Source organism: Pogona vitticeps, chromosome 1 (genome assembly GCF_051106095.1).
Source record: "Pogona vitticeps strain Pit_001003342236 chromosome 1, PviZW2.1, whole genome shotgun sequence".
Classification (NCBI taxonomy): domain Eukaryota; kingdom Metazoa; phylum Chordata; class Lepidosauria; order Squamata; family Agamidae; genus Pogona; species Pogona vitticeps.
Genome location: NC_135783.1, coordinates 159,200,758 through 159,272,846, shown reverse-complemented (window position 1 = coordinate 159,272,846; position 72,089 = coordinate 159,200,758). Strand labels below are relative to the sequence as shown.

General features: G+C 41.3%; 1 protein-coding gene across 3 annotated transcripts; it reads right to left on the bottom strand.

Moving 5' to 3' along the window:
* Window positions 1-21,752: 21,752 nt before the first annotated feature.
* On the bottom strand, window positions 21,753-64,547 carry LOC110084221 (uncharacterized). 3 transcript variants are annotated; one of them, XM_073003748.2, is made up of 9 exons: window positions 64,425-64,547; window positions 36,154-36,267; window positions 34,658-34,802; window positions 33,091-33,204; window positions 30,645-30,789; window positions 28,069-28,217; window positions 25,316-25,455; window positions 22,214-22,539; window positions 21,753-21,874 (listed from the first exon to the last, which is right to left on the bottom strand). In XM_073003748.2, exons 2-8 carry the CDS (start codon window positions 36,257-36,259, stop codon window positions 22,427-22,429), a joined length of 912 nt encoding a protein of 303 aa, XP_072859849.2. In that variant the 5' UTR covers window positions 36,260-36,267; window positions 64,425-64,547; the 3' UTR covers window positions 21,753-21,874; window positions 22,214-22,426. The 3 variants fall into 3 exon arrangements, with proteins under 3 accessions (XP_072859849.2, XP_072859855.2, XP_078233586.1); XM_073003754.2 differs by lacking the exon at window positions 64,425-64,547 and adding an exon at window positions 43,073-43,458; XM_078377460.1 differs by lacking the exon at window positions 64,425-64,547 and adding an exon at window positions 43,073-43,458 and having other exon boundaries at window positions 21,753-21,871.
* Between the last annotated feature and the right edge of the window lie 7,542 nt (window positions 64,548-72,089).

Below are 72,089 nucleotides of genomic sequence, written 5' to 3'. Positions count from 1 at the left end.
ATGTCATGCTGAATATTTTCATGCTGCAAATGAACCTATTGATATGTTGTCTGAATTGCAAGATGCAGGTACATGGTCTGATAATCTTGTTTTAACAGGTACCGTTGACCAGAAAGAAAGGTTGTTTCAAATTTTAGAACAATACCAAGATGTGTTTTCAGATAAACCAGGTTACACCAAATTGATCAGTCATGTGATAACTACTGAGAACAATGCCCAGCCCATACGGTCTAGCCCATATAGAGCAATTGGTAATCATGCTATCCAGATTGAACAAGAGATACAAAAGATGTTATCTTTGGGGGTGATTGAACTGTCATTCTCCCCTTGGGCTTCTCCGGTGGTACTGGTGCCAAAACGTAACGCTCTGGGTGAAATTCTCGAGGAAGTAAGATTTTGTGTTGATTACAGAAAGTTAAACAGTGTTACTGTTCCAGATCCATACCCATTGCCTAGAATGGATGATTTAATTGAACATCTTTCAAAGGCTAAGTTTATCAGCATTCTCGATCTAAAGAATGCTTATTGGCAGCTCGATTTAGCTGAAGATTCACGAGATAAGACCGCTTTCATCACGCATGTAGGAACTCTCCGTTTCCAAAGATTGCCATTTGATTTGAAGAATGCTGGTGCTTCATTTCAAAGGATGATAGACAAACTTTTACAAGGTTTACCTTTTGCAAGTGCTTATCTTGATGATGTTGCCATTTTCAGTTCTGATTTTGATTCTCACATGTCTCACATTGAAACTGTTTTGTCCAGACTTCAGCAAGCAGGACTGACAGTCAAAGCCAGCAAATGTCAATGGATGCAAGGAAAAGTCATGTACTTAGGTCATTTGATTGGGCAAGGAGAAATTCAGACTCTGCAAGCCAAAGTACAATCTATTAATGATTGGCCTATTCCAAAAACTAAGAAACAGGTACGCTCGTTTTTGGGCCTAGTTGGCTACTACAGAAAATTCATTCCTGATTTCAGTCATTTGGCTTCACCTCTGACAGAGCTCACTAAGAAGAGACAGCCTGTCAAGGTAAAGTGGACACCAGAGTGTCAAGGTGCCTTTGATGCTTTAAAAGCTAAGATTATGGATGCACCTATACTGAAATCCCCTGATTTTGACAAACCATTCATTTTACAAACAGATGCCTCTGAATTAGGCCTTGGAGCAGTATTGTTACAGCAAGGAGAAGATGGGAACCTTTACCCTATCTCATACTTCTCTAGAAAACTCTTGGAAAGAGAGAGAAATTACGCAGTACCTGAAAAAGAGGCTCTTTCTATATTTTGGTCTCTAAATTTACTTAGACCTTACTTATGGGGGCGTAAGTTTACACTCCAAACAGATCACAGAGCTTTAGTTTGGTTGCAGAAGATGAAATCTCACAACCAAAAATTGTTGAGATGGAGTCTAGCATTGCAAGATTTTGATTTTGAAGTTCAACACATTCCTGGAAAATTGAATGTTGTGGCAGATGGTCTTTCTAGAATGTACTGTGAAGATTCTTATGAACCTGAACATTGAAACAATGTATTCAACAGTGTGCTATGTTTCAGTGTTGTAATAGTTAATCTGTAGTTGAATTTTGAGATATAACCAGTTAATTACTTTGAATTACTTTTTAGTTACTTTTGCTTGATTTCTTAAAATTAGATCAGATTAACTGCTCTGAATTTTAACGATAATCAGGGGGGACATGTGATGATTTGTGTTTTTATGTGTATTAGAATGGGATATGTAGTCCTAAGATTGTCCCAATAGCATCCATCTTGATTTAAAGTCTGCTCTGTAGTAGGAAAGTTTTTCATGCTGTTTCAGAGAAGCTTCGCTCTCTGGTTATCTCGTTGCTAAGATGAGCAGAGAGCAGAGACTTTCGTAGTCAAAATAATTCTGCCACAAAACTTGATAACAACTCTCAAGCTCTCATGAGAAAGTTAGGCGGGACAACAAGACCCAGGAGGGGGTGTTCCTTATGAAGAATTCGGGGAAGAAGAAGGAAGTTGGTAAGGAGTGGGAAAAAAGATGGAGTTGGACTGAGAAAGGTCAGACACGTGCTTTTTCCCATAATGGCTTGTAGCTTTGCTATGGACTATTTTTCCTACCATGGACTGATGGAAGTCAGCTGGATTTCATCTAGCATCAGCCTATGAAGACCCAAGACACGTGAGATGGACTGTGTTATGCTTTTTATTAGTTAGCGTAATTCTATTTCTTTATTTTTCCAGCTGGAGTGGGGGAGGGGAGTATTCCGTTTGTCTTGATATGAAAATGTACCTACTGAACTATTTTACCATCAACTGAAACCTTTTCTAAAGCAATTCTTTTCAATAAAGCAGTAATGATTTGAAATGCATGCATTGGTTCTTGGACAGACTAGCTGAATGTCTAATTGGCCATGTGTGTTTGCTACCAAAGATTTAGAGCCAGATTATTCTGAGTATAACTCATGGATTTGTCTGTGTGTGTTGCTTTCTTAATAAAGGGGATTGGCTTTTGAGGAAGAAATTTAGACAGGACCTTGCTGAGACCTAAGTGGCTCTGCTCAGCAGTCAGAGGTTTGTCTGGATTTCGGACTCATCCCAGTCTCCGGCACCCCCATAAATCTCTTTGGAGATAAGGGGCTGCTTACAGCCCATAGCTACACAGTCTGGCCCTTTTCTCAGGAGGTACACTGGGGAATTGAACGTCCAGCCCCTGACTTTGTAGCCAGGTGATCCAGCTCCAAAAATCATCTGCCCAGTTTTGTATCTTTACCCTCAGATTTCTGAAGGATTGTACATGGATGTAGAAAGATAAGCCAGAAGGAACACCTACATCCTCATGGCTGTAGAAATTCGGATTGCATCTTGAAACAAAAAGCTTCTATACATTTTTACTCCTCATGCACAGTGTAACTAAACCTATTTCAGTACATGGCTTGCAATACTGTAAGGTAAAGGTTCCCCTTTACAATTTTTGTCCAGTCGTGTCCGACTCTAGGGGGCGGCGCTCATCCCGCTCTTCAAGCCATAGAGCCAGCATTTGTCCGAAGACAATCTTTCCGTGGTCACATGGCCAGTGTGATTTAGACATGGAACGCTGTTTACCTTCCCACCGAGGTGGTCCCTATTTATCTACTCGCATTTGCATGCTTTCGAACCGCTAGGTTGGCGGGAGCTGGGACAAGCGACGGGTGCTCATTCCGTTGCGTGGATTCGATCTTACGACTGCCGGATCTTCTGACCCTGCAGCACAGGCTTCTGCGGTTTAGCCCACAGCGCCACCACGTGTGCTGTACATTTATTAAAAATGAGAGAATCTAATATGTGGTATAGGGCTTACTGATATACGAGGCACACAATCCATCAGTTAGCTAAAAGATAGACCAGGTACTCCACTGCAACTTGGAAGCTCCACATGTTCTGTGCAACCCAAAGCACATTGATCAAAAATAAAAAGAAATAGTACATTGCCGATGACCTATAATTAGGAGATGGAATTCCTTATCTGCTGAGAATATCTGATTGTCATAGCAGGAGCTTTTCACATATTTCCTAGTCACTTGAAAATAAGCACAGGCTTTTTTCCCCCCAAGTATGATTGCTCAGTCACAAAGCTGTTCTTAAATCGCATTTCTAATAGATTTCAGCATCTAGACAGGTTGCCTGTGACATATGGTTTGGCAATAAGCCCCTCTGAGTTTGATAGTGCTTACTCCCTGCCATAGGATTGTACCCTTAGTTGTTTTAGGGAAGTTCCTTGATTTATTTAAATACATTCATTATTTGTAAATTAAATTGGAATTAAATGTCTACTCAGCTAAAGATGCCATGCATTAAGGGCTGGATAAAATAGGCCATCAAAGCAGCCCAGACAGATTCATTTGGGCATAGCAGGAGGCTCACTGTAGTTAGTCTTCATAATAATCTGGTCGACTTTTCTCCAGGGTACCTATGTACATGGCACAATTGGATACTTTAGTCATGGCAAAGAGAGTCTAATCAGTATTTTAGTATTAAGCAGGACATTTCTTTATTAATTTGTCTCCCCTTGTGTAATGTGGGATTTATACTATTAAATACTTCACAGAATACTTAAACAGAGATTCCTTGAAATGAATTGGGCATGTAATTTTAGCGATTAGAGGTGAAATGAAGGCAGATTTTTGGCTCTTCGACATACTTGAGACAATTAATATAAAGTAGGGATATTCTCGTCACCGTTGTTTTTAGTCTTGGCTTCCTTAGCTCTCTTGATAATGGACTTTAGCAAATGCTTTGTTGATTTGATTTTAAATGGGTGTAATGTATTGTAACCAGTACCTATTTGCATGCATACAGACTTTCAGGTGTATTGGTAAGGTGAACTGTTCAACCTCCACGCATTTAACAAAAGGCAATTTTTAAAGAATTTAGTGGGTATGTTATAAAGGGAATACAAAATGAAAGGAGGCTTAGCAATGGAATGCTGGAAACTGGGTTACCGTTGCAATAAAGCATAAAGAGACCTGTCAAATGGAATTGAAGGGAAAGACTTAAATCTGAGGCGGGGGATTAAGACCTGAAGAATGCATTTGTGCTTGGCAGAAACTTTTCTCCCCAGTGCAACGCTGAATATTGCGTGTCCTCACTGGCAGCATTCCTTGTAAGTTGTACTAGCTGTGCATTGTATAATTCATGTACTTTCCCAAGTTGGCACAGTCCAGATATTATGGACTACAACCTCCCTCATCCCTGACCAAAACACTGTCTGGAGATTGTCTGTCAGATTTAAAGGGGTCCAGGTTGGTTATGGTTAAGGTACATTATACTCAATGCACACTCACAATTATTGCACTATGGTGCTTAATAGAGAACCAGACTATTCTTCCCATAAAGACCTAGACCTCCAAAGGAGCACCGGGGCAGATTTTGTACAGGAAGAACCTGATTTTCTTCTCTGTGTGTGGTATAGAAAACATGGTGTGTGTATGACACTGATTGTAGCTACAGTGGAGTGAACTAACGGCTGAAGAAGTGAGGGGAGGGAATGGCAGTGTTCAGGTAATGTTTGGGACAATAGCTTTACTCTTCGGTTGTCTGGACACCAAGTTTGCCTGCTGGTGGCCAGCAAGTTTCCTTTCTGAGAAGCCACAAAGGGGCAGAACAGGCACACAAATTTCTTCATGGCAAGGTTTGGTGCCCACGCCCTGCAACTGTTCAGTCGTGATGACATCTTCCAGGGGTGACTTCTTTCACATAAGTTAAGTTCTGTATGTACTTTGCCAGACACTTACCCTTACCACCAGCCCAGTAAAATTCCTATGGGTGCCTATAGGAATTGGTCTTCAATTGGCGCTACCTCTGTCTTCATAAAGGAAAAACATTTATCCAGTTTGCTAAATTACACAGAGCAAATACCAGAGGTGTAGTTATATTGAACTCAGGAACTATAGAAGGAAAAAGTTGGTAAAATAAACACTGTGGCCACTTAAAAACTGGCATGAGTGAGTCTTCCACACCGTACAATTATTAAAGGGGGATAATATAATACTGTACTGGTATATGTGCACGGCTCAGCCAAGTGAGAACAAAAGATTTTAAAAGATCCGGAAATATGACATGCAAAACACAATCACATGATTGAAGGCAGGTAGGGGACCTCCAGATTTCAGCTCCCATCATCCATATTCAATTGGGGGTGCAGGTTGGTGGGAGTTGTAGTCTGATGGCACTGTAAGGCAACAGACCCCTCAGCTCTGGTATAATGAATTGCTTCCTCATCTAAGCATGAGTTCTAAGCAAGATGGCAACGCCAAGGGAGGAATCTCCCTCATTTCCCATTATTCCATGACCCCCCCCCTTGTTTCTAGGCGAGCAGAGAATGCTAGAGAAACATGCCTCCCTCCCTCCCTTCCAGGCATCTTCGTGGGAATTAAGATCAGCTATACAGTACTTGTGCCAACTGCTCTAAAATGTCGTATCTGGGAAGCCGGAGGCAGAGGATTCTCCATGCAGGACTTAACATCTTGGGAGACGTGCTTGCTCTAATTAGCTTTGACTCGGTGATGTTCAGGAACATTTATGGAAGATGCTCATCTAGTGGGGGTGGTGACGATGGTGGTGAGGAGCTGCAGTGGCTTTTAATAACATTGTGGCTTTAACCTTTTTGAAAATCCTGAGATGAATTTTTTATGCCTGCATGTGTGGAGGCCCTTTTGGCTCAGTGTGTATTTTTAGATCTCTCGATTAATAATGTTGGTTGCTGCTTTCCACCCCACCCTCTGGTCTACACTGCAGTTCCAAGCTCTAGTAATTCCAAACCCATCTTCCAATGCATTGATAGAGAGCTTTTCATAATAGTCAGGATAGTGCAACTTTTTTTGACGTGGGGCTTTGCTGGCAGGACAACCTCTCTTGCAGCTGGACAAGGAGGCTATAGTCCACAAAACCTTACACATAATAAAAATTAACAATGTAATGTCTTTAAGGTGCCACAAAACTCCTTGTGGTTTATCCTGGCAGAGAGTGACTGCAATAAGACAACGAGATGCTTCCTCCCCCCCCCCCCTTTGAATCCTGTATTGCCCCAATACTGTACTCCTTGGATGGACCCTCTCAGCAGCGGTCATGTTAAAATGTACAGCAGGGCAAAGGATCTTTCAGCCTTCCAGATGTTTTGGACTTCAACTCCCCAAAGTGTCAACCAGTGTAGCCAATAGCAAAGGACTGTGGGAACTGCAGTCCCTGACTTCCAGACCTCCTGCAAAAGGGTATTGATTGTTTGCTGGCGGACAGGATCCTTGGAGTTTCTCTGCCTCCTAGTTTATGCACAATGAGGGATCATTACTACACATGCATTTTCAAGCACGTCTTCCCACCTCTGACTCCCCAGATCCTGACCCACACACCTAATATTGGAAGCACTCCAAGCGCAGTGTGCTTGGAGACAGCCAGAGGGCATATGGTCTGCTCTTGCCTTACCTGGTATTCCCACCCTTGCCATTTTCTTCACTGTTTCCCACACTATAGATTATTACTTCATTATTATGTATTAGTTACATTTCTATCTTGTCTTCCCTCACATGAGCTCAAAGCAGCATACACACCTGTCTTCCTCCTAGCCTGTCGCACAACAGTCATAGAAGGCTGGGCAAGCTGAGAGACCATGACTGGCTCAAGGTCACCCATAGAGTTTCATGGCTGAGCAGGAATTTGAATCCAGGTATCCTGATTCTTAACTCCATACTCGGACTAACCACTCCACTGTACTATGCCCCACTGAGGCTCCCGGTCAATGAAGGTGGCAATATTGAGCCAAAGTCTTTCTCTGGTGCTTTCAGTTTGAGTGGCAGTGGTGGGAAACACTCCCAGACACTTTTTAAAAAAATATTTTCTCATTTTGCAATTTTATTTAATATGGAAAGAAATAAATAGGAAAAAAGTAAACAAGAAAGAAGATTACAGCTGGAAAATGTCCTAAGCAACATGTGATATTTCTTGGTATTTGATAATGATTTCTCTAACGATGCTGTCCGTCTGCCTGCAGAATAGGGCAGGCTCAACTAGCATCTCCTCTTTGCTTCCCTTGGGTCTGGTGTCTTTATTCAGAGCGCAGGCACATGAGAATCAGAATGCCCATCAACACATGTATCAAAGAGAATTTTTTTGGGGTGGGGGGGAGAGCAGCCAGGCTACACTGTGTCTTCTTCCAGGAGTTTTGTAGGGACTGGGATTTGATGAATTCATCATTGTAGCAGCTGTCCAGACCTTCCTGGACTTGTTTCCCTTTCCTACTTCTAATTTATGCCACTCCTCCTCACTCCTCCAAACCCACTATCAGTCTGGTTGTATCTACATTTAGCAACATACGTATCTGAGAACCAATGTAGTCTAATGATAGAATGTAAGGTAAGGACTCAGGAGACCTGGGTTCAAATTTTTGTTTACCCATGAAAGCCCACTGGAGGATTCCAGCGATAAAAACCATTCTTTAAATACCTCATATACCTTGAAATCCTCTTAGGATTGGTGTAAGCTGGATGTGATTTGACAGCACATAAAACAGCATCTTATCTGTAGCAGGAGTCATTCCATTTGGCAACATCCATTTGGCTTTTTGTCTCCCTGAGCTGTTGATGTTCCAGATGATCATTATAAGCACAGAATTTTAAGAACAAATGCCTGTACGTGCTAGTTTTCCTTTCCCCTTCTTTTCCTGTTCTCCTTCTGTGTCATGTCTTTTAGATCATAAGCTAGAATACAGAGATTGCCTTATTTATTCAATCAATCAATTCGGTAACCTTTATTGGCATAGGACCTTATTTATTAAATTTTTTTCCAGCCTTATTTATTTATCTGAAAAAAAATATGAATGTCTCTGAAAGGGAACTCAAAGTGGCAGACAAGGGCAATATTTAAGGCAAGGCCGAGCAAGTTCATGGGGGCTTGAAGGCCAAATAGATGCCTCCAGCTCTCTCTGGGTTCTTGCATAGGGCTTGGAAATAGCCATTTCGGGCCTTTGTGTGTCTGTGTGTGAAGTTAAATGGATAAAGTGCTGACACGAGGGTGCAGGCCTTAGGAGACCCCTCCCAAGGCCCCTAATATAAAATTTGCTCCTCCTCGAGGCCTAAAGAAAGAGAAATGGACCAAATATTATTTATAATAAATGAACATTTTTCTTCAGGTAGAAAACATCTGTTCATCATGGAGGTCAAAAAATATTGCTCAAACTGTGACTGTAAATCTTTCTTTCTCCAAGAACATAAATCCACAAGGAGTTCCTGACACAAGTGCATTTAAAACTGAATTTCTGTCCTACATGTGTGTGTTTGTTTCTGTGTCCTTATGTGAAAATGAAAGAGTAGAACGTTTTCGGGAAAGCTTTCAAGGTTTATACGAAACATCCTAGGAAAGCAGTACGCTTTCCTTTCCGTTCAACAAACCAACATAGTCCAGAGCAACACCACTTTTACTCAACAGCTCATTGTCGCCCATTTCAGCCACAATAGGCATGAAACCTGAAACACTCCATACCTCAGGAATAGAAACTCTTGGCATGTGCAAGCAGAGAAACAAACTACGTGACCTCTTGGTGTCTCAATTTGTGGAATTCGCTTTCTTCAGCACTTGGAAAGCGGAGTAGTTGGGCCTGTGTAGAAAAGGGCCAGCTATACATTTCCCACCAAAATACAAGGAATGTGCTGCATGCTTGCTATCACCGTACAGTACATAGAAGTTGAAATACATTCTAGAGTTGGGACTTTTATGATCCTGGCACTTAGGAATGGGCACAGCCCACCCCAGACCTGCTACATAGATGCCTGAATAAAGGACATACTGGTCAGGGCTCACTTGCCCTGTCATCTTATACGGTGACACAGTACCCAGTCCTTGTCCAGGTCCACAGTGGCATTTCTCTGTGATTCTCCATGAAGACCCTATTCCTGAGAATGAGGAAATGCACCTGACAAACGCATGATCATGAACTGAATGATGCAGGCAGGACAAAAGAGCACCAGTGGTCATTTGTAGAACTGGAACTCTATTATATTTTACTCCCTCCCTTTTCAACCACCAGGAGAAAGTATCCATCAGCTTCTGTAGGCAAGAGAAGCAAGGAAGTGGGACACTTTAAAAGGACAGTGTGTACCATCTTCTTGATTCCTTGTTAAAAGGGCAACCCAGGAATGTACTGTTCTAACATTCCTTTAGTTCTCTCTGCCTCTTTGCTGCCTTGGTGCTACAGCCACAAGACTTTGATGATTTAATCCATGATTTGCAGCAGAAGAGACAAGGAAGGTTCACTTTTAAGGTAAAATACACACACACATCTGTCCTCCTGAGTTTTTCACTCTGTTTCTCCACTTATAATTGGGAGGGACGTGTGAATGCCATTTTTAATATGAAGGATTCTTTGGTGTGCTACTCCACCCTGTGAGTGCCCCTGGGCTTTTCGCTCCATTCTTTGGTCTCCCCAGAAATGCACAAACACCCCTGATTCAGTTTGTAGTTACACATTTGTCTGAAGACAGACCACACTCCTAAGGGCAAACATCTTGTGTCTAAATCCAGCAATGCATGTTTCTCTTCTGATATGTTTTCATGGTTGGCAACCACATTTCCTTATCTTTTAAAGAGGTTGCTCGAAGACTTACTATGCATGTAGCTAAACAAGCCATTCTAGTTTATTGAAGCTTGATACTATCTTGTGTAAGCTTCTACATGCATTAAACATACCAATTAGGTAAAGTGGGTGTGCTTGTTTCCACTCATTTGCAGAGAGATTTTACCTCTAGTTCATGTTAAGCTGTAGCAGACTGTATTATTTTATGCAAGTATGCTGAGCACTGGATTAATATAATTACCCTTAATCAGATATGGCCACTTTGTGTGCTGTGCTCTTGAATGCTAACTCTGTGTGTAACCACATAATACTGAAACTTACTGACACCGATTATTTCTGGTCACTGCTCTATGCATTGCCAAATTTTCTGACATTTTGATCTGCAACTTTGTTTTAAATTATGGGGCCTCCACCCTGAAATGGCCAACATAGCTTGGTAAATGCCTTTAGCAGAAATTAACACCAGATAGTGGTGGTGGTGGTGGTAGTGATGTGCCATCAGGTTTCCTCCAACTTACAAGGCCCCTTTTAAGTAAGCAATCTCCAAAATGTCCTATCCTCAACTGCCCTGCTCAGCTCTTGTAAACTTAAACCTGGGGTTTCATTTAGGGAGTTGGTCCATTTTGTAGGTTTTCCTCTTTTCCTGCTGCCTTCCACCTTTCCCAGCATTATTGTCTTTTCCATAGAATTTGCCTTCTCTTTAGGCGCCCAAAGTAGGACAGCCTCAGTTTCAACATTTTTGCCTCCAGAGATAGGTCAGGCTTGATTTGATGCAGGACCCACTTGTTCATCTTTCTGGCAGTCCAGGGTACAAAGTTCTCCAGCACCACAATTCAAACAAATCAATTTTTTTTCCTGTCAGCTTTCTTACCTGTCAGATTTCACACCCATACATGGTGATTGCAAATACTAGAGTGTGTATGATCTTGGTATTGGTCTCCAGTGACACATCCTTACACTTGATCTTTTCTAATCCCTTTATTGCTGCCCTTCCTAGTCTCGATCTTCTTTTTATTTCTTGGCTGCACTCTTGATTTGGATTGATGATTGAACCAAGGTGTACAATATCTCTTAACTATTTAAATTTCTTCATTGTTAACATTAAAGGTGTGTAGTTCTTCTGTAGTCATGATTTTTGTCTTCTTAAAGTTCAACTGCAGTCCTGCTGTGGCACTTTCTTCTTCCACTTTCCCTAAAAGTCATTTCAAGTCATTGCAGCTTTCTGCCAATAAGATGATGTCATCGGCATATCTTAAATTGTTTATGTTTCATCCACCTATCCATCTGAATCTAATCTGGCTTTCTGTATTATATATTTTGCATATAGATCAACCAGATAGAGAGATAAAATACACCATTATCCAACAGCTTTGCCTATAGGAAATTATTCTGTCTCTCCATATTCTGTCCTAACAGTAGATACATGTCTACAATACAAATTATGCACCAGGACAATGAAGTGTTGAGACACCCATAGTTTCTCATGATCTACACAGTCAAAATCTTTGATGTAGCCTATAAAACATAGACTGATCTCCTTCTGAAATTCTTTGGTGCTGTCTGGTAGACAGCAGATATTTGCGATATGATTTTGAGTGTATCTTCCTTTTGGAATCCAGCTTGAACATGAGGCATTTCTCATTCCATATAAGGTAAAAGCTTTTGTTGCAACACCTTGGTCCTATAGTTACTGGACTTCTTGGCATCTCCTTTCTTAGAAACTTGAACGTATATCAAACATTTTCCATCTGTGAGCCATTCTTTTGTTTTCCATATTTGTTCACATATTCTTATTAGGATTTTGACAGATTCAATCTCTGAGGGTTGAAACATTTCTATTCCATATTTCATCTATCTCTGGTGATTTATTTCTCCCTAGTGCTTTCAGAGCAGCTTTCACTTCAGCTTCTAGATCTTCAAAGGATTCCTCTGCAAAGGAGTCTGTCATCCTTTTGTCCTTTCTGTTTAGGTCTTCAGTATGCTGTTTCTATACCATCTCTTTATTTTCTCCTGGTCAGATAGTGTGTTTCCCTGTTGGTCATTCAACATTCCTAATCTAGGCTCACATTTCTCTTTGGTATCTTGGATTTTCTGGAAGAGATCTCTTTTGTCCACTTTTTGTTGTTCTTTGTTTCTTTGCACCGGTAGCTGTAACAGTTCTCTTTTATTGTTTCTACTTTTAATGCCTATTATTCATTCATTCATTCATTCATTCAAAATATTTAAATGCTGCTTTCCTTCTAAAAGGCCAATTGCTTACAGTATTAAAAAAACAATATTAAAAGCCAACACAATAATGTATTATAATATTTTTAAAATAATTAAACAAATATATTAAAACCTTGTAAGTAAGAACAGTACAAAAATACATTTTAAAAAAACAACAATACAGAAATATTACAGTGCCATTGTAAGAGCCCTTCTTAGACATTCTTAGAAGGCCCTTTCCTATGTTTCTACTAAACATACCTGTGAGGGTGGTGGGACTGAGAGAAAGCCCCCCCCCCCGATGATCTCAACACCCAGGCAGGTTTGCAAAGGGAGACGTGGTCTGTGAGATAGCTTGGACCCAAGCTGTTTAGGGCTTTATATGTTAGAAGCAGCACTTTGAATTGTGCCTGGAAACAGATTGGCAGTCAGTGGAGCTATTGAAACAGAAGGGTTATGTGATCCCAGAAACCAGGGTGTTCATTCCTGCTAGAGGCATTTACCAAACTGGATGATTGCCAGCAGGAATGTGCGCTGTCTTTTGACAAATGTATAAATATGAAGACAGCACATTCTAGAGCGCAGTGCAAACCAATACTTGCCCAAAGCAATAGAGTGAATTGAAAACTTTACATCATATAAGCAGGTGAGCCAAATGCAGGGCTGTGGAAAAAATCCTGCCTGGGCCCATAGAGAACCACTGTCGGTCAAATTGGACAAGATGGACCAGTAGCTTGATATGATATAAGGTAGCTTCCTCTGTTCTTAGGGATTAAGCCTGTAAGCAGTTGGGAGATAGTCTAAAGGACATTTGTTCAATGGAAAGAATAACCATGGTAGAGGATTCTTACCAACAGTACAACTCCATACACTTCATTATTTTTGTTGGAAGAAAAATGAGGGGCAGAGCTCTCCTTGACTTCTGAGGTGGGAAGGAATAATTGGTTAGTGCTGGATGGACTGACAGTCACCCCAGCCCAAAAAGTCCCTCTCAGTCAAGCAAACTACAGACAACACTGGAAGTCGTAAAACTCCAATGTTGATGATTTAAACTATGGCCTTCTGGTAAGGATGAGAAAAATCACTTTTCTGGGATGATAATCTTTCAGCTGCTCTGGCTACAGGCTATGCTGGCTGGGGGGCTGGGGTTCTGTTCTCCGCTCATGACACAGGCTTTTAGCCTCTAAGTGTTTGGAGCTGCAGACCATTGGGTCAAACCTGCCAAAGAACTGTCTCCTGAGTTCCTAAAGTCCTTCCTTCCCATTCATTTCAATAGGCGGTTTGTTTAACACTCTTGAACCTCTGGGATGTGCGTTATAATTAGGATATTGGCATGCACTTATAGTATTATGTCCATTTTTACTCTATTCAAAGAACTAGCCATGTTAGTCTGTTGCAGTGTGTTGGCAAAATTAAAGGGGAAAATGAAGAGGGGAAAGGAGCAAATAAAATAAAAAATGTATACTGTATACTGTGGCACATTTAGGATTAACAGATTTATTTCAAAAGTGGATCTTGACCCATGAAAGCTCACGCCATAATAAATCTGTTACCCTTTAAAGTGCCACAACCTTTTACCTTCTCCTCCCTTTCCGCCCTTTAACTTTGCCAGGATTTATGCTCTAATACCAGCACATTTTTGTCAGTCCCTTAGCTACCATACAACTGTTATCCTAAGCTAAACAGTCACTTCTTTTGTCTGAAGCCTTACCAATTTCTCTACCTGTGTCAATACTAGCAGATATTGAATATAACCTGTAGAATATAATCTAGAGCTTATATTCAGTATCTGCTAATTTAGATATTTGCAGCTGAAAAGTCCTATTCCTGTACTAATAAGCCATTGTCGCTTTGCCTGTTATCGTACCCCCCACCTAGGAAAGGGGCCATGTATAGATATGCCAGCCACAAAATCTTACTCTAATGCCTGAGAAAGTGGACTTGATCCACAAAAACTCACATTAAAATATAGTAGTTAGTCTTTAAGGTGCCACAATGTTTCTGTCTTTTATTTTGGGATGTTTTTGGGTTGTTGTTTTTGTTATTTTTGTATATCAGACGGTATGCATAATAAAAAGAAAAAAGATACATGGAAAGATTTCGGTGTGAGTTTTCATGGATCACATTCTACTTCCTCAGAGACCTGTTTCTTAAAATGTGGAACATAATCATTGAGAGCTCACCTAGAGAGAAATCCATGAATCTTAAAGATGCCACAATACTTTGTTTTTCTTTGTTTTATGTTTGTTACACATAGTAAGGGGCTAACATGGCTGCCTGCTGGTTGCCGCTACTGATAACGAGAGCCATCGGTTTCTTCCTCGTTTGTCGGACTTTTTCTGATCTCACTGAGGAAACTTTTTATGGAGTGGGGGAAGAGCATCCATTTGATCCGAAAAGAAAAAGAAAAAAGAAAGAAGGCCCTGCTCCAAGGCTGTACCCAAGCCAGTTTTGAACCACAGCAAGACTAACTCTGCCTCGCAATGTTGATGACAAAGCTGCCATCGCTCATAAATATTTGTACTGGGAAAGACTTCAGTCTACTACAGCTATTTGCTGTCCAGTTATTCCAAAAGGACACAATATGATCACTCTCTGGCCTAGAGATTATTTTTCAGGGTTACTAGCAAGTGCCCTCAACCAATCAAGTTACCTGACAAGGTGGTTCACTTGGTACGCTCTGCCAGGGAGAAAGATATTGGTGACACAGCTTTTATCTGCATAGGTAACTTAGGGCAACTTCAGGTTCCTCCACACATAGTTAGCCTGTGGAAATGGCATGTTACTTGAAGGCCCCCTGTAAACTACCAGAGTAGTGAATTCACTCGTTAATCCTGATTAGCAGTGCTGAAAGGGAAAGTTCATCTACTGAGCCGTTTCCCACCCATGATCCTTGTTGTGTCCTTCCAGACTGTAAACACAATTCAAATGGCATACACTAGTTCCCTCACGGCTCAGACAGCAGCTCCGGCAGCATTGTTTAGTTCCCTTATGCAATTGCCGTTTGTATCTGGTATGTGGGCTAAAGAGCCAGATGAAAGGAATTAGTTGTGCTTCAGTGCTTGACTGACCAAGAAATGCTGACTAAGGAACTGGCCCCATGCGTTATGCCCAGGCAGCGGAAGAAACGTGGCCTGTCAGTTTGCTTTCACTTGATAGTCACTCTGCCGCTATAACTCAGATGGTTGGGCTTTTCAGCTATAGTTCCAATGAAGTGTAGTTGTATGATAATATGCTCCCTTAGTCAACTCTGAAATAGAGAGTATCCCCTGTTACGGACTCCTCAGTCAACCAGGACACTCAAAGTCTGGCTCCACTGAACTCTGTTGGCAACAAAGATCAGAGAAACAGCTCTTGCCTTTCCAGAGGCCTCTTCAGAAAAAGATACAGTTCCCAACTACTGGTGTGCTGCAGTTAGAACATGAGTACCAGAGGACAATGCCCCCCAAAACAGAATTTGCTTGCCCCTGTCAGTCTGCCCCATGCAATGTCTAGGGCTGTGCTGGACTTTCGGCTTCATTTTGGGATGTTTGCATTGCATTGGGATTGAGGGTATGGCCCAAGAGAACTACCTAGTGCAGCCTGGTTGAAATGAGCCCTACTTGTTACCGACACGGCAAGACTTTATGGGTTGCATCAACTTTGATGGCAGGTTTCGGCTCAGATGACTTAATGTTCAGCACCACAGAAAATGTTCCTCTCTATAAAGAAAATTAGATGTCATGAAGAAGAGTTCTACACTAACTGTTTTAGAAGCCCACCTTCTGCTTTGAAAAACAACAACCCAGCAACCACCTGTGGTTAGTTTGTGATGACAATAAATGATACCTTGCCCATCCCTAGAAAAGAGAACAGAAATTCTAGAGGAAAGGTTATCACTTCAGAGAACAGACCTGGGAGGCAGCATCAGGTTAGATGTATTAACAGAGGAGGAGAAGGGAGGGTTGGGGTAGTGGGGGTTCTTCTCCTTTTGCCTCAGGTGGTGGGAGATCTTGTGTTGCTGTTGAAGCAAGTCCTACAAGAAATGTAAGCTCTAATGCTGGACCTATGGACAATATGGGCTGCTTCTGACATCACCCCTTTCTCAGCTTTTTCCCTGCCCCCCCCCACACAAAATGGGTATCATCACTACTCTGTGTTATGGCAATGAATTATTTTGTCACAATTTTGTTGGCAGTTTGGGGCATTGGGGCTGGATCCAGACAGCTTAAAGGCAAAAAGAGGAGCCTACTGACCCAAAAGAGTGAAGGAACCTCCCTGTATGGGGAGATTGGGACAGGGTAAGGATCTGGCCCAGCTTGGGTGCCCACAGACCCAACCTCCGCCCCAGGTGTGTAAGAATCATGGAGTGGCATACATCCATGTGGTTTCCAGAAAATGGCTTCTTCTTCAGCAGTTGCTGAAGTGAACGCTGGTGAACAGTGGGGGGCGATTTGGATGCTTAGTGCACTGGATTCAATCCTACAATGCTGGCCAGGAACTGCTCCTGTAACCAAAAGAGTTGTGGCCTCTCCTCCGAAGAATTGTGTGTATTGTTTTCCTTTTGCACTTTATAGAGCCCTGGGGGATCTGTTCAGTTACAGGCCACCAACAAGTTTTCAGAATCTATCCAATACAACTTGGCAACCCATGGAAGGCTGGCAATACCAAACTTGCAATTGAATTCTATATCATTTTCAAACAAAACAAATGGCAATGTTTATTAAAGAAGATCTATCAATAGTGTGGGTTGACTTGAGAGGCAGAAGCACAAGTACAAAAGTATAACAGTATAAAATTATGTGCTGTTGAGTAAATTAGGTCTTATAGTGACCTTTTCCAGGATTTTCTAGGTAGAGAGTACTCAGAAGTAGTTTATAATTAACTTCTCCTGGTGGTGTGGGCACCCTGGCACTCTGCTGCTTGCTCAAGGCCACACAGGCTGATTCTTGGGTGCACAGTGGGGAACTGAACTTCCAACCTTGGCTCTACAGCCGCATACCTAACTCACTGAGCTATCCAGTCCGCTATGCAAAAGTATAGGGGATTCCCATTTCAAAATGGCAATAAGAAAACTGAAAACAAACAATAAGCTTCCCCTAGCCCCAATCAATGTTCTCAGCATGGTATCCCAAACTTCATGCCTTCCTCCAATTCTACCAGAATTATGCCCATTCATTAATTATCTTAAATTTCATTATCTATATAACCTGCAACATATAGATACATGACACAGCAAAATAGTCTATAAGACTAAAGATTTATTTATTCAGGGCAACACAATGAATCTACAAACTTAAAGAAGATAAGGGGAAAAAACCTACAAGTTTCATAAAATACGGTTATGTCAACTTGCAAGAAAATTGGAGAACATAGGTAGCTGAGATCCTTAGTATTATTCGAAAACTTCTACCTTGATATAAGCAAACATTAAAGGGGACAGATATCACAAATATGCTCATTGTTTATTGAATAACAACAAAGTAACAGAATAACAATAAGGTAACATCCTAAAATTAGGATGAGAAGCCTGTTGTTGAACTATCAGAAGATCAATGTACTTGGAATACTCATCCTTATAAATCAAATTTATCTAAAGCCAAAGAGATAACATTAAAGATAAAACTTATCCCCAATTAAGATAGCCCATTACATCTATTACATCTGTTGCTGCAAATATACCGTAGTCAGAGGCCTACCCTCATGGGCATGTGACTGAAATTCCAAAGAGTGAAGGAATATTGATTATGTTCACTGCAGCCAAAGATGGAGAAGCTCTATACCAGTGTTCCCCAACCTTGGGCCTCCAGATGTTTTTGGACTCCAACTCCCAGAAGCCTTCACCACCACCTCTGCTGGCCAGGATTTCTGGGATTTGAAGTCCAAGAACATCTGGAGGCCCAAAGTTGGGGACCACTGCTCTATACAGTCAGAAAAAAAAAGAAAAAAAGAAAAAAAGACCTGGAGCTGATTGTGGATCTGATCATCAGCTTCTTCTTGCAAAACTGAAGCTTAAACTAAAGAAAGTAGGAAAAACCACTGGGTTAGTCAGATATAATCTAAACCAAATCCCTTATGAATGCACAATGGAAGTGAAGAACAGATTTAAGGAGCTAGATTTGGTGGACAGAGTGCCTGAAGAACTATGGATAAAGGCTCATAACGTTGTACAGGAGGCAGCAACAAAAACTATCCCAAAGAAAAGGAAATACAAGGAAGCAAAATGGTTGTCCAACGAGGCTTTACAAATAGCAGAGAAGAGAAGGGAAACAAAATGCAAGGGAGATAGGGAAAAATTACAGAAAATTGAATGCTGACTTCCAAGAATAGCAAAGAGAGACAAGAGCACCTTCTTAAATGAACAGTGCAAAGATATAGAGGAAAATAAGAGAAACGAAAAACCAGAGAACTGTTCAAGAAAATTGGAGATATTAAAGGAACTTTTTGTGCAAAGATGGACATGATAAAGGACAAAAATGGTAGCGACCTCACAGAAGCAGAAGACATCAAGAAGAGGTGGCAAGAATACAGAGAGGAATTATACCAGAAAGATCTGGATGTCCCAAACAACCCAGATAGTGTGGTTGCTGACCTTGAGCCAGACATCCTGGGGAGTAAACTCAAGTGGGCCTTAGAATGCATGGCTAACAACAAGGCCAGTGGAGGTGATGGTGTTCCAGTTGAACTATTTAAAATCTTAAAAGATGATGCTGTTTAGGTGCTACACTCAATATACCAGCAAATTTAGAAAACTCAGCAGTGGCCAGAGGATTGGAAAATATCAGTCTACATCCCAATACCAAAGAAGGGCAGTGCCAAAGAATGCTCCAACTACCATACAATTGCACTCATTTCACATTTTATGCTCAAAATCCTCCAAGGTAGGCTTCAGCGGTATGTGGACCGAAAACTCCCAGAAGTACAAGCTGGATTTCGAAGGGGCAGAGGAACCTGAGACCAAATTGCTAACATGTGCTGGATTATGGAGAAAGCCAGATAGTCCCAGAAAAACATCTACTTCTGGTTCATTGACTACGCAAAAGACCATGGCCACTGGACCCATTACCTCCTGGCAAGTGAAGGGGATGATATGGAGGCAGTGACAGATTTTACTTTCTTGGGCTCCATGATCACTGCAGATAGTGACAGCAGCCACAAAATTAAAAGACCTCTGCTTCTTGGGAGGAAAGCAATGATGAACCTAGACAGCACCTTAAAAAGCAGAGACATCACCTTGCCAAAAAAGGTATGCATGGTCAAAGCTATAGTTTTTCCAGTAGCGATGTATGGAAGTGAGAGCTGGACCATAAAGAAGGCTGACCGCCGAAGAATTGATGCTTTTGAATTGTGGTGCTGGAAGAGACTCTTGAGAGTCCCCTGGACTGCAAGGAGAACAAAATTATCAATTCTGAAGGAAATCAACCCTGAGTGCTCTCTAGAAGGACAGATCCTGAAGCTGAGGCTCCAGTATTTTGGCCATCTTATGAGAAGAGAAGACTCCTTGGAAAAGACCCTGATGTTGGGAAAGTGTGAAGGCAAGAGAAGAAAGGGACGACAGAGGACGAGATGGTTGAACAGCGTCAACAAAGCTACCAATATGAATTTGACCCAACTCTGAGAGGTAGTGGAAGACAGGAGGGCCTGGCATGCTCTGGTCCATGGGGTCATGAAGAGTCAGACACGACTTAATGACTAAACAACAAAAAAGGAATTTTGGAGGCAAGGTGGAAATGGCATCAGGAGAAAACATCACATATTGTGGAGGTCTACCCTCTCTATTGATTTGTGGGAACTAATGAAAAAAAAAACAATAAAAAACTATCGCATTTATATGAGTAGCAATGAGACTTGTGATATCAACACACTGGAAGGATTATAAGAATGTAAGTATTAAGGTATGGCTAGATTATGTCTGGGAAATGCTTTTGTCAACAATGACACAAAGAATCAGGATTATAAAAAAGAATAGAGAAGATAGATAACATCTTTGAAACATGCTACAGATTTATTAGCTTGTGAGTGAAGGAAAAATAACAATGTTTACCACCAAGTAAACAACTGAATTTCTAGACAAATGAATTTTTTTAAAAAGTCCAATGGCGAACAACCTTAGATCTCATTATTGATAAACCCTTCATTGACAAAGACTGGATGCTGGAATCTTTTGAAATTTGTAATGCCTTAGAAATCTTTGAGATTGTTATTATTTAATTTTTATTTAATATGTTATACTTCTATTTACCCTGCAGCTGCAGTGAAAAATGAGAGTGTGATACATGTTGGGGAAAAGTTATTAAAATATACATTTAAAAAATGTAAAGAGTAACAGGAGGGGCAGAATTCTTAATTAAGTATTTTAGCAGGGATTAGAAACATAGATACTTTGATGACAGTATACACTTATTCTGAGGGGGCACCGAGTCAAAATTAGAACCTAGATTTTTTTAAATGGGTCAGAAACCTTGGAAGTTAAAGCACTACTGTAGGTGTAGAGTACACAAATTAGTGGGAATGAGGTGGGAATAGACAAGATTCACCGCCAGCTGGGCGCAGGTATCTTTCTCTCCTCCTGTCTTTTTGAAGTAATTACTTGATGTGCAAATTGCAATATTCAAGCGTTTACTTCCTTCTTGTTCTTCTTGGGAGGAGCAGTTATTCTCCTTTGTTTGAAAGAGGGATCACATGTGATGGCTACTGTTACATACAGCACTGATGTTACCTGTCTGTCATGGGTTTGGAGGGAAAGTTCCATCCTATGGGGAGTGGAAGGCGGGACATCAGGAGGAGGGGCTGTACTGTATATATATGTGAAACCTGTGTGGAGAAGTTGGGAGAAGCTGGAGAAGAGCTGAGAGAAGAAGCTTGAGTGGGAGTCTGTGTGTCAGACAGGGTACTACTGTGTGTCAGTCAGTACCAACCTGATAGGTTCAGGTGTCTGTATGGTTAGCCAGAACTGATAGGTTCAGGGTCTGTGCTTCAAGTTAAGTGTTCTGTGTGAACCAAACTGTGTGTATGTATGATTGAGACTAAGCCACGTTACTGTATCTTATTCACTTGATCCTTTTATTTTTCCCTGTGTGTTGTTTAAATAAACCTTATTCCTTTATTTGTTGAAAATCCATCCCTGGTCTGTGTGACTTCTTATAGGGAATGGTTGGTGGCAGCTTAGTGAAAGTGTGGCATCCTCCAGTAGGTCTGGGTTTGTCACAGCTACCAGCACACTCTCTTACACAGAAGCCAGCCTTTCTGGTTTCTGTAGACAAGTTTAGGGTTCTTCCCCCACCCCCACCCCCACCCCCACCGTAGTATCTCTGAATAGATTTCCTGAAGCAGCAAGATTCATTTTCTGTATTTTTTTAAAAATCTTTTGTTTTGCGTTTGCTTCCTGAGTAGTTACTTATATTTAACAACTGTATGCTCAGTATTAACCTATTACACTCTTCTGGAATAAACACCACACATTCTTAGAAAAAAGAGAGAAGCCTTTGAAGTTCCTATATTTAATTGCTTTTGGATGCTTATCTTCATCCTTGGATAGTTTGTATTTGCAGTCCAAGGGTGGGCAACACCTGTGCTCCTGAAGCTACATTCCTCTGCCAACCGCTGCTAATGCATTTACAGCCGCAGCCAAAAAATGAAAGAAAGGGAAAAGAAAGAAAGAAAACTTATTCTCTTTGAGAACGCGGTACATAAAGAATGCAGACCTTCCTTTAATACAGAATTGGGACTCCTGAACACTTTCAGGAGCAGCATTCTAGATTAAAGCTAGCCCCTGCACTCCTTGTGTGACTTGTTTCAAAGGTCAGCTTTCCATACTGCCAGTTGTGACTTCAGAAGGAGAGCACTATCAGAGCTGCAAGATCAGTGTGTGTATAAGACACACAAGACTTTCTGTGTGGTGTTCTGCAAAGTTCCTCCCCCTCCCCCGGCCCCACAAACTCTCACCCAGAAGATGGAAGATAGTTCTGAAGATGACAGAGAAGGGATAGCCATGATTCAGCCAGCTGCAGCTGACACGTGTTGCTTTGTAAAATATCACTGCATGGGATGTGCATCTTGCTTCTCTGTTGGGTGAGCCAGGCTTCAGAGACACCATCTGAATATTAATGACATTCTTTGACAGCCAGATTATTCTTTTCACATTGGAAGGAGTCATATTCACAGGGCTTCAGTTGGAGCAACCGGTTCCTTCAACTTCTCTTTGTTGTGTCTCCAAAGGATGAGGCCCAGCCGACTGCACAGTATGACACATGTCACGGCCAGGAGCACAGCTATTAAACAAACAAAGAAACAGGTAAATAAATAAATTTAAAAGTGCTCCTTATTTATTGCAGGAGAAAACGAGAGAGGGAGAGAGAGGCACACTCCTCTTTACAGATCTGCCACCTTCATTAGTGAATGTATTAGTTAACTAACAAGTTGTTGCCCTTCCATGGAAACCAAAACCTCCTGCCAGAAGTGTTCACCTCACTCTGCCCAATGGAGGGGCTGGCCCTGTGAGTATCTCAGGGTATTTTTCATCCCACTGAAGACCATTCTGTGTCCCATTCCATAGGTGTGTGTTTGTGTGATTCATTAATTCCTACAGCCCAGTGGTTTCGATGCCCGACAGAGTGCCTGCTCCCACATAGCTCTACTTGTATCCCTTGATCTAGCCAGGCTGGGTGGCTGAGGGGCTTGACCCTGAGGTAGGCCCAGCAGGAGAGAACTAGAAACTAGGCCTTCTCGGTGGTGGCCCCTCACCTCTGGAACATCTTGCCCCTTGAGATTCACCTGGCACCCTTGCTAGGAGTTTTTAAGAATAAGCTGAAGACTTGGTCCTTCAGGCAGGCCTTCCCCCCTTCCATTTCTTAATTCCCTATGTCTTACCATCTTGGACTTTGCTTATCTCTATGTTGTTTGATATTGTGTGTTTTAAATTTTGTTTTATATTCAGAATGTAAGCTGCCCTTCATTGACTCTAGATGGGCAGAGTAAAAGATGGAAAAAATGAATAAATAAAATAATTTCCAATCTTTGGCCCTTCCCATATTTCGAAGTTCAATTCCCAGAATCCCTGGTCATTGACTGTGTTGACAGGAGTCTCTGAGACTTGAAGCCTGAATCATCTGGAGGGGCAAAGGTTAAGAACTACTCTTTTAAACCTTGGAATCTTTATGTGATGGTTACTAAAATGAATGTTTTCTCCAGTACTGGAAACTGGAGTTGTAGTTGGCTTTGATTCTCAGAATGGAATGAGCTCCTTCTTAGTACAAGGCAATGCTATATTGCAGACAGCATGATTTCCAAACTTATACTGTCCTTGAACAAGAAAGCACTCTTGTGAGAAATGGCATTCTAAATATAACAATTCCCCAAGGGGTGGGTGGAAACCCCTTCAGTTTTCTTTAGAACAAAAATTGTTACTGAAGCTGTATCTCCAAAATCAAAGATCAAGCCCCTCTAAAATGGATACACCAATGCATGCTTTTTGTACCTTAACATACACTCCAAGTAAACACTACAACATAATATAATCTTTGTATATAGTAGACCCCTAGTGATGTGAAAGAACAGGAAAAAAGCACCATACGTGACACCAATTCACATTCATAAGAGCAGATTTGAGCACAGCCCAATTCACAGTTGTAGAATCTTTACTGGTCCAGTTCTCTTGATGTGTATTTCGGGAAACCATTGTGTTTACTGGCTTTAATCAAAGGCAAACAGACCCCATCCCCCAGACACCATCTGCTCATTTAGGAAATAAAATAAAATAACTTGCCTCTTGTGTTTACTTGGAGTGGAGTTCGGTATAAAAAAAATGTTCCAATGTGCCCATGTTTTGAATGAGGAAGGGAGTGTGGGCTCAGTTTTTTTGTTTTTGAGGTATAGTTTCAATCCTAACATTTTGCTTTGAATGGAAATATTTTTCTCTTTGTGGACATTTCCCTCTTTTTGAAACATAGGGATACATAGACATAGATGTTGGGGGAAATAATCCAGCTTTTAAAAATATTGTGAGAGGGGTTCCTTCCTTCCTTCCTTCCTTCCTTCCTTCCTTCCTTCCTTCCTTCCTTCCTTCCTTCCTTCCTTCCTTCCTTCCTTCCTTCCTTCCTTCCTTCCTTCCTTCGCTACCAGATTTTTTTAAACAAATACAGTCAGAAGCAACATAAAGCTCGGAGTCCCTGTACAAAGCAGTCCACCTCTGCTCAACCTGCTGGAGAAAGCTGCCATTTCAATCTACTGAAATACTACAAGGTGTTATAAATCTGCCCCACATTCTCCTCAATGCTTGCCCCATAATTGCTACTTTAACCAAGGGATATTTATGGCCTCTTGTGTAAAAAGCACAACTAGAGACCCAAGTTTACAGAGGTTGGCAGGACTGAGAGACAGAGATGCAGGAATAGATGTCTGTAACTCTGATACCCAGGGAGGCTTTCCTCTTGGTCCCATGGCCCTCACTGTCTTGTTTTCTCAGGATGTGAGAAAAAAAGGTCTTTTAAGTGGTTGCTTCTGGCCTTTGGGATGCTCTCTCTGGGAAAGCCAGGTTAGACCTCTTCCTCCTTTGCTTCCACAAGGCAATACATTCCTTGTTAGCCAGGCTGCATATATATGTTTTCCCTTTAGCTGTCTGAAGTGTTTATGATTTTAAATGTTGTTGGCATTGCTACTTTTTAAAATAATTTTTTTTAAAAATGTTATATTACATTGTGTTTAATTGTTTTAGGTTTTTTTTTTCCAATTGTGCTGCCTTGGGTTCCCTCCCGTCGTGAGAAATGCAACCTATAAATTGAATGAATGAATGGGTGAATGAACGAATGAAATTATACTAATTCACTGATAGACTATTGTTACAGATTTGCAAAAACCTCTGCCAAATGTCTCATCATTCTGGTTCTCTACTGTCACTTTAGGAGAGATTTGATTTGATTTGATTTGATTTGATTTGATTTGATTTTGGCCAGCTTGAACATACTGAATGCTAGGAGTAAAATATACTGTATGATGTGAAGAATCTGGAGGTTTAGGTTTAACAACATTTTAGGACTATGGAAGACTCACCTGTAATTATGACGCTTGCATCTGGAGAGGAAGAAATACTATTTTTCTGGAGAATGCCACTTAATGCTAAAATAGCCACTGGATAGACAGTGAGGTTGTAACGCACGTACTTATCAAATACAATGTTCTCCAAATAAAACCTGTTGGCAGAAATATTAAAAATGAAATAAAAAGCCCATCCTCTCATCTTTGCAAGCCAACTCTTCTAAGGCCAGAACTGGGGAAATGCACAGAGGTCCTAGTCTTGTATCTGTCAACTCAGGCAACTATCAATTTATGAAAGGGGCAGCAAGAACCCCCCCTCCACCTCCTCTGTCATTTTCTGCCCCCCCCCATCTACTACTCACAGATTGATGAGGGGGAAGATCTGACAAGGGGAGCCCACTTGACCATGCAGGAGTCCAAATCAAGGGGGGAGGGAGGATGGCCAGGAGAGGCAGAGCCAACTGGCATGAGAGGGTGAGGAGAACTGGGCCTGTTTTGCATGGCATGTTCGCAGCCAATTTTAATATAATCAAATAACTCGTAAAGCGCCTTAAAGAGTAATACAATTTCTAATCACCATTCTGGCTGGGGGAATTCTGGGAGCTGTTGTTCAGAAAGCAACTTTTTTATGTGGTGGGAAACGCCAGCTTTTCTGAAGCAGAACACATTTTTATCAGATGCTTTGGTTAAAGCCTAGTCTATAAAAATGGGTTCTGCTGGAAGAATATTTCTTGGTTTTGTGCAAAACAGTATACCATATACCCAAGTGCAGTATTGAGTTTAAATGCGGGGCCATAGGTTTTTGGTGGATTTTAATTGCTGAGAGAAAACGGGGTATCTATATTTGGATGGTGAAAGTTGTGTATATTTTAACTTTTTTTTTGTAGTGTTGTCCAGTTTTACCTTGGGGAAGAGCACCTCATTTCGTTGCACCCACTTGTGAGCGCAATGACAAATAAATTTCTTATGTCTTATGTCTTATGTCTTATAACTAGTTCTTTGGAACTGATTATGTGAAGTTTCAGAGTTGAGTTACAGAACATGCTTAGCGTATAGTTAGAAGCAGTGTTCCCTCAGTTGCTGAAAGACATCTGTTTGACACAGCACATGCTTTTCCTCATTTATTTTTTTTTTCACTTAAAACACATTGTTTTGTGATAGCTAATTGGAAGGTAAACAGAAATGTATTACTTTTCAGATCTGATTTCTGATGAATCCATCTCTAAGGAAATACCATGATCAGAAGACAAATAGTTTAATTAACAGGTGATGTAGCATTCTGAACGTCACTGATGGCCCTTTTTAAAATACTTGTTTTATCTTGTTACCTTCTAAGCTTGTGTTATTGAGGGACTCTGTCAGCACACATCTGTTTCCTAATGTAAAGACTATGCTACGAAATTGTTTGTGGATGTGGCTATGTTGGAGAGCTGAATTGGAACATTCAGCTTTGCTGTTATTTTATTTGTAGCCTGTATTGTGTCTGAAATCACGATCAGTGTTCTCACGGGAGCTGTGAATTAATATGAGAGTTTGCCAATCATACTTGGTGCAATGGGAGTAACATTCTAGTCCACAGCTAGCTAGCTAGCTAGCTAGCTAGCTAGCTTGCTTGCTTGCTTGCTTGCTTGCTTGCTTCCTTGCTTGCTTGCTTGCTTGCTTGCTTGCTTGCTTCCTTCCTTCCTTCCTTCCTTCCTTCCTTCCTTCCTTCCTTCCTTCCTTCCTTCCTTCCTTCCTCTGGTCCTGCCTCTGTGATCTTTTTATGGTTTTGTGTGAGAAAACTAGAGACAGAAAAGTGAGGGGAGGTAGTGATAATCCTGTTATTGACTTATTCTGATGTGTGAATTATGGGGGCGAGGGAATCCCAGTGTGTGGTGTGGGTGTGAGCATGTACGCATGCATCTCAAATAATGATGTCCCACAAGGGAAAACAGTCAGGACTTTGAAATGTTGGCAAACAAGTGCACGCACGCACACACACATGTACCACATTGGGATTCCCCCTCCTTCTCTCTATTTGTAGGCTGAATGCCTCTCATTTTCCATTTGTACTTCTGCCCTTGGAATCCCAATGTGTTTTTTGTGTGTAAGCACACATGCATTTCAAAGCCCCAACTGTTTTTCCTTATGGGTAGCTGATAACACAAGGGATGGCAATGTTTTTGTTTTTATTTTTTAATTCCTGGTATCTGGTTTAGGGTTGTATTAGGTAGCAGGGATTTTAAAAAATAACATGGACAGGGGTGTTCACATCTGTCAAATCGATTTCAATGAATTGATTCCATGGTGAAATAAACAGTCCTCTGGTGGAGAAATATAAAGACTTGCTGATGCACAAAAAAAGACACGATCCCTTTCAAATTAATCCACACTTGCAAATACCTTGTGTAAGCACCCAATTTTAAACTGCTCTAAAACATGCTAAACTCAATTTAAATAGAGGGTTTTTTTAGTAATGGGATCAGGCTCTTACATACATGGATTTGTGTGTGTTTGTGTGTGCACGTGTACATGCACACATTCATGCATACACGAGAGAGAGAGAGAGAGAGAGAGAGAGAGAGAGAGAGAGAGAGAGAGAGAGAGAGCATGCGTGCGCACACAGAGATACACAGACACACACACAGACACACACAGACACACACACACACACACACACACACACACACACACACACACACACACACACACACACACACACACACACACACACACACACACAGAGAGAGGTCTATGAAGTCCAGGTCTGGTCTTACAGCACTACCTACCAGACTATCAGCTCAAAGAAAAAGATGCACAGAGAGATGATGGTTGCAGTCTTATTGGATATGTACCCATCATAGATCAGAACAACTGTAAAGTTCAGGAGGGTGGCTATTGTGGTCCAAGTGGCATATACAGCAATTCCATTTTGCACCTATCATATACAGAAATCAAAGAAAAAGGGGAGAGGAAAATAATGAGCAGCCGTATGCAGCACAACAACGACCTCACCTAAAGTTACTGCAGTTTCATAGCACCACTGGAAGGGGCCAAGAGCCTGCCTGAAGTGCTGCATTCCAAAACATGGCTTGTATGTTGTTGCACACCGGAGCGAAACCACCTGTAATGCGTTTTGTTCTCAATTTTTGTGGCTAAACTCTATGGCAGTAGCATGGTGGATGTCCCCATGGCACTCTGTGTTACTCCTTCCTCTGAGAAAGAGGAGTCACCCTTTTAGCTACAGCAGCGAGCTGCTTGTGTGTGCTATGTTATAAACATATTCTAAAATTGTGGACCTTTTAAATAGCGTCAAAGTCTCTATCTCTGCATTAACCCAGGAGAGACCAAAGGCTGTTCAAGACATACAGAATAATAATGAGCACAAACTCCCTGACTCTTTTATCAGGAAACTCCTTCCTCACCAGAGGGAAAGTGGTTCTTCAGGAGCCAGGCTTGCTGTGACATCTATCTGAACTGAGTCTCATTCTTTGTCTTAATTTTTTTCTCCGTGCAAAAGGATGGCCCTAGAGGGGTTGTTGCCCATATTTTTTATACCCCTGTTCCTCCCATCCTGAATTGGTCTTTCCTCCAGAGGTAGCACTATCCAAATCCCGCATCCCTCTGGTAGTTGTTTGCCTTGGCTCAACCGACAGAACAGGGTTCCTTGATTTTTAATGTTGATGCTCCTCCCCATTGTATCAGGGTCCTGCCTTCTCTCCTTCTCAAGTTTAGCTAGAAGGATGGAGTGGAGATGTATTAGAAAGAGAAAGCAGAATTTGGGGTGTGGAACAGCCCTCAGAGTGACAAAACGTCTATGCTGCCATCCAAGCTAGCCCAGTAACATCTAGAGGGATGATATGGACCACAGATGCAAATCAGGACAAATGAAGGGTTTTTTTGGGGGGGTATTTCAGGCAGGAAGAAACAGGGGATTTAACGGATAGGGTTAGTGAAGAAATGGAGGACGGCATTGGGCACATTACCTGTCCACTTCCCTTTGGGCAGTTTTGACTTTCCATGGTCCTCTTTGAGGGTGGGGAAGTGGGGAGCTGAGAAAGACAGTCAAAGTGTGATTGGCTGCAATTAGTCCAGAAAACCTCCAAACGAGGAGCTCTTTCTTGTCACCCATCCTGTTGGTTTCAAGGACAGGAAGTAAACCCCTCACTTGGTGCTCTAGCTTTGGGAAACTCAAACGGAAAGGGACTCCTGTCTTGAGACTAACCCTTTCTCTCTTGCCCAAGTTCTCTCGATATGCCACAGGATTCAAAGGATACATTGGCAGAGGTCTCTGTTGTTGTGTGCGGACAGCCGCACATGGATAGCTACCTGAACAAAGGAATGTGTGTACAGTATAACCATGTAGTTCTACAGGGCTGCAGTAATTAGGAAGTCAAGGAACTGGCAGATAATTTTAAGCATTCCTGTGAAATAAGAATGGCCTTCTCGTGTTAACATAGGCCCCAGGGAAATTAGTTTGTGACTTTGCAGACTGGTCAAGCATGCTGATCCTCAGGCCATAATAGGGCCATAACTACCATTTCTGGTGCTCAGCGCTCTACTGACTTATTGGTTAAACACAGATCATGTGCAAGAGGCATGTGTGGAGAGAACATGGAGGAACGGGAGAAACAGCTCAGTCTCCATTTGTGATGGCCTTTTAGGTACCATGCAGATCCCATCTGTTTCCTTCTTCCTGGAGAGGAGCATCCGGATGGGGAATATCCTCTCAGGGCCAGTGGGATGTGCATCTTTCCTGCAGCGAACGCCAACAGTATGTATGTGCCTTTCCAGCAGCAATATTGTCGTGCCCTATGTCAAAACTCTGGTTGCCTCGCCCTAGTTACAGCTCTGGGCCACAGGTGGAACTGAAATATTAGGTAGGGATATTGAAATGAGTATCCACTCTGATTCAGTTAAAACTCATACAGGGGCTTTGTTCACTATTTGGCCACATTACATCTGAATACTGTCTCCCTAGGTCAGGGGTAGGCAATTTTCAATCCTTGACCTAATTTTGGAAGCCATCTGGTATCATTTAGCTCAGACTTCTGGGAAGAGCAATCTGTTCTCTCAACAGCATCACCAGGGAAAGGAGTGAAAGAAATAGATACTGGCGGGACGGGTGTTAGAAAGGAGAAAGGCAGAGAGAAAACGGGGTCAGCAGAAAGCACAAGAGTGAAAGTCTGGCCTTATCCACATTTGGTTCTGACTTTGTGCAGTATTGGCTGAAGCCTCACCTAATTCCTGTCACACGGCCTCTCTTAGATTCTCCCTGAGAGAAGACAGTTCTTGAAACAGTCTGTGAAACACAGCCCCACATCCCCCTAGTTCAACCTTTGTAATGAATGCCAAATAAGCATACTAAGATCCGGACCAGCCAGAGATCTACTTTGCTCTTCTTACGTAACCAAGCCGTATGAAGGTACAAAGCCCGATGAGAAACGAAGAGAGCCATGTAATTGGTGACAGTGAGAAGTCCCAGGAGGATCAGGGCTGGACTGAAATATCTGGAAGAGAAAGCATGTATGAGGTAACATGAGGAATTTCAGTGCTCATACATTAATTTCAATAAAGAAGCTTCACTATGGAAAAATAATGACTTTAAAAAGTATTGCTTAGGGTGAACTTCTCTACTAAAAGAATGAGGTAGCAAGATGTGGGATGAGAGACTGAGCACAATTTGGCCTGGCCTGCACCTCTTCAAGCTAACCGATGGTCTTCAAGTACCATAGAAGCCACTGACCCATTGCCTATCTTGAAGAAAGATTCATATATCAATACAAATCACAGAATAATGGAGTTGGAAGGAGTCTATAAGGCATTGTTTAATGCAGGAATCCAAAGCAAAATGTATCTATCAGATGATTGTCTAATTTTCTCCTGAATTCCTACAGCATTGGAGTGGTCGCCAGTTCCTGAGATAACTGGTTCCATTGTCATGCTGCTTTAACAGCTGGGATGTTTTTCCTGATATTCAGCTGAAATCTCGCTTCCTTTAACTTAAGCCCATTACTACATGCCCTGCATTATGGAGTGACTGAGTACAGATCCTGCTCCTCCTCTGTATGACAGTCTTTCAAGTATTTGAAAAGTTTTGTCAGATCTCCCCATAGTCTACTTTTCTCAAGGCCAAACAAGCCCCATTTTTTCAGTCTTTCCTCATCAGCTTTGGTTTTCAGTCCTTTGATCATCCTTGATTCCCTCCTCTAAACGTATTCCATTTCTAGACACAGTAGATGAGCTGAATAGAAGGGAACTACTATTTTATGGGATTTAGAGACTATACTTTTGTTAATGCAACCTAAAATAGCATTTGCGTGGTTTTTTTTTTTTTTGGAACTGTTTCTTCAGAAATGGAATATGAACCACACAGCACTGTTGATTCATATTCAATTTGTGATCTACAACAATTCCTAGATTCTTCTTTTACATAGTATTAATAAACCAAGTATCTCACATCTTGTAGCTATGCTTTGCTGAAGTCAGATATATTGCATGTACAACATTCCTATCATCTACCTGAGATGTTACCTGGTCAGAAAAAATGAGATAAGATTAGTCTGATAGGCTTTGTTCTTAATAAGTCCAAGTTGGCCTCTAGTTATTACTGCATTTTTTTTCAAGGTGCTTGTAGAGTGACTGCTGTATAATTTGTTACAGAAATTTATGTGGGAGTGATGTCAAGCTGACTGGTCTGTAGTTCCCAGGTGGTGGTGGTGGTGGTGGTGATGATGATGATGATGATGATGATGATGATGATTTTGAGAGTTCTTCAGCCAATTCCTTCCATACTTTTGGATGTAGTTCATCAGGCCTTGAAAATTTGAACTTGTTCAAAATAATAACATATTTCTGAACTATTTGTTTATTAATCTCAAGATGCAATCCTGTCCCCTACACTTGTACTTCACATTTAGCAGGAGGATCATAAATTGTCTTAGAAGAGAAAACACAGCTAAAGTAGGATATGAGTATCTAAGTGCCTTTTCTTCATCATCTGCTACCATGTTCCCATCCCCAATGAGTAGGTGGGCCACTATTTCTTTTCTGTATGTTTTGCTACACATGCACTTGAAGAACAATTTTTTTGTTTGCTTGTTTTTGGAGGGGTTGCTAATCTTAGTTCATGTCTTGGGCTGGTCCTGATATGGTTGAAAGCTAAAAATGAATGCCATTGCCTTAAATTCACACTGAATTGCCAATGTGGTATAGACCGGAGACTCAGGTTTAACACCTTGGCAGCTGCAGTGTTTGACCTTGGACCAGTCACAGTGCCTCAGTCTACCTAATTAACTCACAGGATGGGTTTGCTCCTATTCTTATGCATGGCGCATACAGTTCTTTGGAGAAATAGTAGTTAAGATATAATAATGGCTAGTGTTTTGCTAGCATGTTGTACTGGATATCCGAACTGGAGGACATGCCCCATTAAATCAGTTTCTCACACTCTGAGGATCAACCCTCGAGATTTATTTATTTATTTATTTATTTATTTATTTATTTATTTATTTATTTATTTATACCCCGCCTATCTGGTCTACTCGACCACTCTAGGCGGCTTCCAGTATAGGATAAAATATTGCCATCATCCTCTACCAGAAGGAAATGCTGATGGCGGATAATGGGAATTATGGCCCAAAATAACTGGAGAGCACCTTGTCAGAGAGGGCTGTGTTACATGGGCCATGAGATACCATTGGACATGAAAGCACAGGAAACGTAAGAGGAAAGTCAATTCAATGGCCCTTCTGGAAGAACTTTAGAAAAATCTAAAACCCTACAGGGGTTTTCCAAGAGTATTTACTTACAGTGAGTCCCACAGAAATAGCCATCCAATGTTTAGAGCATTGCTCAGCATCCATATTAGGTAAAAAGAGAGGGGTAGTACATCTGGCCATATGTAGACCCAGCCAAATTCATTCCTGATGGAACAAATGCAAAATTCAGGAAAAATATCACTGAGCATTGGATAATGACCAGAATCCTGTTGCCCACAAGTGGAATGGAAAGAAAATAACTAAAACTTCCCCTCAGCTCTGGCAGGCTCCCTCCCCACTACATGCCCATTCCTGGATGGATAATGAGCTTGATCATGCAGCCAATCACATTGGGAACCTTTTGAAGCAAGAGAATGAAGTTTACACAATTTCCCTTCTGTTCTGCATTTAGGCAGCAACATACTAGCCATTGGTACACCACTCCTACATTATCTATACACTGGTGTCAGTGGTCATTTATGATGATCAGCTCTTATTTTCTCTTCGAAATATCTCCCATGGAAGAATTGTGTTTTACGTGAAGTGACGTCCCCATATCTACTAAACCAGCCCATAGATTACTGAACTTAATTCATGGCCTGGTTCCTTTTTGTGTTCAGGTACCCATTTCAAGATATGAATAATTATTTCCTTTTACCAATTGGATTCCATGGTTCATTTCAGGGCTATATCAGTCCTTAAAACCAAGCTTCCAGAAAAACTCTGTTCATGTCTTGTTGTGATCTTCATTTCTAGTGTTGCCTGACAGGCCACCATTTGGAATCAGTGCCAGTGAAGATTTGGGACTGATATGTAACTGTAAGAAATGCCATGAGGAAGCCCAAATATTCAAATATTCCCAAAATACTCCAAAAAGAAGATGGTATACAAACAAAATAATATACTGCATACTTATATAAAAATTTTAAGTCTCGGAAACTATGCAGAGTTGAAGGCCAAAACTCTGTTGTGTATCAACAAAACAATGTTAGAACCTTTGAAGTTAAATTTGCCTAAGTTAGGAAATTACCATAGATATTCTCAGTTGCATGTTGAATCACACAACTCAGTATGTAATAGATAATGCCTATGGTGATTTCTTAACTTATGGCAATTTGCCTCCAGAGTTATATCATTTGTGTCATGCCAGCATAACTAGGCAAAAGGATTTGGGCTGAAGACTAGTAGCAGGACAATGGTGCTACAGTCATTGTTATAGTGGAATCCACTGCCCCAAGCCATGGCTTCCCATTCGTTCTTAGTGAGGCCAGCCCTTCTCTTAGCCTATTTCTTGAAGAAAACTGAGCTCAAGAGAGAATCCCTCAAGCCTACAACAATGCTATTGGCTCAATATCCCTTCACTTTAGAACAAGGGTCTCCAAACAACGGCCCACGGGCCACATCCAGCCCGCCTTGCCTTTTTATCTGGCCTGGTGTGTGTGCGTGCATGTGTGTGGATGCAAAGGACTGCACAGATGAGGGAGTGTGTGCATACGTGCACGTCTTCCTTCAGCCCTCAAAATTTTGTGGAACATATATGATGTGGCTCTCACGCTGAAAAGTTTGGAGACCCCTGGTTTAGAAGCAGTCTTACTTCAAGGCAATGAAAAAGCAGTACCTTCTGCAGAGTCCTGATAATGCATAACCCAACCAGGCATATTGCCATACAAAGATAAGATTCCAAATGAAGAAAGTCCAGGATGCTGGTGTGAGGTCTGTGTCATGGTGGAATGAGATATTTCCCACTGTGGTGTGAAATACACCTGCAAGAATGAATACTTAAACATAAATCCAATTTTAAGCATCACAGTAAGTTCTGTTTCTGGGGGATTACTGACATGTCTTTTCACACCTAAACAAACCACAGACTTATTATGATGTATTGATTTAACTGGCCCTGACATACGTCTTCCCCAAGAAGCCAGAGGGGAAAAAAAAAATAAGAGAACAAAGTGCAGGTTCTTCCCTTAGCTTCTCAGGGGAGAAATAAGCCAAAGTTCCAGATCCTGCTCTATTCAGATATTGTGGGAAACATTAACGTGTTGTAGCTGGTGCAACCACACAACATGCACAACTGCCACCTTAGAGTCTTGGTTTTTGCGCTCTCCAAATGCACCAGCTGTTTCTTTTGTGAAGAACAGTGTTCATTGGTTGCCTCATAACACTGACACATAGGTAATTTGCCATTTTTCAGGATTGCATTGCCATTGCTCTTTTCTTTACTTTTTCCAATATTTTGGTATCCTTTCTTTTTGTGTAAGAGAGAGCTGTTGTGATCAGAACAGCACCAATGCAACTGCTAGACTTAGTTATAAATCAACACTGATGTCAATTCCAACAATTCAATGGTAATTTTAGTTGGACTAGCAATTGGATTGAAGGCTATATTCCAAATGCAGGCACATGACAGAATTACAGAAATTCCTATGTAAATTTCAGGTTCTGTCCTTATAATGATGATTTTTATATCAAGTTGATTCCAACATGGCACCCCTTCTAAACAGAGAATATTTAGGTTTACCATTTCCTCTTTCTGGGGATGCCCTGGGATTATACAGCTTGCCCAAGGCTACATAGACTGACTCTTCTCCCAGGAGACACAGTGTGGGAAAGAACTCCTGATCACCAGGCACAAAATTTTCATGAGCAATTCATAGAATTCAAGGGATGGATTCCAAATATAGGAGTGGGTTTTGTTTTTTGTTTATTTTCTCTGTTATTGGAATACATGTATACTGTTTGATACAATAAAACATCTCTGCACAGTTTATATTGAAATCCATGTATTATGCAACATTTAACAGCAGCTGAAATCCTGTGCACAGCTGCATGGTCATAAATGGTGATGATGCCATCAGTTGTGGATGTTAATATTTAATTTAAATAAATTAAACCCTTTCCCCTCCATCCCTAGGCTCCGAGGCCCCAAGAGATCCATTTTGACCTCAAGAAGTATTTGAGAGGCTCAAGACAGTTGGGGGAAATTTATAACACTTTGTGCTGTGTTTTAGTGGTTTATTATATTTAGATAAATGAAGCATTTCCACAAAAACGAGACAGCTACATAGGCAGTCATTTCTATACAAATCTATAACATGCACTTCTTAGCTTCACCTGTGAATGCTCCTGAACCAGCTGCCGCATTCATCACTATCGTGACTGTGTAGGTGACCAGCGTCAGTAGCATGACGAAAATCTTCAGCTTGTTGTGTGCAGGCATGCTTAAGGCTGAAAGACAAACAAGGAAGATGAGCTGTTATCAAAGATGTCTTTTGTAGCTAATTCCATTTAGCAGAAAGTGTACCTCTAGGTTAAGGCCAAGCCTTTAAGATGTGTCAAAATATTTGGAGGCGGGGCTTTGTTGCGGTGCTGCCAGCAACTCCAGAGAGGAGCTCTCTCTGGAAAAAGCTGGAACCCTCCGGTCCGGGATCCCCCTTTTGAAATGGGAATCAAAGGAGAGTCTAGAAGAAGTCTCTCTGAAGCAGATGGTGAGCAGCAGAAGGAGAAGAAAGGGAGGCAGACCCGGACTTTTTTCTTCTGAAGAAATCACTGTGCACGGACTGGAGCGGGCGCCATTTTTTGGCACTGAGCCGCGAGGAACCCTTTACCGGGGGAGAGGAGAGCAATCAATATAAACTAAAAATATATAACAAGTAAGTAAGCCGAAGCCTCTGATTTATGAAACAGCCTCATTAAGCTGAAATAAGAATGAAAATATTTGGCGGAAAGAATAAATACAGCGGCGGGTTTATCTTATCAGTCTGACTCAAAAGCGAAACTAAGCTTCTCCAAGTGAACTGTTAAAACGCCAGGCTGATTCTAAAGCCGAGAGTCTGAGATGGAAAAATAAATCTTATGTTTCTGGAGAAGAATCCCAGACAGCAACACCGTCTGACTGGATTTAAGAGACTTCGGTGGATGCAGTGTGGCTGGGATACGTTACTCTTTGCCTTCTCTGGACTTTGTGAACTATAAATAATAGAATCTGGTGGTTTTCGGGAGAAGGAGCTGACGTGGCCGACTGGACTCAGGAGCATTAAGGGGTTAATGAAGATCACAAGACGAGTTTCAAGGACAATCTACTGGACAGTTTGAGACTCTGTGATTGTTGTTTTGTTTGTCAGACTGCAGACCGCGTGTGAGTCTAATAATAGAAGCTTGCTGAACTCAGGAGAAGAAGAAATAACTGCGTCACGGTTCTAATTGATATTGTATTTGCTGGGCTAAAAGTTGATTTTTATACTACAATATTTGGACAAAGATTGGAGGGAGATCTAAGGGGAGGTTTATGATGAGGGGTTTGAATTGTTGATAAAATTGTGGAAACTGTGGAAGGATTTCTAGGGGGTGATTATTGTGGTATTTATACAAACCCCAAAGCCTGAGATGGACCCCAAAAATTCAAAAGAACAAATGGAGACTTGGTCTGTTCAATCCCAAAGTTCTGGAATAGTGGTGCAAGAAATAGAAAAGGAATGGCAGATTAATATACAAAGGCTAATATTAACAGGGTTCCAGCAAGTGAATGCAGGTCTTAGCAAAATAGAAAATTTGATGAAAGGGACGAAAGAGGGGACAGTAGATGCCAAACAAAACTTAAATGAAGTTGTACAGACTTTAGAATCGTCTGTATTAGACATGACACCAGGTAATATGAATGCAGTAGAGAGTTATCCAGTGACCCATGCAGCTTCCAAAATTAAAAAGCATTATGACAAAAATCTTAAGGAGGCAGAGATACTGAAACCAGATAATTTTATGGTGAAAATATGGGAAGTGAAAAAAATGGATATTCTGTCAGATGGGCTGAAAGACTGTTTAATTCAAAAAGAAACTGAACGATGGGATGTATTGTATAAATGGCAGCAGCTACCAGACAATGTTGGAATAACATAGAATAAAATTAAAATTAAATGATAAGATAAAAGCAGGAGGGTAATCAAACTGTGAAAAAGCAAAAAGTTGATATGTATTAGTAATATGAATTGATTGGATGATGTTATACTTTATGCTCTCCTATCCCCCAAAACCATTTTTCCTTTCCTATCCCCTCTTTCTGTACCCTCTATCCCTGTTCCTAAATAAAATAAAATTATTTAAAAAAAAAAAAGATGTGTCAAAATATTTGATGGTTCTCCATTCGGAATGTGAATGTTTGCTAAATTCTTTACTCTTCTCAGTTTAGGCTTTCTTGACACTAGAAGGCAGCCTAATAAGAATTCTAAGCTCTCACCTTCAGAGTGTGAACAAGACAAAGAAAACTGTTTCCCTGTTTCTTTTAAATTCCTTTTTAAAAAAATCAACTACCTAAAAAAAGGGAAGAAAAATTACCTAAAAATTGGAAAAAAAGAGATCCCTTCACAGTGCACATTTTTAGCAATTTCAGGCTTCTCCAAAATACAGAGGAAACATTATGCTTCCAGTTATTATTTTCATTGCAAAAGGTATATTATTATCCCTTCATTCACCCTTTCCCCAAAGCACTTCATGTGATATGGCTACTTTGTGGCATGCAGCATGGCTCCTTGTAATGCGGTACTTTCAATCTGTGATCATTCAGTCCCAAACCACCCCAAAGTGGTATATGCGGCCAGCCAATTTACATTCTTTATTGAATTCAGAACCCAGTTAGCACATATATAAACATGTATTGCATATTTCGATCCATGGAAAAGACATAAAATACCTATCTTAGTTCCTTTAAAATATATTGCTTATCAAAGCTACAGTATTTTAAAATTTCATTTGAAATGCTTTATAGTCATGAACTGGCAATACCCTGGAAGCCGTTTACAAATATAAAAACAAAAACAGTCAAGAAAATCACATAGATTATAACAAAAAAAGAAGTAAAACAGCCAAAGTCAAGCCAATATGTGAAAATATTAGACTATAAAGACATGTAAATGGTATTCAGAGCCAGCAATGAAACAGTGACACAGGTAAGGAAATCAAGGAATTAACTCTGCTGGAAAAAAAATCTTAGCCTAGTGTCTCAAACTACCAATAAATTGGATTTCTGTAGGAAATGTATTCTGCAGATGGGGGAAAGAATGCTCTATAACAGAGCTCTTTTCTTGTGTAGGTTCTCATTGTACTGTTGTCGGCTCTGACACCCAGAGGCAGACCCTCACATAAAAAAGAACTTCCTGTATTATTATATACTCGTAAAATAAAACAAGTACATAGGCTGCAGTCTTATACAGTGGACCCTTGACTTACAGACAGCTTGACTTACAGACTTTTTGAGTTACAGACTTCTCTGGCCGCAAAATTTAGGTTTGACTTGCAGCCTGAGAATTGACTTACAGACCAGAAAAAACCCAAAATGGAACAAAAACGGCCTGTTACGGGATTAATCGGTTTTCAATGCACTGTAGGTCAATGGAGACTTGACCTACAGACTTTTTGACTTGAGAACCGCCTTCTAATACAGATTAAGTTCTCAAGTCAAGACCCCACTGTACAGAAATAAGTGTTACTGATAGCCCATGATTAGAGTACATACTATTTTCTTCCTTGATCTAGTCTCTTTCTAAGTAAAAGAGAGCCAAAGATCTTATTAGAATATCTTAGAATTTCAGTTAATCTTGTACTACTTGTCAGTCAAGTTGTACTTAAGAAGTGGAGCTTGTACACCACCTTGATGGAAACGTCATGCATCAGGACATTGTAGCTGTGTTCACTTGTTCAGCTTGTTTACACAAACAACATTGTAGATATCCCACTTTTTAACCCAATTTAAAAAGCAAACTGTGGAGGTTGTTGTGGGTTTTTCAGGCTCTTTGGCTGTGTTCTGAAGGTTGTTCTTCTTAACGTTTCGCCAGTCTCTGTGGACGGTATCTTCAGAGGACAGCAACCTGTGGAGGGTTTTAGTCACACACAGATCCCTTGCTGGCTTTCTTCAATCATTCTCAGCTCATTGCCTTTCTCAACAGAACTATGCATTTCACCTTCTATAAATAACTTACTTTTACTTGTTCATGGCATTTCTTTTGCCAAAAATGCCCCTCTGCAGTCTGCATAGGACAAATGGGACAATCTCTGTGGAAAAGAATTAATGGGCATAGACTGGACATCAGGAATGGCAATACAAGGAAACCTGCTTCAAATCATTTCAATCTACCTGGACACTCTTCTTGGAATTTGAAAGTTGTTATCCTGGAGAAGAAACATTACAGAACAAGGATCCAGAGGGGTACTGCTGAGATGAAATATATACATATACTTGATACCTATCTCAATGGATTAAATATTAGTTAAGGGTTCTCAATATTTGTGTGCTGCCATGTCAATTCTGACTTATGGTGACTCTTTCCAGGGTTTTCTAGGTAGAGAATATTCAGAACTGGTTTACCATTCCTTTCTTCTGGAGGCATCCTGGGACTGTGCAGCTTGTCCAAGGCTATACAGGCTGATTCTTCTGGGATGCACAGAAGAGAACTGAACTCCCAACCTCTGACTCCACAGCCAGAAACATAACTCACTGAGCTATCCAGCCAGATTCTTAAGCCACTACCAAATGTAAAATACTACAAAAATTATGTTATTATCTGCTGTTATTTTCCATAGACTAGGTTCCTTCCCAACTAACCACTGCCACTTATTTTTAAGGATTATTACTGACTGCTTGAAACATACTCCTATTGCAAGAGTCTATTATTTGGCTGCCATTGCCCCTCTAGAAGTACATTGAGAGCTGTTAGCAAATTATGAATGAAATAAGGTAAAGTCATTACTAGGTGTGAAATGTCAACTTACACAACTTGTGTCAACTAAGCAACCATTGTCTCTTTCACTTGGGACCATCTTTAAATGTTTGCCATGTAGTCTCTCACTCTGATGTCTGTGGAAGTGGACTTAATCCATGAAAGCTCACATTAAAATATAGCAGTTAGTCTTTAAAGTACCACAATGTTGTTGCCTTCTTCATGTTTTGTTTCTGTTTTTCTTTTGCCTCTTGTCTGAATATGCTTGCACAGACAAATATGGCTACTACAGAGATAACTTACTATTGTTCACTTAATGATTTATCCTGGGATAAAAGAGAAGTGAGTCCCTAGTTTTATTGGGATGATTGACTTTCTTTCATTGCACTTCAACCTTTAATCCATGCCATAAATAGTTTAATAAATTGAAGAGTCATAGGAGGTCAGAACGTATTCACATAATTATACCCGTAATAATATTAATGTCTAGGATTGTTAATATGAGCATTCCTACAATGAGGAAGCACATGCAAACTTATATGTCCAAATGACCCATCACACATAAGCTCTACTGGAAGGAACAAACAAGCCTTTAAGAGGATACTAAGGACTGTCCTGTTTCAAGAGGCTTTCAAAAGCATCCCATCTTAAGCTATTCTATGTCTGTTGCCACCATTTTGGGTTTTCTTAAAACATATTGCTTGTTTTGAAATGTTTAATGTTGAGTGGCTGGTTACTGTTATATTGTGCTTCTGTAAACCACTTAAAGTAGTGCTTTGTGCTGTCACCAGTATATAGATGCATTAAATAAATAAATAAATAAATAAATAAATAAATAAATAAATAAATAAATAAATAAAGTTGCACATTCTGAAGACTGATTCATACACTTGTTTACAACTGCATCCAGTACAAACTTGTATGTCCAAATGAGCCATCACAGATCAGTTCTCTTGGAAGGAACAAGTAGGGGCCAAATGCCTGAGTCAGCTTTAAGTCTTTAGTCTGCGGCAGAAACATCCAGGATTAAAAGTCCATCTAATCTTACTGAGAAAACCTTTCCACATGGTGAGCACACAACCAAATAAGTCTCACTAGGTTGCCCTATAGAAAGCAGAGCCCTTCCGCTTCAGAATGTAAAGCATGGATTCAGGGGCTTTGATATGGTCCTCCTGTGCTATATTGGGCTTTATGGGTCAAAGCAGTAGCTCGAACCTCTCTGAAGGTCTTACTGGCATTGAATGCAAATCCATTGGAGCTATAAATGTGTCAAGTAGGAGGACCTACAAAGGAGTCTGGATGCTCATGTCTTGCATGAGTTGCACTATTTGGATCAAGTGCGAAGACAGTCCCACACATACACGTGTATGGGGTGTGTGCCTACAAGCCTACATGCACATGGATGCATACGCACATGCGTGTACACACACACACAAACACACACCAAGATGGTCAACCTTGGGTTCTCTGAATGTCTTGACCTACAGCTTCTACAATTAACATTGGCTATGCTGTGCTGAAAGGAGATAAAAACCAAAACATTCTCACCTGTCTAAGGTTACCTACCTGTGCTTCTGATGGAAATCTTGAGATATTTTAATTAAATAAATAAAATATCCATGCAGAATTTTAAATAGATAGCTAAAATTTCCACAGAGTGACCTCTTAAAAATAATGATTAAATGACATTTCCTTATCCACACCAAAGGGATGATGCTCCTGAATCCTCAGTTGTGAACTGTTGCAGCCCAACAAAGTGAAAGCTTGTTGTGCACGCATCAGTGAATGACCATGTTGTGCATTGTTCCTGGATTTAACTGTGGTGAAACACAACACAGGGAAGTGGCGAGGAGGGACTCATTTCCATCTCAGCGCAACAACAGTGGAGTTTTGTTGAATCATTCCATGATATGAAAAAACCTTTTATGCTTAGTCTGCTTCAGTCTAAATCCACAGTCCTCATTTCAGAGGAGATTTCAGTCCTAAAAAGGATGTGGCTTCTGATAAATTACATCCAGATAGGCTGCCCTTCATGTTGCTTCAGCAAAGGCATTCTGTATTCTGCAGCAGCAAATCAGTAAAGAGAAACCTGTGTCTGTAAAAATGCTGCAGTGTGGTACAGTTTTCTGACAAATAAATAAACTGAAAGGAACTCTTTATATAAATATGGAAGCCTAGAAAGGAAAATGTGATTTCTGTCCTGAAGGAGCTACACACAGTCCTTCCTTTTTCTCTTTTAATTTATTCTTGATAATGACGATATTTTCCAGCATTTTTGGAAGATCAAATTTCAATGCACGGCAAGAGGTTTAAATGTTACTCACGCTATCTCTTTAATTGTAATTTCTTCCACAAGTATCCTCCCATGTTGACTGAATTATTTTTCCAGGCTGACTTGACTCCCAGAATGGTGTGTCTTGAAATTTCATATAGAAGAATGTATGCAATGTTACAAAGCTCGATAGCAGCATTTGTGTCTCATATAACTATCTGTTACAAAAGACACTCTTTTAGCACATTGTATTTATTGGAACATTTGATTGGCTGGAGCACATGGAAAGCAACGAATTATACAACAGAAATGTGGTTACTTAACCTCCTACTTCAGCAGTCCTGTTGCATAGTAGTTAGGGAGCATGTGCTTGATAAAATGTTTTGTCTTACTGTATTTTTCTCGTGTAAATGTAATTAATAGCTATGTAGGAAGAAAATAAAATTCAGTCAGTTGCAACCAGCTGACTTTGGCAACGAAAAATGTAAAAGGACAGTCAGAAGTATTTTCTGTCTCTCTTTGTTGTGTAACACTAAAATCTAGTTTTTAAGCACTTTGTTATTTTCTCAGAGGACCACTACACTCTACAGCTAAAAAAATATTGGAAAGAACACTCTGTTCTTGCTGGAGTAGGGATGTGTTGCCAGAATCCATTCCTTTGGGTTTGTTTTTTTTTTTTTGTAGTGGAGTCTGACTTTTATAAGGTTACTAGCACACACACACAAAGCAATCCATTTTTTAAAAAACAATTGCTTTCCCCCTATTTTTGTGGAATGGTAGAGTTGTTCCACCCTGGAAGTCAAGTGCATGCCTCAGGCCATTGCATAGTTATATAACAAGATCACTAATTAAGAGAAAGGGACAAAATGAAGTTTACCAATTACAGTCCACTTAGGTGTCTATCTATTCTGTTATCCTCCGTCAACTAATATGAAGTGGTGAAGAGATGATATTCGCTTTTGAATATGATTGACAGTTCCATCTGTTGCAGGGCTTGAAAGCAAATAGTTAGAAATAGAGATGGGCACGAATTAAGCTGTGCCCCTTTGTACAAAGTCGTCAACAGCACCCTCCCGCCATCCCCCCCCGCCAGCTGGCCCACTCACAATCCGTTGTGCTCTGCTGGGGTCCTCCTTCTCCAGTGGTGTTCCAGTCTGGGCAGGAGCTCAGGCTGCCTTTCCCTGCCTCTTCTGGCAGCTGATCACTCAGACAAGGAGGTGGGATGGGGATTCTCCCTGCACAGCCGTTGTGTGGTCAGCTGCCAGAGGAGGCAGGGAAAGGCAGCCTGAGCTCCTGCCCAGACTGGAACACCGCTGGAGAAAGAGGACCTCAGCAGCACACGATGGATTGTGAGTGGGCCAGCTGGCCAGGGGGAGGATGGCGGGAGGGAACGTGTACATGCGGACAACTTTGTACAAAAGGGGATGACTTAATTCATCTCTATTTAGAAACAACTAGTAACTTGTAACTAATAATTCTTCCCAACAATTAAGATATAACTACATTACATTGGGATTATAATTAGGGTAAAATTGCAGGGTAAATGTAACCTACATAGTTAGTTTAATAGTCATGAGGGTATAGCTTCACTAAATGGTGGGGGATGAATACCACACAATTCAAGTGTTGGCTTGTGCTGTTTCTTTGTCTCATCATATTTGCTGAGGTATACAATATGGATAGGAGGGGAGTCTGTTTTATAATACAGAAAATCTAACTGCCTGTCTTCACCCTCTTTTTGGTACAGTCACACTTGTTTTAGAGGAGTTGGCTGTGGAAAGGATCATAGGATGAAGACACAGGCTACATCTTTGGGGATATTATCTTCTAAAACTATGTTGTTTCTTATTTTTTGAGTCTAGTAGTCAGGATTTTGAAAAGCTTTTGAACACAATTGTGCTGTTGGCTGGGGAAGTCTTCCTGTCTGGTCACTGTGAGCCTGCCTCCTTCTTCCGTGCTCTTGGGAATTGTGCAAAAATCACAAGGTTGCTTGCTTAAGCTGGCATGCCAAACTTGCAGAATGGAACTATAAAAACACCCACAACTGCTCAAAACTACAGAAGACAGTTTGTTTGTTTTTGGAGTACCCTCAACCCTCTTTTTCCCAGAAACTGAATAAGATTTTTTTTCAGTTTTATTTTAAAAAGAGAAGAAAAACAGAAAGTTGCAGAAGACAAAAAAAGGAAAAGAAAAAAAAAGAAAAAGAAGGTTTCAAACAATTTCCAACATACAACAAAGTTTAAAATGGGTAAGAAGTGTGGAGCTACTACAAAACCAAAAGGAAGCTAGAGGTTTAAGCAATTTGAGAACAGTTCCAAGAATAAAATAACAAAAAATTAACTTTCCATTCTCCAGTGCAAGAATGGGTGATACCTTTTATTTGACCACTAAGCAGCATGCTTTTGTGGATGAAATCCACTTCCTCAAGCTAAGCACACCTTCGTCATGGACAGTGCAGAAGACTCACAGCCCAGCATAGATCCGGGGCATACGCAGATTACATTGTGAATTCCAGGTTTGCTCAGTGACTCCTGAGAGTAACTAGAGCTAACTACTTCTTGCTTCTCCCCATTTTGTACCCCTCACCCACCTTCCAAATCCCTCCTCACATTTTCATCAGTTGCTTTCTTAGTCCTTGTGAACCTTCTGGAAGGAAGTAACTTACAGTAACTTTGCTCAGTCCTCCTCCTTCCCCCTCACTGAAACCAGGTCTTCGTATCAAGGGCCAGTGCTCTGGAAACAGAGGGTGTTTTACTATCTTGGATGTTCCTCCACAGCAATAGATGGCCCCATCTTCCAGGACCCAGATGACCCTACATGGTTACTTCCTTTCCCGCCTTTCATCTTCACCTTGCCTTCAGTCACCAACATCTTCTCTCCATTTCATGGATTGCCTGACCCATCATCCCCTCCATTTCTAATTTCTTGACTGGGGTATATGGGATTTCCCTGGTTTTGTTAATTATATTTTGGATTCTATAACTATGTTTAAGTGGTTACAGACTGCTTTCTATCCTAGTCTCCTGTTGGGAATTGACCATTGGCATGGCAGAAATATAAAAACAAATAAAGAAATACTGTATGTATTAGTGCTAGCTTATGTGATTCTTTCAAATCCCATTTCCCTTCCTCACAGGACTTAGTGTAATCCAGATCCTCCATTCTATCAGCCTTTCAGAACTGATGGCACTTTTACTTTCAATGTCAGAGGACTTAAAAGCTGAGGGGTAAAACTGATCCAACAAAGCCAGACCAGAAATGGTGCTGGACATCTCGACCTGACTTATTGACCCACTAACACAGTCCAGATCCCTATGGGTGGCCTCCATTTTAGATCGAAATCTAAATCTCTGGATGATCTCTCCCAGTGGTCTCATACAGATGTTGAACAGCACTACAGAGATGATCAACCCTGGTGGGAGACCACACTGCAGGACCCATGGGGAAGAAACAACTTCTGGACTCTCTGGGACTGACCCTCAAGGAAGAAGCAGAGCCAGCATAAAGCTGAACCACCAATCCTGATCCCTGACATACAGCCCAGGAGAATACTGTGGTTTATTGTATCAATAGCTGCTGAGAGATCCAGGAAAACCAACAGGTTCACCTTCCCCCTGTCTGCCTCCTGAAGATCCCTCAACAGTGTGACCAAAGCTGTTTTAGTCCCATGGTGTGGCTTAAATTCTGACTTAAACGGATCAAGACTATCAGTGTCACCCAAGAACGTCTGCAACTGAACAGCCACCACCCTCTCAATCAGCTTTCCCATGAATGGGATGTTTGCAATGGGACAATAGCTGTTGAAATCATCCAATGGAAGATTTGGCTTTTTTAGAATAGGCCTGATCATCTCCTTCAGGCATGGAGGAAGATATCCCTCCCATAAGGAGGAATTGATGATCTGACAGGCCCACTCGACCATGCCCTCTCTGGAGGCTTTTAAAAGCTAGGAGGGGCATGGATCTGAGTGAGAGGTGGTAGGCTTGGAAAGTGCAAGTGCCTTGTGCATGTCCTCAGGCGTCATTGGGTAAAACTGATCCAACAAAGCCAGACCAGAAATGGTGCTGGACATCTCAACCTGACTTATTGCCCCACTAACATAGTCCAGATCCCTATGGATGGCCTCCAGTTTAGACTGAAAATGGGCTACAAACCAGTTGCATGTTACAGCATCTGGTTGGGGTCCCAAATGTCACCCAGCTCCAGTGAGGGTGCAGAATACTTTGAGGAGTTCCACCTGATGGTGATAGGCTTCACCGATATGCCTCATACGGTAGGCTCTCTTTGCCGCCTTGGTGGCATTACAATAGTGATTAGAAGTACTTCTAACCGCAGCCTTATAAACATCTGAACGAGCTCTCCTCCAGACACTCCCTAGCCTTCTCTGAGCTTGTTTCAGGGCCTGCAGCTCTGCAGTAAACCACAGAGAAAAGCGGGCCCTCATATGGAGAGGGCCTTCAGAAGGAATAAACTACCCAGGTTGCCACAGCATTCCATTCAACCACCTGGGCTTCGACACACATGCCAACTCACTCATGCAGAAACCCACCCAAGGCACCTTGGAGGCCAACAGCATTCAATAGCCTGTGTGGGTGGACCATCCTAATCTGTCCTCTCTCTCTCCCCATGAGGGGAGGTTGCTAGTGCCAGGCCAAATTTCAGTAGGTAATGATCTGACCATAACAAGTACGATGAAACCAAACTAGTTACCCTCAGATCTTCATCATCTCAGACAGTCAAGAATACCAGGTTCAGAGTGTAGCCCACCATGCGTGTGAGACCCTTCATGTGTTGGAACAACCCCATGGGAGTCTGCAGCCAGCCCAAAGACTAGAGCCTCCACATGTAGTATGTTGAAGTCCCCCTGAATGCTGTTGGGATAGTCAATTCCTGCCTTCTTGAGTACAGTATTGTAGAAGAGACTACATTCACATCACTAAATATCCCAGACAAAAGTTTTTAAAGGGTGGACAAGTGGGTGGCTGCACTAATCTACTATGAAAAAAGAAAATAACCAGGTAAATTTATTGTGGCACCTTGCAGATGCCCATGACATTTTGGTCATCTGAACAGCGTTGAGATCATCTGAAAAAGAAAGAAACCAGATACCTTGTAGATATAAAGAGGAAAAGAAGGAAGGAGAAAGTGCAACTTGTTTTCATTTGTTGGGTGGATGCCACCAGGAGCATAATCTGGCTGATTTTTTTCGGGGGGGGGGAGGCAGACTTTTCTGCTGATCCATCTGAAGATGTGGGTGGAAAATTCAGGACCAGCTCTTGTTCTTCCTGGATTTTGAAAACTGCAATCCACTGGCAGTACACACCTTCGAAGTGATTAATGTTCCTCCCCCCCCCCCCCCCGGCAACAGAGAGGCAGTTTTAAAGAAAATGAAAGAAAGAAATCTTTGTGTGTTTTACATAACTGTCTTTTGTATGAAGGAGGACAGGACAATTATTGTCTCTTTTCAAAGAGTTTGTTCTTTCATAAGGCATTGGAAAAGAGAGCAGTGTCTCAGCTCCCCGCAGTCTTGGATGAAATTGATGGCTTAGATTAGCCATTCTCAGTGGGGACCATATGGCCCCCTGAGGGGGGCCTGGCACATTTGAAGGGTGGGGACAGGTTGAAAACAATTCTTCACATGTCACATTAGGCACCTTATACAATCCAGCTTCAACCTATATTTATTCCATATTGCATTTATGGCCCGGGCCATTAAAAAGGTTGAGGATGGCTGGTTTAGATCCATTCTAATATGGTTTCCCATTCAGCCCTCTTTTCTTGTGGCATACCAAACAAGAAGCTAAATATTCAAAGATAAATGCAGAAACATTGGGAGAATATAGAATATCAACGCAGAGACACAATAGTATAAGTGCAGAGGTACATCCTGTTTCAGAAAATGGTCAGGGACCCAAGTCTAGCGAATCCCTATAGTTTCCCCAGTATAAAAAGCACCCTAACAGTTCTCATGGGCTGCTGATATCCAGCATGCTTACTCAGAAGCATGTGGTATTATATTCAATAGGGTTTACTCCCAGGGCATGTATGGATAGAACTGTGGTTTTACTCTCTACAAACATCATGTCTGGTTACAGTTGTGCCCCAAAATCAGTTAAATCTGTCTGAATCTCACTAAGTCCTTTCACTACCACCCATAAGAAGTGTCACCTTTCAATGGAAAATGCACATGTTGTGAATGGTCAGAAGGAAGCCACAGCAGCCGTTGGTGATGAGGGGCAGAGTCAAGGGCTATAAGTGATCTTCATGCACAAGAAATGTTTTCTTTTGTCTGTTCTCACTCTCCCAACACCCAGTTGGAGTGGCTGTCCCCTGGTTCTGGTATTGTGTAAGAGGGAAAAGAGTTTCCTTCTATCCACTTTATCCATCCCCTGCATAATTTTATACATCTCAGTCATGTCCCCCCTCAGGCACCTTTTCTCTAGACTAAAGAGCCCCAAATGCTGTAGCCTTTCCTCATAAGGAAGGTGCCCCAGCCCAGTCATCATTTTATTTGCTCTCTTCTGCACCTTTTCCAGTTCCACTATGTCTTTGTTGAGGTGTGATGACCAGAACTGTGTGTAATACTCCAGGTGCAGACTTACCAGCATTTTGCACAATGACATTATAATGGCTGTTTTACTTCCAATCCTTTTTTAAATGATACTGATACCTAGCATGGAATTAGCCTTCTTCACTGCCGCCACACACTGGGTTGACACTTTCATCGAGCAATCCACCAGCACACCAAGATCTCTTTCCTGATCCATCACAGAGAGCTCAGAACCCATTAGCTGATAACTAAAGTTTTGATGTTTTGCCCCAATGTGCATTACATTTTCTTATATGTAAATACATTTGCCATTTTGCTTCTCCTTTTCCTGCTTTGGAGAGATCCTTCTGGAACTCTTCACGATCCTTTCCAGTCTTCACCACCCGGAAAAGTTTTGTGTCATCTGCAAACTTGACCACTTCACTGCTTATCCCTGTCTCCAGGTCATCGATGAACAGGTTGAAAAGCACCAGTCCCAGGAGAGATCCCTGGGGCACACCGCTCTTTACCTCTCTCCATTGTGAAAATGGCCCATTGACACCTGCTCTCTGACACCTACACATGGACATATGGGCCCTCATCTATTTAGAGACATGTTCTCTCTCCCTCTCCCTCTCCGTCTCTCTGTCTCTGTCTCTGTCTCTGTCTCTGTCTCTGTCTCTCTCTCTCTCTCTCTCTCTCTCTCACACACACACACACACACACACACACACACACACACACAGAGAGAGAGAGAGAGAGAGAGAGAGAGAGAGAGAGAGAGAGAGAGAAGCAAGCAGGCAGGCAGGCAGGCAGATAAGGAAGCATTCATACATGTGGTGAAGTAAAGAAGCAGGTAGGCAAGGATGGGCTCGCTGGGTATATCCCAAACCTCTAGTGGGGCCTTGCTCTAGGGAACCAGCCTTGGCTGGTACTTTTCAACTGTTAAAAAAAAGTGAGTGACCTGCTGATAGAAACATTCAGAACAAGTTTCAAACTCCCTGCACTAATCCTCTAAAAACAGCTCAGCCTCTTAATCCTATAGGGATTTAAACTGGGTGCTTTTAGTGACACAGATTAGCATCCTCCTTGCCTGCCCAGGATACTAGGGTTGGCAAGGGCAGGCTGTAGAGTTCAGTATATCTAGGTTACCCAGATCGCGTGGGAATTAGTTGGGATGGCAAAACAACAACTGCTTTCTTAATTCTCATGGCAAGAACTTCATATCATCTTCTGACAGCGCAAAACATGGGAAGAATCCAGGAAAAAGACAAGCACCAGTCAGCCAAAGTGCTAGACCCATTGCCCTCACTGAAATTTGGCTAGTCAAATTTTATACTCAGGGTCAAACACTTGGCATGATTTTAGAACACATGCTCTCTTGAGTGCTGAAGGAACACGGTCTGTCATCTCACATGATTTTCCTCACCCATGAACTTTGCATTCAGTACACTTTATTTGGTGATTGGAAGAGAAAGACAGGTTACTTTGCACATCTGATTGCAAATTAAGGACATACTCTCCAGAGTGTATGTACTTTCGAGCTCTGAATTTTTAGTATTGACTGAAATGTATTACTGTGAAATAATGGTTCCCCTGTTTCGTTTTCCTGTCATAAAGTGATGGCATATTGTCAGAGACTAGGCTAAATGCTTTCCAGTTATTAATATTTTTTAAATGCAAGAATAGACAAAGCTTGGAATGTTATATTACAAAAGGAACCCAGTTTGTTAATTCTTACTTTTGGCAATCAGATTGCTAATACCACTATCTTTATTCCAATGACACACTCAGTTCAACACATTGAGTGTAATTAATGCATTGCATTGTTGTTGCAGCAGGTCCTGCAAAAATACAGGGAAGTACTCTATCTTTGCAACTTGGAAATATGTATGAAATGTTTATGAAATATGAAACAAACAAACAACCCAAAACAAAGAATACTTTCTCTGGTATTTAGGATTGATAAAAGACATGGCATAAAACATACAAAATTTCCATCAAAATGCCTCCAAGATGCCATTAAATGCCTTTAAAACTAATATTTGAAAGAAAATAGTTGCTGCACTAAGCATAACTATTTGTTGCATTACTCGTTAATTGAAGGTAATGATACATGTAACTAGTTATTTCCAACCTCTCGGAATAGGATAGAGATTTGTGAGCCCACCAAGAAGGAAGAATTTTACTCACAATTAATGAAGAGAAGTAGACATCAGGAATACAAAGACAGTAATGAACTTTTAAGATACCTACCTGCCTACCTGCCTGCCTGCCTACCTGCCTGCCTGCCTGCCTGCCTGACTGACTGACTGACTGACTGACTCAGAACACAGAATCCTCCTCTCCCATTTTTCAAACAGAAAATGAGTGGGATTCTTCTGGGCTTCCAGATTTCTTTTTACATCTGATTCTTATCTGCCCCATCCTTTGTGTCCAATGGTCAGGGATGAACATTGTAGTCCAACAAATTTTGGAAGGCCACAGGTTCCACACTGGAAAAGCCACTGGCTTCTCCCTTTGACCTTCCAATTCTGAAGGTACTTCTGATGTTAAACACTTCCGAAAGATGGAAAGAAAACAGGAAATTGATGTATGACAAGCCGGCAAGCAAGACAACAATCATAGTACATTTCTACTACAAAAAAACAAAACAAAACACCAGACTTTCTATGTGCCCTTGTGCCACTTCCATGTGAAAAGGTTTTTTCAAAGGTAGATCTTCTTTGCACTTGGTACTAGGAGATAGTGGCTGAAATCCTCTTGCTTAGCACAGCAAGTCATAATTAGAGTGGGCTCATGAATCAGTGGAAGTTACAGAGGAGTTAAATTGCCAAATCTCCACTCCTTTAAAGGGTCTGCTCTAGTTGGGACTTACTATTGTTAGGTAATGGGATTTCAAGCTCTTTTTGTAATCCATAATTTTGACAATTTGGCTGTACAATGTGCAAAATTTTTGGCAGCTGCTGTGATAAGATTTATTAGGGTGCCCTAAATTTTACCCCTTTTGTAGTTTTTAATTTTGCCCAGGTTTGTTTCATACGTGACGTGTTTGATGTAGATTTCCTCCTAGTTTATAGTGTGGTATTTTTATTCTTTTATATTGTTCTTTTATATAAAAGAATTATTCTTTTATATTGTATGCTTACACAAGCATATAGTTAAGACACAGAAACAAACAAACAAAAACCCAGAACCACTTAGTCAATGATTTCTAAAATAAAAAGACAACATTCTACCTTTTGATAAGAGTTAAGAGCTTGTTATTACTTTCTTCTTTCTATAAACGAGAGTAAATGAGAGCTTTTTGTTTCCCCGTGGGAAACAGCTGTCCAATCTGGGTTGAGTTATCCAGAAGACAGATGTAAACTGGCAATGTCTGGAAATCTCAAGAGCACCAGAAGAATGGTTTGTTCAATGGAAAAAGCTCTTGGAGCAGATAAATATTCTGAAATATTTTGTTGCTTTTTAAAGAACTAAAAACAGAGAAAATGACTATCTTTGGAAGAAAATGTAAAATAGTTTGGTACTTTTAATGTACATCCATAAAATTTATCAGAAGTGAATTCCTTTCAATGCCAACCTATTCCATAAGGATAGGGCCACAGCTGAGAAGGTTCAATACTTAGTAACAGCCTTTTAAGCCTCTCTAGGAGTGAGGCTCCAGTACTTTGGCCATCTCATGAGAAGAGAAGGCTCCTTGGAAAAGACCTTGATGTTAGGAAAGTGTGAAGGCAAGAGGAGAAGGGGACGACAGAGGATGAGATGGCTGGACAGTGTCTGCGAAGCAACCAACATGAAATTGACACAACTCCGGGAGGCAGTGGAAGATAGAAGGGCCTGGCGTGCTCTGGTCCATGGGGTCACGAAGAGTCGGACACGACTAAATGACTAAACAATGACGAAGAGTGACCACTCACGATATCAAGGCTTGAGAAGATCAGGTGGGGTGAGCAGAAGTTCTTAAATTGGGCCATTCCAACATGTAACGGGGCCCCAAACTGTTAAGGGCTTTGTATGAAAGTACCAGTATTTTGAATCTGGCTTGGAGAAGCACTGGAAGCCAATGCAAAATGGACTATAACTGGTGAAATACGATTAAACTTCTTAATGCCAGAAATCAGTCTAACCACTGCATTCTGTACCCACTGCAGTCTCCAAGTCAGGCTCAATGGCAGCCCTATGTAAAGATTGTTACAGTAGTCAGTCTTTGAGATCACCAGCGCATGAACCAATGCCCTAAGAGATTCCTCGTCCAAGTAGGGGTGTAACTGGGCAATTAGTCTGAGCTGGTTGAAAGCCAACCTGGACACATCAGAAATCTGAAGTCTCAAAGAAATGGCCGAGTCCAGAATCACCACCCAATGGCGAACTTGATCCCAAAGAGGGAAAGTGAATCAGTTCAGCTCAGACACATGCTCTCCCACCAGCCAGTCCCCCAGAACCAGGATCTCCAATTTGTCCAGGTTCAGCCTCAACCTATTTGCTCTGGTCCACTCCAAACCTGAGGCCAAACAGCACACAAGGTCATGGATAGCATCCACTGCAGAGGATGTAAAGGAGAGATAGAGCTGCATGTCACCAGTACACCGATGCCAACACCCCCCCAAACACTGGATGATGGCCCCCAGTAGCCTTATATAGATTTTTAAAAGTATTGGAGAGATAGACAACCCCTGAGCCACCCCACAACCGAGGGCCCATAGGGAGAAAGAAAGTCTCTCCAAGCTGAGCATGCTGGACCTGACCATCAGGGAAAGATCAGACCAGCTAAGAGCTAGCCAACCAATGCCCAGCTCCAACCATCTGTCCAGATACTGTGCTCAGTGGTATCAAAAGCCACAGAGAGATACAGGAGCACCAACAGGATTAACACCCCCCCCCATCAGCCTCCCTTAGCAGGTCATCATGCAGAGCGACCAGTGCTGTCTCATCCCATGACATGGCCTAAATCCCAATTGGAATGGATCAAAGCAATTCTCCTCACCCAGAAACGCTTGAGCTCTCAATTAACTTGCCCCATGCTAGGCTGAATGGGGCTTATACTCAGTGCAACTTGCATTGGATTACAGACGTGTATATAGGATTGCAGTATCACTACTAGTACAAACACTTTATGCAGGATTCTTTGTTCCTTTCTCTTCTGGGACACACAGTCAGACATTCATACCTGTATGCAGGGAAACCAAAAACAGCTTTAGCTGGCAAACAAAACAGTCCATTCAGGGCAGGTGACTTTATAAACTGAAGTAACAAATGGAACTGTGGGGGCAGAGGGAATATTGGCAGAGCAGGGAGGGAGGTACTACAGGGTGCAATGCACTTTCCTTGGGTGATTAAACATTTCCTGTATGAACGACAACAACGATTTCAGAGATAATGCAAAGTGCTGGACTACAGTAGAGAAAACTGCATGTCAGCCCAGGACAATCTCTTATCTAATCACTTCCTTTAAAAAGTTGAATCAGTTTTCTTTGGTAGTGTAAACATATTATCTCCTCGCAATGTTGATGCCTGGAGGGAGTCCACAGTGAGTTTGCAACACTGCCAGGATTACAGCAGTAATCTAGAGATGCTGGGATTTCTCCAGTTATTTTTAGTCGTACTGGGCTGTATCTAAATTAACCTGTCCTCAGTTATCTCATTCTCTGGGTCAGCTCCAGGTTTCTCTGAAATTGGTAATTTGCTTGGGGCTCCCTTTGAAGACTGATGGGAAACTGTAATAGTGCTCAGTGCAATTGCTAAATTGCTGATGGAGTCCAGGGTCCAGATTTATCTTAAGGAGACTTCCATTCACATTCTTTCTTGAATCTCTGATTTCAGAGGATTGGGGAGACTCGGCAGGTATACAGTGGGGTGGGGGTGGGGTGCTGCAGCACAAAGCCACTGCTGGATCTTGGTCCCTTCCATGAACAGAGGCAAGGTCTGGATTCCCCCTTGTGATTAGATGCAATGAGGCTATACCCCTATGTAGCTGGATAGCTCCATTAGGCATCTGACTGAGAAGTCAAAGGTTGGGAGTTCAGTTCCTGGCTGTGCATCCCAGAATAGCCCATCTGTGTGGACTTGGATAAGGTGCACCATCCCTGGATGCCTCCAGAAGAAGGAAACAGTGAACTGCTTCTGAATATTTTCTGCCTAGAAAACCCTGAAAGGGTCAACATAAGTCAGAATTGATTTGATGGCACATAATTGTTGTTGCTGCGGGCACTACGTGGTGGCGCTGTGGGCTAAACCGCAGAAGCCTGTGCTGCAGGGTCAGAAGACCAGCAGTCGTAAGATTGAATCCACACGACGGAATGAGCTTCCGCCAACCTAGCGGTTCGAAAGCATGCAAATGCGAGTAGATAAATAGGGACCACTTCGGTGGGAAGGTAACAGCGTTCCGTGTCCAAGTCGCACTGGCCATGTGACCACGGAAGATTGTCTCCGGACAAAATGCTGGCTCTATGGCTTGGAAACGGAGATGAGCACCACCCCCTAGAGTTGAACATGACTGGACAAAAATTGTCAAGGGGAACCTTTACCTTTACCTAATTGTTGTTGCTGCTGTTACACACTTAAACTGTAGTACTGTACTGGCTTCCATCTGTGTGTGTTTGGGTGAGTCCACTTCAAAATACTGGGTTTGGTCACATATAAACCTCAACATCTTCACTGAGGCAATACCTCAACTGAGGCAGGTCAAGGTCAGAAGGGGAGGGCCTTTTAAGTCGTGATAGTATGGTTGTGAAATGGTTGTGACTTCTATTTTATATTTATTTACTGATATAGCTACATTTTTGAATAATGACATAAAAACAAAACAATCAACTTGCCTTTATTACAATACACAACATTTAAATATTTTTCCTTATTCTGAGTGAAGTTGATAAGCTCTGTACATGTGGTTGGAGAGTGTGCCTTGACGTGGTTATCCTATAATTTATCTTCCCCTGCTGTGTTGCAGATAGGAATGTTTGGGTTATACTTACAGCAAGGACAAAGAATCAAATCTCTTGTACATACATTATGTTCCTGATTTAGCACCCATGTGCCTGCTATTTACTACACACAGAGAGAGAGAGAGAGAGAGAGAGAAAGAGAGAGAGAGAGAGAGAGAGAGAGAGAGAGAGAGAGAGAGAGAGAGAGAGAGAGAGGAATTATATGAAGTATAGTAACTTCTGTTTCAACTAACAATTTATTCATTAATGACCTATCATTGGAGCTATATCTCATATGCTGCCTTTAGGAGTTTTGGCTGGGGTGAGTGTCAATCAGTCCAGCAGCAACCAATTGTTCTTCCCTGCCTCTGATTTCAAGAGGAGCCATGCCTCCCTGTTCGTCTTTTTTCATCTCTTTTTAGTCTGCTAGTAGTTAGTGCAGTAAAAGAATGTAGTTTGCAGGAGTCTGCTGGAAGCACATTGTGAGTCTGTTGAGGCTTCTTGTTGTAAGAAATAATTTTGTACAGTATGCTGTTCTTTTTTATCTTTTCAACTGTGAGTAAATGAAACATCTTTATTCTTTCTCTTACCAATGTTTCAGAATGCGTTATTGAGACTATGAGTGCCAGCTGATGAAACAATAAGGATTATCTATTTGGGGAATATTTGAAGCTAATTCTGCTCTGTAAGTCCCTGCACTTCTACTAGAGGTTTTTTAATCGAAATACAGTTTACAAGCTGTTTACCTCCAATTTTTCTAAAATGTTTACAGTTTTCTAGATTTCAGCCATGTCCTATAGAACATTGAGTCAAGCTACTATCAAGATGGCACAGTGGGGAATTGAACTCCCAACTTCTGGCTCTTCAAACAAATATCTAAACCACTGAGCTATCTAGCAATTCTTTTCTAAGGAACTGCTCAACTACTGATTTCTTCGTACTGAATCAGGCTTCAAAGAACTCCATCTTGATTACAAAAACACCACATTCAGTTTTGTCAAAAACAAAAATAAAAATAAAGAAAACAAAAACATGGAACCATAAAGACTAACGGCTGTATTTTAATGTGAGCTTTTATAGACAAGTCCATTTCCTCAGACACATTAAAAAGTTGACCTAGCAGTTAGTCTTTAAGGTGCCACAATGTTTGTGTCTTCTTTATTTTTTATTTTTCAGTTTTCCATTTCCTTTTTTGTTTTTGCCTGATATGCTAGCAGAGACTAACATGGCTTTCTCTTCTAATCAGTTCTGTGCCCTACGGCTTCTTGAAATTTTGAGGATCTACAAAACTGGTAATAGAATTAATGCTTTGCTATCTAAACCCATAATGAAGGGAAGGACAAAAATAAGGTGCAAGAACATCCTCTACAATAATATCTTTATTAGGGTGACTCTTGCAGTCCTTTGTGGTTCTGCTTTTAAATCCCCTTTCTAGACACTGAGTGATAGTGTCAAGGGCTACACGTCTAATTATCAGAGAAATGGCTTTGATGTTTCACAATCTATATGGATGATATCAAGTTGTTTGTAAGCTCTCCTGATGAACTGGATAGTCTCTTAAAACAATTGAGTCTTACAATATAGATATCAAAATGAATGTTGGTGTTGATAAATAAAAACTTAGACCAGGAATAGTTATCCAGGAACAGTACTTTGACAGAGTGAAGGCAAAACTCAAAAGAGAGCTTGATGCAAAAGGAAACATTACTGCTATCTATAGCTGGGCAACCCCGGTATTAACATAGTATTAACACAGAAGGCCAGGCTGGCCCTAATCTTTGCTGTCCTTCCGCAAGCAGGTGAAGACCTTTCTCTTCAGACAAGCTTTCCCTTAGTGATTGGTTGTCTGAGAGGGGTTTTTAATAGACTGTTGTGCCTCATGGCTTTCAACTATTTCCTGGTGCTGATTTTCTTTACTATTTTTAGTGTGGTATTTCTTTCATTCTTTTAAAATATTTGTTTACGTACTGTTTTTAACTTTAAAATATTGTCTTTTAAGCAGTAAGTTTGGGTCCTTTTAAGGATAAAGGAGGGGTAAAATGTTTTAAATAAAATAAATATATATATATATTTCGGGGTTGCCCACCAGATGTATAGTGATGATTTAAATAGGAAACTCTGTGTCTTCATGTCAAAATACTGGTTCCATGATACAAAGGCATGGATAGAGCACTTTTATATTCCATGGAGCATGAGCAGGTACAGGCTTGTTGACCTCAAGAATCTCTGTATGGATCAGTCAAATTTCAAAACTACTTCTGTAGGATCATCGTTTATCAGATGATAGCAGAAAATGATAAAGGACTAACAGTATTGTAAGAACCAAACTATGTTATTGAAAGCCCCACAGCGCAGAGACATATTGGCATGAGGAACCATTACAAATACAGCACCAGAGCTAACTGTTGAATGATACTATCAGTAAGCAATTATCAAATCTGTGGATTAAATTAGACCATCCTCAGGCTGAAACAGAGTAATCATATGCACAATCCAAGACGGTTATTTGTGGTAGATACTATCAGAAAACAACTAACGAAAGATGTAAGCCATGTAGGGCCTGTCATGAATCTAAAGTAGCAATTCATTGGCTGAAATGCTACTCCTTTGCATATTATGTTGCAATTAGTGCAATCCCATTGAATCAGTGGGGACTTTGTGAGTTAACTCCTCTATAAATTCCATTATTAAATGGGCTTACTCTAGTTGCAGCTTACTACGTTAAGTAACAGGATTTCAGCTACTATATCATACATATATGGACCCCTCCAGCTATCATCAACAGATTATGTGTGCAGGCATAACCAAATTGCAAAGATCATTTTTAAGCAGTTATCTAGTCTTATGCACTGTTCACATCTTTTCTCCATATTATAAATTCCAGCCACCTCCACTTTCAGAAGATAAAACTGCACTGCTATACTGAGACAAGCAAGTTGTCATGGATAAAACAGCTGATTTTAATAAGCCAGATCTTTTACTTTTATATTTTATAAGAACAAGCAACAAAGAAAAACATACCTTATGGATACTGAATTTCCACAAACAAGCAATCTCATAAGTGCAGAAAGAATAAAATCACAAAGCACCAAACATTAAGGTAAGAAACTGAAAGTACAGTAGTGCCCCGCTAGACACTTACCCCGCTAAATGACAAAATTGCTTGACGATGACTTTTTTGTGATCGTTATAGCGATTTCAAAACAATGTTTCCAATGGGCAATTTTCACTTCACAGTGATTTGGTCCATGCTTTGCGGACTGTTTATTCGCAAGATGATGATCTTTACAACTGATCATCAGCTCGCAAAATGGCTTCCTGCTGTTTTCCGGATCCATGCTTCAGAAAACAGCGATTGCAAAATGGCCGCCCTATGGAGGATCCTCGCAGCACGATCAGGTATTTTCCCCATTGGAACTTATTTTCAATGCATTCCAATGGGGATTTGTTTTGCATGATGACAATTTCACTGTACAGCGATTTCAGGGGAACGAATTATCATCGTCATGTGGGGCACCACTGTATATGGAAGCAAAATCCAAATCATCCTGCTCCCCATACTAAGTTCAGCAACCAGAGTTGTTCAAAAATCTTTGGCTGCGAATTTAAAACAATAGCTGTTAATTCTCTGAAATTAAAAAAAACCAGCAATAGTGACTTTGCAAACATGTAATCTAATCTGTGAATTTTCAGTACTTGACTCCTAACTGACTCCCTTGCATCTGCTCACTGCACCAGCAATGATGAGAAACAAGATGTGTAGTAGTAGTAGTAGTAGTAGTAGTAGTAGTAGTAGTAGTAGTAGTAGTAATAATAATAATAATAATAATAATAATAATAATAATAATAATAATAATAATAATAATAATAATAATGCACCAAAATCATTCTGATGTATGGTAATCCTCCCTAGGTTTTCTAGTTATAAACTGGTGATTTACCAGTTCCCTTTCCTAGTGGTATGCTGAGACGGTGCAGGATACCCAAGCCTGCATAGGTAGGTGGCAGGGTATGTAATCTCATCAGCCACACAAGCTCTAGTCTAAATGACTCCTTTTGTGACAGTGACAATGGAGACTTAGACTATACCAGCTCTTTTGGGGCCTTTACTCTAGACATTCATAATTATGTAAATCTATGGGAAGTGGATATAAATGAGGCTTCCAGGCTGGAATCTATTGTCCGTCTCTGTAGACCTTACAAATGAGCAGACATACCTTCAACATAGCTGAGTTTCTTTGCTAGCAATAGAAGAATTAGTTTGAAATGCAAATATGTTTTCTTAAAGCATTTGTTGATTCCTACCCAGATCACTCCTTCATCCAGTAGTCATCTGTGTTCTCGTTATTAACATGCTAATAGGCCTGTTTATGCATTTATACTTAGACTAACCCATAAAGTTAATAGTATCCCAGTGATATTTCAGAAAAGATGACAGCCATCTATGAGTGTAGGGCAATAATGTTAGATAGGGTTAATATACATTAGAATCAGAGTAGCATTTCTGAGAAAACATTAGGGTTCAGAAACACACGCTCTCTTCTTGCTCATTGCTATCAAAGTGCACCTATTAAATGAAATACAAAAGCAGTCTTATACTGTGAGCATGATAGAAACAAATGTCTTATTAAACAGAAATGAGAGAGACCTGCCAAGATTCCAAAAGGTGATGGAAATCCAGACTGTTTCATACTGCAGCCTTTTAATAATTAGGCATCTGGTTGATGACATTAAAATGCCTCTGTAAAGTAGGTGGGTTTATTTAGCGTGATGAAAGAGTGCAAATTCAGTCTGCCAACTTCCTTAGAAACAAGAATCTCAGACATTAAGAAAAGCACTTTGGCAATGGAAACCAAACTCTCAAAATTAGGAAAGGAGGTTAGCAGGGTTGACAAGATCTAGTGGATCTATGGATCGCCACTCTGTATAATGAGTGAGCCACTGAAATGTAGATGGCAGTCTCTCAGTGTCAAATAGCTGTTTAGTGGGTTGTGGATTGTTTGCAATTAGCATTTTTTCTGCCTAACAGTGAGATTTTGTTACAAATACCTGCCTCAACAAGTAAACCTTGCAAATCAAACCCATGTTCATCTTTTAATGGCACAATCACAAAGCAACATACATTGAAATGCGAGATAGAGAGGTGAGGAAAAAGATATACTAAGAAAAACAGACATATTTTATCATTTAAGGGAGCATTGCTTCTAAATATGTGATAAATGTATCATCTAGTTTGACCACCAGTGAACTATCACTATCAAACCTGTCATCTAATCCAGTGGTCCCCAATCTTGGGCTGGCCATTAGATCTCCCTGGAAAGGCAGTGTGTAGAAGAGCTTTCTGCTTCATTTGAGTACTGTATTGCCTAAATAACAAAATAATTTGGAGTTATTTTAAGCTCCTGAATACCTAGTTGTTCTTTGGTCCTCCTGACTTCTGGCTTGCTCCTCAAACTTCCTATCTGATGTGACCTTTGATACTGATTTCTCCTTTCACTGTTCCTATTGATTTCTTCCATAGCTCTTAGAGTTTATGAATTATTTTGAAATGCTGCCTTTGGTCAAACCCTGACAAGAATAGAAGAATGGAGTAAAGACTATGGGATAGTGAAAGCCAATGGCCATCACTGTGTCCCAAGAAGACAGAATGCTATGGCAGAAAAAGATTAGGATGGCATAATGCATTGTGGTGACGCTTGGAACAGTCCTGGCATATCCTTGTGGCACCTTCTGAAGGTCCCTTGCTTTCAGAAGCTGCTGCAAAGGATTGCAACTTCAGGTGGTGCAGAATGCGGCGGCCAGACTCCTTAGTGGAGTGAAAAAATTCTAACACATTTCACCCACTCTGGCCGCATTGCATTGGCTGCCCATCAGATTCCGCATCGACTTCAAAGTGTTGATGCTTACGTACAAAGCCCTAAACGGTTTAGGGCCTCGATACTTGGCGGAACGCCTTCTACCACCAAGATCTACCCGTGTCACTCACGCGAGCCAGGAGGTGAGGCTGAGGAGCCTAACGCCGAGGGAGGCCCGGAAGGAAAAGACAAGAAATTGGGCCTTCTCGGCGGTGGCTCCTCGCCTCTGGAACAACCTTCCCCCTGATATTTGTGCGGCCCCCTCGCTGGGTATTTCAAAAAGCAATTAAAAACATTGATGTTTCGGCAGACCTTCCCTCCTAGTTAATTCCTGATCCCCTCTTCTTTTCTTTCCTAATGTTTAACCCAATTGTCGAAAGTTTTCTTTTATGTAATTCTGTTGTTTTTATTGTTGTATCCCTTGCTGTAAGCCGCCTAGAGTGGTCTATCGACTAGATAGGCGGGATATAAAATAAATAAATAAATAAATAAATAAATAAATAAATAAATAAATAAATGAATGAATGAATGAATGAATGAATGAATGAATGAATAAATAAATAAATAAATAAATAAATAAATAAATAAATAAATAAATAATTGCAATTATTTTAGGTGCATATAGCTATAATTGAAGCTGTCCTGCTTACCATCCCAAATGAGGGCAATTATTTGCAACCAGCTGAGATACTGAATGACTGCCTGATTTTAATGCTGCTTCATAATGGGGGGGAGTTCAATATTGTAATTAGAAGTGATGTAAATATTTGCTGATCATGTCTGCAAATACAGGTCTCATGTATCAAAGTCAAATGGACAAAGGGGTCCTTGTGAGATAGTAAAAAAGAGGCTGACTTTTTGTTTTTCTTAGTGTAACAGCAACTTGGCTATGCAAACAACATTGTCTCTGTAGTTTTTTTAAAAAAATCACATCAGTGTGTGAGAACACTTACCACCTTCAGGCAGCTGCTGAAGCCTCAGTGTTCTGACAAGGTTCATCAGCATAGGTGCCCATTTTTGGTAGTCAGCAACAGGTGGCTAGAATCTAGATTTTGAATTTCTCATGTCTTAGATCACAATAAAGTAAGCAGAGAGAGAAACAGAATTCTCCATGCTAGTTTATTGACACAGACTCTTTTACAATCTATTGTGAAAAGTCATGCCCCATTAAATTCCAGTTGCCGAGGTGTTGTCAGTTCTTATTTGTATATTTTTTTTGAAACCATATTAAAATAATTGGAGACAAATTGTCCAGATTTATGAGCATTACAGATGCGACAAACTGTAATTTATGTGTTGTAATCTCAAAATATAACCAAATAAATACTCAAAAACAAATATTCCTTGCACTTAACCAATACACCAAGCTACCAGAAAGTTTGTAATTTTTCTTCTGGATCTTGAAATAAGCACAAATAAAGATTTTATACATACATACATATATACATATATGTGTGTATATATTTAATGGATATATAGATATGAATAAATATAGAAATACATGTTTAGACTACAGCAGTGTACCTAGCATTGTTGAATAAATGCTCATATGTGATAGCCCGGAAATCCTGCTGTAGCTATTATTTTTCTGGAAACAGCTAGCTATTCTCAGCTAGTATTTAATTGTTTGGACTATATCCCACAGACTTTTATGTGCCCTGATTCTCTGAGTGAGAACTTTACTTGCTTTTTTTCTGGTAACTCATTATATTCAAGGATGCTATAGCAAGCATGCATTTTATTGTTTGTAAGGAGTTTCCTTTACTTTGACACAATTAAATGAAATCATTTGGGCAGTCAAATAAAAACTATGAAAAGATCTTCACTAATTTGTACTGACATTTTCAAACAAAAACATTGTAACATTGGCTATTCAGGATATAGATTAGGTCGATTCCACTGACAACAAGGCCAACAGATTTGTCATGAACCCTATCTTTCCCCCTGAACTGGGACTCAGGGTGGCACATGGCATGACTTAAAAACAGGTGCAAATAAAAACACTCTAATTTCTAATATTAAAATGCAACTAAAGAAATTATAATATTGAAAAACAGCAGAAACCTGGAAAGCAGACTTTTCAAAAATCGAACTCACATATAAATGGTATAGCGACCACCCATTACAAGCTCTTTCCTCAGCGTCTAGTCAGTTACTCCAAATGTGTTGGAATGAAAAGGTCTTTGGCTGCCAGTAGAAGGACAGTGGAAAGCACACTGCTTCCCTTTGAAAGGAATCGCATAGTGTGAGAAGCGTGGTGAAGAACCTCTCTTTGAAAAGGAAGCTGTCAGTTGATCCAAACTTTAAGTGCAGTTTCTCTAAATTGTTCTGTCATAAGGAAAGAGACAGGCAGACTAACCTTTGGCTGGTATAAATGCCAAACTTCTATTCTGAGCATTCTATCCAAGAGAAGCTCCCAGGTCTCCTGGCATACATGTAGATTGCTTGCTGTTAAAAGTTCTCTGTAGTAAGAGGAGATGCGTAGTTGAAATCAAGCTGTCATGTCATTTGGATGGCCTGGAGCAGACTGTTGAAACAAATTTGCTTTCTTGATTAGCCAGTCTGTTCAGGGAACTGAAGATTTTAAAGTATTGAAGAGATAGATAGGATTTGCTCTGGTCTTGCAATCTTTTATTTTGCCCTTCAATCTTTATTTTTAAGCAAATGGTTAGGAAAGTGTGAAGGCAGGAGGAGAAGGGGACGACAGAGGATGAGATGGTTGGACAGTGTCATCAAAGCGACCAACATGAATTTGACCCAACTCAGTGGAAGACAGGAGGGCCTGGCGTGCTCTGGTCCATGGGGTCACGAAGAGTCGGACACAACTAAACGACTAAACAACAATATTTATTTTTTATTTTATTTAACTTACATGCCACCCACACTACTCAAAGGTCTCTGGGTGGCTTACAACAGTTTAAGTGCAATAAAAAGATAAAACAATTAAAATACAATTAAAACATAGTACTCTAAAAATTGCCATCAGGTCCCACAGTTGATATTATTGCAATTAAAAACCTTCTGGAACAGGAAGGTTTTGATCTGGCGCCAAAATGTCATTAACATTAACGCCAGACAAATCTAACTCAGCATAGTGTTCCATAGTCTCGGGGTGGCTGCCGAAAAGGCCCTTTGTCTACAAGCCATCCCTCTTACCTCCTTGGGGGATGGCTCTTTCAAAAGGGCCCCCTGGCTAGACCTTAACGGCCAGGTAGGCTCATATGGAAGGAGGCAGTCCTTCAGGTATCCAGGGCCCAAGCTTTATATGTCAAAACAAGCACTTTGAATTGGGCCCGGGCAGCAACTGGTAGCCAATGTAAATAAAACAGAATTGGCTTGATGTGTTCCTTGCGGCGCCACCACTCACCAGCCGCGCAGCTCGATTCTGAACCAGTTGCAGTCGCCAGACCATCTTCAAAGGCAGCTCCACGTACAGCACATTGCAGTAATCTATATGGGATGTTACCAGTGCATGTGTAATTGTCATGAGACTCTGCTTGTCCAGGTAGGGCCGTAGCTGGTATAATTTCTGCAGTTGAAGGAAAGCACCCCTGGCCACCGAGTCCACCTGGGCTTTCAGAGTTAGACCAGGGTCCAGGAGCACCCCCAAGCTGCGGACCCTGTCACTTGGGGGGAGTGCAACCCCATTCAGCAGTGGTCCCCAACCTTGGGCCTCCAGATGGTCTTGGACTTCAACTCCCAGAAATCCTAGCCACTTATGGGAGTTGTAGTCCAAGAACATCTGGAGGCCCAAGGTTGGGGAACACCGCCATTCAGGACAGGGAAAAGGCCCTCCAGCCTGTCCAGCGAAGCACCCATGAAGAGTACTTCTGTCTCATCTGGACTGAGTTTCAATTTATTAACCCTCATCCAGTGCATTATCAGGTCCAGAGACAAGTTCAGCACGGAAACAGCACAGAAACTTGGTTTCATTCTTTTGCTAAGGTCCATAGGTTTCTCTTCATTAACCCAAGGCTTAGGTTTATCATGAAAAGCACTCCAGAAGAGAGGTGTCTGAAACCAGTTTGTCTCTTCAGGTAGCATACCATCTGAACTACTGCAGTGTGCTGTACACAGGGCTGCCTTCAAAAATGCTTTTGAAGGCTGAAACTAGCTCAAAATTCAGCAGCCAGGATTTTGACAAACTACCTGCATGTCACTTTAAAATATCAGTTCTAGAAGCTGTGACTTGAATCATTAAAACTCTTCATAATTTGGAAACCAGGTACCCTAAGGCGGCTTCTTCTTCTTCTTCTTCTTCTTCTTCTTCTTCTTCTTCTTCTTCTTCTTCTTCTTCTTCTTCTTCTTCTTCTTCTTCTTCTTCTTCTTCTTCTTCTTCTTCTTCCAAATACCAGATTGCACCTTTGGAGCTTTTTATACCAAGAAAAGGGAACAGTGGGTACAAGAGGGTCTCTGTGGGGAAAGGGTTCTATAATCTGTGCACCAGAGACAAGCCTTCGATTTGTTGCCACCTATGTGATCTCCAGGGTTGATGGCATTCTGAGAAGGACCCTCAGAGGTGTCCAAAATCAGGTCCAAAAAGCTCGGCTGATATATATATAGTAATCAATTCAAAGGAGAAGGCAAAGGGGGCAATCAAAATCAGAAGATTGTCTGCCTTATGCCCACTTGCTGTGAAGAACTCCAAAATTGCCTGCCTTGTTTGCTGTTCTCAGCACGCCTGACAGGCTTATACCCTGGCAATTTCACCTTGATGCTTCACTGGTGATCTTGTAGGACTCTGAGGTATGACTTGATTTCAGCTTGTAAGTCAAGTAAGGCAGACAATCTTCTGATGCAGTCTTGTTCTCAGAGGAAGCCTTTTACAGGTAGGGCATAAGAGATGCACATAGCTGCATTTCTAAAATTTCTCTCCACTCCAAAAATTACAGAGAAGAACTTCTGTTACATATGGCGCTGCTGTTAAAATCACTAACTTGGTGCTAGGGTAGTTTCCCCCTAAGTTAAATTTATGGTTTAATTTCATCATGCTATCATAACAAGGCAAATGATGTCATACTGCTTTGCTTCTATGTCTTTCCACATCCTGTTTTCGAGTGGGTGTCACATAAGCACGTTAACAGTGATAACATGTCAAGGAGTTAACTAGCCTACCGTCTTGGGCAAGCAGCCAAGCAAGTCATACCAGTGGGAGGTGCTGACAGTTCAAAATTTTAAAAAGTGTGTCTAAACCAAGGCCAACAGGCCAAGATTCATAGCTGGCAATGGAAATGGGTGTCTGATGAGAAAGAAATACATGACTCTAAAGCTCAGGTCATTCACAGAAAGGTGGCAAACTAACAAGCCACAGAGTTTGACCTGGTAATAGTTTATTGCCAGCATTGAGCTTTTAGGAGTCAGAAGCTTTTCTGTTGCTGCTTAGGTGACTGTTTCTCAGAGTTCCCGGCAAGGCTGAGGTGTGTGCCATCTAGCCGTAGGTACTCAGTGAATGGTGGATGATATTCAGGGAAATCACTTACTCCTGGGGAGGCCCCTACTAAGGAGGATACCTCCTCCAAAGCTGGACACTCCTTCTAAGTGTCTATAGCCAGCAAGGCTACAATTAGCAAGCACAATTGGCCCTCACCTGCTCTGCTGGAGACATGAGCACCACTCCAAGAAAATGGAGGAAAGGAATGTGGTGTCCACCCTCCCCCTGAAAAAAAGAGAAAGGAAAGTGTTGTATGTTTCAAAAAAGAAAGGAAAGGAAAGTGAATAAGGCCAAGAAGTGTTGCTTTAGAGCAGGCTTGTCCAACCCGCGGCCCAAGGGCCGCATACGGCCCAGGTCAGCTCGTAATATGGCCCAGTGCAATTTTTTATTTTTAAAGAAATTCCAAAGTTTCAAGTTACACTGCTGGCGCTTGCGGCCAGAATGTGGCCGGGACATGTCACAACAGTAGAGGGGGAGAGAGGGAAGGAAGGAGTGGGAGGGGAGGGGACGGGGGGCTGCGTGACTGCATTGCGCCATCCCCATCAATAGGTGGACCCCCTCCTGGCCCCATAAAGCCACCGGAGTTGAAGCTGCAGCCTCTGCTGTCTGAGATCGCAGCTTCCAGTAAGCGAGCTTGGAGCGGGGCTGCGGAGGACGGCTAGGGCTGCCCCCCCATGTGGCCCAAACCAAATGTATGTGTGGCCCAAACCAAATTTCCATCTTCTAATGTGGCCCAGGGAAGGTGAAAGGTTGGACACCCCTGGATTACAGCAAAGCCCCAGTTTACCTGCCCCGCGTATGGCCCTGGTAGCCAGGCCCCTGCCTTTTCTTTGCATCACTCTTAGGGACTGAGATGAGGTCCTGGGGGTGCCATCTAGAAACCCCTAAAAACCCTGGGTTTGTTGGTCCTTTTGTTTTTCCCAGGGTCAGGGTACTTGAATTCTTCCTTGCTGAAGGATTCATCTCACAAGGCCAAGACATTCTGATGAATGATTTGGGGTCTATGTTGGTAAACCTTAGCTACATGGTTCTTCCATAATTTTTGATAAATCACTCAAATAACTGCAGTGCCAGAACCAGTTGTAGCTCCATGGGAGAAGTATTCTACAGCTGAGGAGGCATCATCGAGGACGTTCTCTCCCTTGTTGATGCTTAATTTACCCTATGAACTTGTAGAACAGGTTCCCTGAGGAGCTTCAGTCATGCTGAACAAGACTGAGAGAGGTGTTCCTGCAGATATTTCAGTCCCAAGCAATATAGTAATTTAAAATTAAGCACCAGTGTCTTGAATTGGGCTTAGAAGCAAATATGCAACCAGTCCAGTTCCTTCAGAATTGGCAGTAATGCCGTTCCACCTATCTGTATCTATTACAATTTTGGCTACTCCACTGTGCCGTCGACAAAGTTTCTTAGGGGAGCCTCATTCACATTGTTTGTTTGTTCAGTCATTTAGTCGTGTCTGACTCTTCGTGACCCCATGGACCAGAGCACGCCAGGCCCTCCTATGTTCCACCGCCTCCCGGAGTTGTGTCAAATTCATGTTGGTTGCTTCGATGACACTGTCCAACCATCTCATCCTCGGTCGTCCCCTTCTCCTCTTGCCTTCACACTTTCCTAACATCAAAGTCTTTTCCAAGGAGTCTTCTCTTCTCATGAGATGGCCAAAGTACTGGAGCCTCAGCTTCAGGATCTGTCCTTCCAATGAGCACTCGGGGTTGATTTCCTTTAGAATTGATAGGTTTGTTCTCTTTGCAGTCCAGGGAACTCTCAAGAGTCTCCTCCAGCACCACAATTCAAAGGCATCAATTCTTCGGTGGTCAGCTTTCTTTACGGTCCAGCTCTCACTTCCATACAACACTACAGGAAAAACCATAGCTTTGACTATTCGGACTTTTGTTGGCAAGGTGATGCCTCTGCTTTTTAAGATGCTGTCAAGGTTTGTCATTGCTTTCCTCCCAAGAAGCAGGCGTCTTTTAATTTCGGGGCTGCTGTCTCCATCTGCAGTGATCATGGAGCCCAAGAAAGTAAAATCTGTCACTGCCTCCATATCTTCCCCTTCTATTTCCCAGGAGGTGATGGGACCAGTGGCCATGATCTTAGTTTTTTTGATGTTGAGTTTCAGACCGTTTTTTGCACTCTCGTCTTTCACCCTCATTACAAGGTTCTTTAGTTCCTCCTCACTTTCCGCCATTAGAGTGGTATCATCTGCATATCGGAGGTTGTTGATATTTCTTCCTGCAATCTTAATTCCAGTTTGGGATTCCTCCAGTCCAGCCTTCCGCATGATGTATTCTGCATATAAGTTAAATAAGCAGGGTGACAATATACAGCCTTGTCGTACTCCTTTCCCAATTTTAAACCAATCCGTTGTTCCATATCCAGTTCTAACTGTTGCTTCCTGTCCCACATATAGGTTTCTCAGGAGATGGATAAGGTGGTCAGGCACGCCCATTTCTTTTAGGACTTGCCATAGTTTGCTGTGGTCCACACAGTCAAAGGCTTTTGCATAGTCAATGAAGCAGAAGTAGATGTTTTTCTGGAACTCTCTGGATTTCTCCATAATCTAGCGCATGTTGGCAATTTGGTCTCGAGTTCCTCTGCCCCTTCGGAATCCTGCTTGTACTTCTGGGAGTTCTCGGTCCACATACTGCTGAAGCCTACCTTGGAGGATTTTGAGCATAACCTTGCTGGTGTGTGAGATGAGTGCAATTGTCCGGTAGTTGGAGCATTCTTTGGCACTGCCCTTCTTTGGTATTGGGATGTAGACTGATCTTTTCCAGTCCTCTGGCCACTGTTGAGTTTTCCAGACTTGTTGGCATATTGAATGTAGCACCTTAACAGCATCATCCTTTAAGATTTTAAATAGTTCAACTGGAATGCCATCACCTCCACTGGCCTTGTTGTTAGCCAGGCTTTCTAAGGCCCACTTGACCTCACTCTCTAGGATGTCTGGCTCTAGGTCAGCAACTATATTGTCTGGGTTGTCCGGGATATCCAAATCTTTCTGATATAATTCCTCTGTGTATTCTTGCCACCTCTTCTTGATGTCTTCTGCTTCTGTGAGGTCCCTTCCATTTTTGTCTTTTATCATGTCCATCTTTGCACAAAATTTTCCTCTAATATCTCCAATTTTCCTGAACAGATCTCTGGTTTTTCCTTTTCTGTTATTTTCCTCTATTTCTTTGCATTGTTCATTTAAGAAGGCCCTCTTGTCTCTCCTTGCTATTCTTTGGAAGTCTGCATTCAATTTTCTGTAACTTTCCCTATCTCCCCTGCATTTTGTTTCGCTTCTCTTTTCTGCTATTTGTAAGGCCTCGTTGGACAGCCACTTTGCTTTCTTGCATTTCCTTTTCTTTGGGATGGTTTTTGTTGCTGCCTCCTGTACAATGTTACGAGCCTCTATCCAAAGTTCTTCAGGCACTCTGTCCACCAAATCTAGTTCCTTAAATCTGTTCTTCACTTCTACTGTGTATTCGTAAGGGATTTGGTTTAGATTATACCTGAGTGGCCAGTGGTTTTTCCTACTCTCTTCAGTTTAAGCTTGAATTTTGCTATGAGAAGCTGATGATCAGAGCCGCAGTCAGCTCCAGGTCTTGTTTTTGCTGACTGTATAGAGCTTCTCCATCTTTGGCTGCAGAGAATATAGTCAACCTGATTTCGATGTTGCCCATGTGGTGATTTCCATGTGTAGAGTCGCCTCTTGTGTTGTTGGAAAAGGGTGTTTGTGATGACCAGCTTGTTCTCTTGACAAAACTCTATTAGCCTTTGCTCTGCTTCGTTCTGAACTCCAAGGCCAAACTTCCCTGTTGTTCCTTTTATCTCTTGACTCCCTACCTTAGCATTCCAGTCCCCCAGAATGAGAAGAACATCCTTCTTCGGTGTCAGTTCTAGAAGGTGTTGTAAATCTTCATAAAATTGTTCAATTTCAGTCTCCTCAGCAATGGAGGTTGGTGCATAAACTTGGATTATTGTGATGTTGAAAGGACTGCCTTGGATACGTATTGACATCATTCTATCATTTTTGAGATTATATCCCATTACGGCTTCTCCCACTCTTTTGTTGACTATGAGGGCTACTCCATTCCTTCTACGGGATTCTTGCCCACAATAGTAGACATGATAATCATCTGAGTTGAAATCACCCATTCCCATCCATTTTAGTTCACTGATGCCCAGAATGTCGATGTTTATTCTTGCCATCTCCTGTTTGACCACCTCCAGCTTCCCAAGGTTCATAGATCTTACATTCCAGGTTCCTATGCAGTATTTTTCTTTCCAGCACTGGACTTCCCTTTCACTTCCAGGCACGTCCAGAGCTGAGCGTCCTTTCG

Excerpts from the sequence above, each read along its gene's own strand:
- LOC110084221 (XM_073003748.2), bottom strand. The coding sequence starts at position 36,259 with ATGCCTGCACACAACAAGCTGAAGATTTTCGTCATGCTACTGACGCTG. Across the intron at positions 34,803-36,153 it reads TGGTTCAGGAGCATTCACAG|GTGTATTTCACACCACAGTG; the intron begins GTGAAGCTAAGA and ends TCATTCTTGCAG. Across the intron at positions 22,540-25,315 it reads TGCAAGCGTCATAATTACAG|CTGTGCTCCTGGCCGTGACA; the intron begins GTGAGTCTTCCA and ends TTTGTTTAATAG.